The 71,256-nt window shown below is 31.2% G+C and overlaps 8 protein-coding genes and 1 non-coding gene across 12 annotated transcripts in view; 7 read left to right on the top strand and 2 right to left on the bottom strand.

The window, feature by feature from the left end:
• LOC120265472 (xylose isomerase-like) overlaps nt 1-3,690 on the bottom strand; it is a 6,797-nt gene extending 3,107 nt beyond the window's left edge. The window contains exons 1-8 of one of the 2 annotated variants that reach the window (XM_039273401.1): nt 3,646-3,690; nt 3,194-3,274; nt 2,884-2,994; nt 2,689-2,763; nt 1,936-2,065; nt 860-951; nt 728-781; nt 563-639 (exon numbers count right to left, since the gene is read on the bottom strand). In XM_039273401.1, the coding sequence (XP_039129335.1) occupies nt 563-639; nt 728-781; nt 860-951; nt 1,936-2,065; nt 2,689-2,763; nt 2,884-2,994; nt 3,194-3,265 (611 nt within the window). In that variant the 5' untranslated portion in view covers nt 3,266-3,274; nt 3,646-3,690. The remainder of the gene's footprint in view (nt 1-562; nt 640-727; nt 782-859; nt 952-1,935; nt 2,066-2,688; nt 2,764-2,883; nt 2,995-3,193; nt 3,275-3,645) is intronic. The other variant, XM_039273402.1, reaches the window with a different exon arrangement.
• A 3,224-nt stretch (nt 3,691-6,914) lies between these two features.
• LOC120265970 (probable GTP-binding protein OBGC1, chloroplastic) lies at nt 6,915-11,461 on the top strand. Its single transcript, XM_039273914.1, has 6 exons — nt 6,915-7,882; nt 8,532-8,805; nt 9,134-9,425; nt 10,104-10,263; nt 11,061-11,169; nt 11,252-11,461. The coding sequence occupies exons 1-6, from the start codon at nt 6,924-6,926 to the stop codon at nt 11,321-11,323; spliced, it is 1,866 nt and encodes a 621-aa protein (XP_039129848.1). The 5' UTR covers nt 6,915-6,923; the 3' UTR covers nt 11,324-11,461.
• A 174-nt stretch (nt 11,462-11,635) lies between these two features.
• On the top strand, nt 11,636-11,709 carry TRNAN-GUU. The gene has a single exon. It is a non-coding gene; the product is annotated as a tRNA-Asn (tRNA).
• Nucleotides 11,710-12,428: 719 nt separating this feature from the next.
• On the bottom strand, nt 12,429-16,069 carry LOC120264474 (BTB/POZ domain-containing protein At1g03010-like). Its single transcript, XM_039272287.1, has 4 exons — nt 15,920-16,069; nt 14,996-15,062; nt 13,569-14,762; nt 12,429-13,145 (listed from the first exon to the last, which is right to left on the bottom strand). The coding sequence occupies exons 1-4, from the start codon at nt 16,009-16,011 to the stop codon at nt 12,606-12,608; spliced, it is 1,893 nt and encodes a 630-aa protein (XP_039128221.1). The 5' UTR covers nt 16,012-16,069; the 3' UTR covers nt 12,429-12,605.
• A 10,959-nt stretch (nt 16,070-27,028) lies between these two features.
• LOC120265003 (ethylene-responsive transcription factor ERF113-like) lies at nt 27,029-27,841 on the top strand. Its single transcript, XM_039272938.1, has one exon. It carries the CDS (start codon nt 27,029-27,031, stop codon nt 27,839-27,841), a length of 813 nt encoding a protein of 270 aa, XP_039128872.1.
• A 3,247-nt stretch (nt 27,842-31,088) lies between these two features.
• Nucleotides 31,089-40,410, top strand: LOC120264945 (spermatogenesis-associated protein 20). Of its 3 annotated transcripts, XM_039272857.1 has the most exons (15): nt 31,089-31,378; nt 32,766-32,838; nt 33,006-33,027; nt 33,551-33,629; nt 34,059-34,091; nt 34,504-34,652; nt 34,749-34,905; nt 35,759-35,999; nt 36,972-37,213; nt 37,965-38,228; nt 38,306-38,416; nt 38,984-39,208; nt 39,311-39,514; nt 39,605-39,781; nt 39,869-40,410. In XM_039272857.1, the coding sequence occupies exons 1-15, from the start codon at nt 31,130-31,132 to the stop codon at nt 40,076-40,078; spliced, it is 2,436 nt and encodes an 811-aa protein (XP_039128791.1). In that variant the 5' UTR covers nt 31,089-31,129; the 3' UTR covers nt 40,079-40,410. The 3 variants fall into 3 exon arrangements, with proteins under 3 accessions (XP_039128791.1, XP_039128793.1, XP_039128792.1); XM_039272859.1 differs by lacking the exon at nt 31,089-31,378 and having other exon boundaries at nt 33,016-33,027; XM_039272858.1 differs by lacking the exons at nt 31,089-31,378; nt 33,006-33,027.
• A 5,449-nt stretch (nt 40,411-45,859) lies between these two features.
• On the top strand, nt 45,860-57,485 carry LOC120264959 (cysteine-tryptophan domain-containing zinc finger protein 7). Its single transcript, XM_039272875.1, is given in 15 exon segments — nt 45,860-46,331; nt 46,684-46,756; nt 46,850-46,986; nt 47,122-47,496; nt 47,594-48,752; nt 48,755-48,980; nt 49,186-49,652; nt 49,747-51,857; nt 51,940-52,097; nt 53,064-53,224; nt 53,980-54,140; nt 54,534-55,450; nt 55,641-55,796; nt 55,894-55,994; nt 57,254-57,485. Coding segments are annotated over 12 exon segments (5,379 nt in total). The 5' UTR covers nt 45,860-46,172; the 3' UTR covers nt 54,726-55,450; nt 55,641-55,796; nt 55,894-55,994; nt 57,254-57,485.
• Nucleotides 57,486-58,834: 1,349 nt separating this feature from the next.
• On the top strand, nt 58,835-61,338 carry LOC120265564. The gene is made up of 3 exons (XM_039273503.1): nt 58,835-58,988; nt 60,933-60,990; nt 61,077-61,338. Exons 1-3 carry the CDS (start codon nt 58,914-58,916, stop codon nt 61,304-61,306), a joined length of 363 nt encoding a protein of 120 aa, XP_039129437.1. The 5' UTR covers nt 58,835-58,913; the 3' UTR covers nt 61,307-61,338.
• A 9,910-nt stretch (nt 61,339-71,248) lies between these two features.
• LOC120265576 (cullin-1-like) overlaps nt 71,249-71,256 on the top strand; it is a 5,055-nt gene continuing 5,047 nt past the window's right edge. Inside the window, exon 1 of the mRNA XM_039273513.1 lies at nt 71,249-71,256. This exon is cut by the window's right edge and continues 86 nt beyond it. The gene's annotated coding sequence lies outside the window, so the exon portion shown is untranslated.

The raw sequence follows: 71,256 nt of genomic DNA, 5'->3' as shown, positions 1-71,256 counted from the left end.
TTGATTTTAACCATCTAAGACTATTCAGGGAGGTAAAATTTTTTTATGAGATATTGTGAGAAATCTAATGATTGGAATTCAACTTTGACTTTCCAGGTGTGTTTTGAGAAGTAAAATTTTGACTTTAGAGGGATATTTGAAAGTAAATTTTATCTGAGATATTATGAGAAATCTTTAGTTTTGTACTACAATGGGACATTTGGTGAAGTAAATTTTTATGAGAAATTTAAAGTTTTGGATTAAACAGGAATTATTTGGTAAGTAATTTTTTTGTGAAATATTTATGAGATATTGTGAGAAATCTAATGATTGGAATTCAACTTTGACTTTCTAAGTGTGTTTTGAGAAGTAAAATTTTGACTGTAGAGGGATATTTGACAGTAAATTTTGTCTGAGATATTATGAGAAATCTTTAGTTTTGAACTACAAGGGGACATTTAGTGAAGTAAATTTTTATAAGATATTATGAGAAATTTAAAGTTTTGGACTAAACAGGAATATTTTGGCAAGTAATTTTTTTTGTGAAATATCATGAGAAATCATCAGGAAGGATCATTCATACCTGGTAGCAGCTCCATGCATGTATCTTGGATGCATGAACAACTGAGCAGTGCCCCATAATGGCAGGATTTTAGTTCCCTGTGAAGGATCAAAGCAGAAAAACAAACATGCTAAATAAGGTACGCGGTTTTTCTGTCAGTTAATATCAATTTATCGGCAGTTATACCTTCTGAAGTTCAGCAGCGAGCTCGATTATTTCATCTAAGTTTGCATTTGATTCCTAGAAACAAAATGCTTGTTTATTGATTCAGATTGGCAGTAAAATTTGGGAATGAAGTGAGAATTGCTAGTGACTTACTGCCAATGTTTTACCATCTGGAGCAATATCTCTATCATGGAAACACCATCTTTCAACTCCCAGTTTGGTTATGAACTCAAAGTGAGCTCTCACTGCATCATTTAATGAGTACAAAAAAACTTAATTGGATCCTTAAAGAGAAAGCAGATATTTTGTCAGTTTTTTTTTTTTTCGGTTTAGATTTCCCGCGAAACAACTCTGTATGTGCCTTGCAAGTTAGATTAATGTTGTTGAAAGTTTTAGGGTTTGATTTCGACTCAGGATGTAAATGCATAAATTCAACAAACTGAGGTATGCATGCAATTATAAATTGTATAGGGGTATGCACATAATTTCATGTTTTTAGGGGTATACAAGTAATTTTCTCTTAAATAATATACGAATTTATTAATTTTATACGTGGTGGTATACTGGTATAGGACTAAGAATTTTTTTTTAAAAAAAAGGGAGTATGGTCAAAAAGGTATTTAGGGGTATTTATAGAGTATTCAGACAAAAAAAAATTATAAATAAATAAGTTTGCATATATGCCCCTGCATAATCTCATAATCACATTCATTCTTATTGTTGGTATTATATGCATGCATATGATATGATATTACAAACTACTCCCTCCGTTTTTTAGTTGTTAAGTTTTATAGTTCTTTTCTGTTCTTTTTTACTTGTCATATTAGAAACTTAGTATATTATTAAATATTTTTTTTCAAATTTACTCTTTAATTTAATGTATTTGTATAATTTTCAATAAAATAAAATCAACTAAGGATTAAATTATATTCTCCACTAGTGGGGTTTTAAATAGAGGTAATTTTAAAAAGTAATAGATTTTTTTATAAAATACAGGTAATCAATTAATTTTAATTAATTTTTCGTAATTGGTGTGAATTAATTAAATGTGACAACTAAAAATGAACGGAAAGAGTATCATAATTATATGTATATATTTTAATATAAAATTAAAAAGGAAAACAAAATTAATGCTATGAAATGCATGAAACCATAAGAATATTTAACAAAAATTAAAAAAAAAATTATGATTTGAATTAAAAAATAGACAGAAAAAAAATTAATTTTACTTCTCCTTTTAGCCATTGCCATTGAATTTGTGCCATCTTCCCATGGCCAAGCTTTTGTTGGGGCACCAAAAGGATCTGCTCCAGTTCCTCGGAAAGTGTGCCAAAATGCAACACTAAATCTCAACCAATCCTGATCTCAATAAAAAATTAAAATTAAATTAAAATTAAACAAGTAAATTTATACATAGGCAGATGAGTGTTTATTAGGAATATTTATTTATAGTTGTTAAATCATTATCTAATGGTTATTACTCATATATAATTCTGAGCTCAATAAAAATAAATAAAATTAAAATTAAATAATTATAATATGCAGACAATTGTTTTATTAGGAATGTTTATTTACAGTTGTTAGATTATTATTTAATAACTATTATTTATATAAATACTATATGAATTTATGTACATAATTGTTGTTTAACACTGTTTGGTACTGTTTAAATCTATTTACAAATGGATTGTAGCCGTTGGATTTCAAATCTATGAGATGGGTATATATATATAATTCTGGTTGAGAAATTTTATTATTCTGTAAAAATTGAAAAAGAGAAACAAAAATATCTATGGAAAAATTATAATTCCAAAACTACCCTTTTAGTTAATTTTTTTTGGGTCTGATTTATTTTATTTAGTTTTTATAGATGGATGTTCCCGGATATATTTACTATATTTTATAAAAAAAAAAAAAATCATTTTTTCCATATATAAATATTAACCAGAGACAACATAAAAAGATAGAGAAAAGTAACAAACCTTCATTTTCTTTCCAAGAATTTCTTCATCAGCATTATACCATTTATATGCAAGTGGATTCTTGCTATTTGGACCCTACAAAAGTGCAAATGTGATTCTATCATCAAAGTAACAAATATAATTATTATTTCTTTTGATTATGAATTTTTTTTCTCAAAATTAAAAGAAAGTAAATATATACATATATAAACATACCTCATACTTAATTTTGGGAATTCCCGGAAAAAATTCACCATTCCATTCATATGAACTTGAACCAAATTGGGATTTTGTGTTTGCTGAGCATGAACCCTTGGCAGATGCATCCTAAAATCATAAAATTATTTTTGCAAAAAATAATAAAATAAAATAAAATAAAAGGCATATGAAAATATTGCTTTTTTTAGGAGTAAATAAACAATTATAATTTTTTCAGGGGTATAAATGTAATTATGAGATTTTCAAAGAGGAATTATGCAAAAAGGTCCAAAAGTAAAAGAAAATCACATGAATTAACACAACATACCACATTGATGAGGATCACACCCAATAAGAACAATGAGAGAAGAAATCCATTCAACTTCATTTTGAGACTCATGAAACAATTCTGCAAATAACAGAGGATCAAATTGCAAATTATTAATTTCATATATAAATTAAAGAAGGGAATTAATTAGGTTTCTTCAACATTGGTTCTAATTTATAATCCACTAATTATAAAGAATGGAATAAATTCTTCAAAATAAAGAATGAATAAATACTTCAAATCATGACAGATAAATATTTCCCCACAAAAAAAAAAAAAAATTTAATACCTTAAAAATGTTATGGAAATAAATAATAATAACATCAATGAAAAAAATAAATAGTCTAATTTCTTTTGACAGTTATTATTCAAGATAATAAAATGCATAATAACTTCAAATAATAAGAGTGCTCAACATTAAAAAATAGATATTGAAAAATAGAATTCACTACCTTAAAAAAATTGCAAAAATTAAAATAAACAGTGAAATTCAAAGGAATAAATTCACAGAGAGAGAGAGAGAGAGAGAGAGAGAGAGAGAGAGAGAGAGAGAGAGTATTTGATGCTGAATAGAAAGAATTAATAGAAGAGAAAGAGAGGATGGTTTATAATTAGCGTTGTTAATTACAGAGATAAAGAGAGAATCAGAAAATTAACAAAACTTGATGATTTTTACCGGATTCAAAGGATAAAATCCTGAATGGATATGCACTGGTTATTTTTAAAAATATAAATTAATATAAGTGTTAAAATACGAGTATGTGTGCGTGACATGTGTTTTTTTTTTAAAAAAAAATTATACATTTTGATTGAAAATTATATATTCGCTAACAATGATTTGGTTTATTGATATGAGTTTTCTAGTTTAGAGTATTCGAATTCTGATGAAGAGATAGGTTCGAATCTAACTCTTATAGGGTGAGATATGTATCTTTTTTTTAACAGAAATACTAAATATTAAAATCGTCAATTTAGATTATCCAAATATTTTTAATCAAAAAATAAAATCCTTAATTTTCGAAATTTCAGAAATTTAGAGCATGCAAAGGCAAATGATATATATCACCAATTTTCAACTGTTACAACCGTATAAATACGAAAAAGTAAACCCAAAAATCGAAAAAAATTGATAAAATTTAATTAAAAAAGAAGAAATTTCCTATTTCAATCCCCAATAAATATTTTAAATTTATTAAATTTTTAGAACATTTTTCATTTTTAAAATTTCTATTTTCGTATCCAAATTAAATTAAAATTACAAAATCACTTTTACTTACCCTCATAGTACCTAGGGGTGTAAATGATACACCTATACTTGCAAGCTACTCGGACTCGATTCAACTCGAACTCGGCTCGGTCACAGTCGAGCCGAGCTCGAGCTCAAGTAGCTCGAGTAGTCGAGCGAGCCGAGTTCGAGTATTGTGATACTTGGCTCGAGTGCTCGTGAGCCTAATCGAGCATGTATGTATATATATAATATTAGATTTATTTGATAAAAATCAAGGGGAAAAACTTTCGAGCTCGAGCTCGAGCATAATGTTTATGGTTATTTTCATCTTTTTCGAGCTTAATTGAGTGAACTCAAGTAGCTCAATTTGTGTACCGAGTCAAGCTCGAGCTATAAAATAAATACTCGATCGAACTCGAGCCGAGTATTGAGTACTGATTTTTTAGTCGAGCTCGCTACTGCTCAGCTCGAACTCGATCGATTACACCCCTAAGAGTACCCTCATCACTTTTACTTACCCTCATAGTTCCCTCATAGTGGGGGTGGGGGGCTTGAGCACCCCCTTGCCCCCATGAAAATGTTTAGTTTATATATTATAATATAATATATGTATAATACTAAAATATTAGCAATTATAATTGATATATGTATAGTTATATCTTTATTTATTTATTTTTAAAATTTCAACTCATGCTATTTAAGATAAATTAAATAAAATTTATAAAATTATATTATATTAAAAAAAAATCGATGTTCAATGATAATAATAAATAATAACATAATATGGGTAGTGAAACCTATATCAATTTTAAATTTTATATTTTAAATATTTTTTTATTGAATTTATCAAATTAAAATTATCAACTTTTTTAAGAATATTAATGTAAAAAAAATATTATAATAAATAAAATAAAAATTTGAAAAAAAAAATGTAACCACTATCTCAAAAATCTCTAAGAAAGATGTAATCCTTATCTATCAAGTTTAAATGCAATTTTTCTCTCTTATAAGTCAAAAACATAGTACAACAGTAAAATTTAATTTCAGATCATTTGTTGGTTTGGTTGAGTCAATTGGTGAGTTTTTTCTGTTCACTCAATCTCTTCCAATTTTCTGATTATTATAAAAATTTGTTAAATATTTTTTATTAATTGTTGTGAAAATTTTGATTGTTTATTAGATTACAAATTAAATTAGATTATGAATTTACACTAAGTTGTTTTTTAATTGCATTATTTGTTGCTAGTAAGTTGAGTTGATTGTTAATTATGTAGGTAAAATAATTTTTTTTACATTCAACCCAAAATTTTTATATGTATGTATATTTTATATAGATTAATATTATTATAATTTCAAGTTTGAGTTAGTAGAATTATTCAAAATTTTTATATATATTTTTTTAAATTTGAATTCAACACCCCCTTAATTTTGTTTCTAGTTTTGCCATTGCTTGCAGCTTACCCTCTTATGTCACACTCATCGTACAATATCATCACACACAAAATTTTTATCTTGTAAACTCGGTTATGTGGTAACTACCACAGAACAAAGACATGCCTTATTTTTAGCCATGAGTTTATAAATTTTATTGTTTTTATTATATAATTTAGAGATATATTGGTAATTATCTTAAAAGACACATGCCTTTTACTTTAGAAGTTATTAAATCAAGACAATCCAACGGTTGAGCCACATCTCAGTTCTATAGTAACTATTACGGAGCCAGTTCCGTGGAATCATCTCTCCAATATCCAAATTGCACTAGGCCACAAAGGAGGTGAGCTCACCTTTTTTGTTCGTTGCCATACACTAGCTGGCAGTAAAAATGTTTTTAATATTTTATCAAAATATTTAAAAATGCATGGTTAAATAAGAAAAAAAATAAAACAAAATGAAATGTAAAAAGTAAATAGAAAAGTTAGAGGGACTCTAGGGTGAGAATGAAAATGTATAAATAGTATTTAACTAATTTTTTTGAAAAAAATTAGGGAAAAATACAAAATATTTCTGAGATTTGCAAAACAAAAAGTGAGATATTTTCAAACATGATTTTCTTTGTTTGATTTTTAAAATCTAAGTTTTTTTTTTTTAAGTAAAATTTTGGAAGAGATTAATAAAATAAAAAAAATTATATATTTTATATTATATGAGTTAGTTTTTAAATAAAATAATGATTTTGTCCTTATAAATTAACACGCTTATAATGAGGTTTTTGGCAAATATGAGAAACCACACATCGTGAAAATCGAGAAAAAAACAAACTCACTTCTTATTTTGTAAATCTTGGAAACTACAAAGAATTTTTTTTATATTTTTCCAAAACAATTATGGGCATTAGTGAAAGTAGTTGTTGTTTGTTAAACAGATCCGGTTTGAAAAGTGTTGGTTCGGTTCGGTTCGGTTCGGTTCTATAAAATAAAAGGGCCCAAACCCGGCCCAAACCCAATAAATCATCATCCAAATGGAAACCTCAGGCTCTCACTCCCACTCCCTTTGGCGGCAATGGCGTGCGCTTCCCTCTCTCTCTCCTCCTTCCTCCCTCTCTCCTCCTCCTCCAAACCTCGAAACCCTAGAAAACCATCAGGCCGGAATCCCAATCGTAATTTCAAGCCTAAATCCAAGTTCCCACCCCTGCCGCCTGCCTACCGCTCCGCCGGTGGCGAAGCCACCACCTACACCCGCTTGCCCCCCAAAGACTCCGCCGCTGATGCCCCATTCCTTGAAGTCCGCCTTCATGATTCTCCTTCAGCTCTGGAATCACGGAAAGGTTTGATTTTTCACGAGGACGTGAAGGAGGAGTTTATGGGGTTTGAGTCCTATAATGATGATGATGGTGATGATGATGATGATGATGATGAAGATGGTGTCTTGACCTCGAGCTTTGGTTCGGAGTCGGAGGAAGAGGAGTTGGATTTGGCGGTTGAGTACGAAGGGTATGAGGATTTGGAGGAGTTTTTGGAGAAAGGTGGGGATTTTAAGGAGAAGGGAGTGCCTGCAGTGATGCGGTGCTTTGATAGAGCTAAGATTTATGTGAAGGCTGGTGATGGAGGGAATGGAGTGGTGGCGTTCAGAAGGGAGAAATTTGTGCCGTATGGTGGCCCGTCGGGTGGAGATGGAGGGAGAGGAGGAGATGTGTACTTGGAGGTGGATGGGTCTATGAATTCATTGCTGCCTTTTAGGAAAGCAGTGCATTTTAGGGCTGGGAGAGGAGCACATGGGCAAGGGAGGAAGCAAGTGGGGGCCAAAGGAGAGGATGTGGTGGTGAAGGTGGCTCCGGGAACTGTGGTTAGAGAGGCAAGGAAGGGTGGAGTGGAGGGGGAGGTGTTGCTGGAGTTGGTGAAGCCCGGGCAGAGGGCATTGCTGCTGCCTGGTGGGAGAGGTGGCCGGGGGAATGCTTCTTTCAAGACAGGGATGAATAAGGTGCCGAAGATTGCAGAGAATGGCGAAGAAGGCGCTGAAATGTAAGTTGTCATTTTTAAGGCAAATTTCATCATATCAGATCTCTGAATGTGAGTACTAACTTTGGTGTTAATAGTTTTGTGAAAAAATGCAATCTAGAATGTATAGTGTTCATGTGTTCTTGGATTGTGCTTATGAGCTAACTTCTGGTCGATAGGGACTTTGGATTGATTGGCCGTGCATAATTGGATAAATGCTGAACTATGTGATGATGGTCCAATAGAATTTTTTATTTACTTCATTTTTTTATGTATCCTGTTCACTATACAAGCCTGCAAACTTTTACCTGGCTACTCCAATCAATTAAAGTCATTTTGACATTGTTTAATTGTTCTGAATGACCATTTACTTATGATAATAACTGACGATTTCTTGAAGATCAAATTAGTGTTAGACTATCATTATAACTAATACAATTAGCGTTAGACTATCATTATAACTAATACAGATTGTAGAAAAAGGTCATCATGTTGGTAGTACTTTAAGAATGAATATTCATATTTTAGTATGGTTTACCCTAGACCTATCTTTCCACTACTCTAGCAAGATTATGATTGTGAGTTTAGTGGGTTGTTTTCATTCTTTTTGAACCGTATGAATGCCTTTTATAAGTAGTGCATATTTTGATATGTAGTTCATTTTTCCCTTCAGGTGGTTGGATTTAGAGTTAAAACTGGTTGCTGATGTTGGAATTGTGGGTGCCCCAAATGCTGGAAAGAGCACCCTTTTAAGTGCTATAAGTGCGGCCCAGCCAACAATAGCAAATTATCCCTTCACGACTTTACTTCCCAATTTGGGGGTGGTTTCATTGGATTTTGATGCCACAATGGTTGTTGCCGATTTACCAGGTTTGCTTGAAGGTGCACATCGAGGCTTTGGTTTAGGTCATGAATTTCTACGGCATACTGAAAGATGTTCTGTCTTGGTAACAAAACTTCTTTTTAAGTTTGTGGGCCACATAATAGACAACCAACTTTAAACTTATAGTTTTCCCTTGGGTGTCTTGATGATCAAGGGTTTATCTCTATCTATACAGTAGTAACTGAAGGGAATTATGATGATGCAACTTCTCACTTTTGTAGAAGACTAGTAGAACTACTGGTTAACTTGATGGTCGAGGGATTATTTCTTGCATTGGTCTTTTGTTAAGCATCTTTATTCCTATTGATTTATTGGGTTTTTTTTTTTTAAATCTTAATTTTGGGCGCATCTTCTACTGCAAATACTGATGTATCTTCTCTTTTGGCACTTAGATACATGTTGTTGATGGTTCGGGACAGCAGCCAGCGTATGAGTTTGATGCTGTTCGCTTAGAGCTGGAGCTATTTAGTCCAGAACTTGCAGAAAAGCCATACTTGGTTGCATATAATAAAATGGATCTACCAGAAGCAACTGAGAATTGGAATGCATTCAAGCAACACCTAGAAAGCCAGGGTATTCATGTGTTTTGCATCAGTGCAATGAACAGGCAAGGAACTCATGGTGTGGTGCTTGCTTCTTATGAACTATTGCAGAAACAATTAAAAGCAAGAAAAGAAGTTGAAGGTTGTGCTTTTTGTTGTGTTCATTATGCTCCGTTCATTGTGTTGAGCTTGCCAAATTTGATCTCATACATGTGGTACAGAACCCAAATGCATGTGATATGTTGCAATTGAATTTTCTAGGTACATGAATTTGCATTATGCCTGTCACAAACTGCTTTTTGCCTTCTCTTCCATGTTAACTTGTAAATCACCTTAGTCACACACTTCTAAGAAAAGGCCCCTGGTTAGTTTAAGAAAAGAAAGCAATGGTAGAGGATGTTCCATGCGGAGAACTAGTGCTTCTTAATTTTTGGATTTTATTTTCTCTTACTTGAACAATACATCATTCAATAACATCCTGCTTTTAAGTAAAGAGGGTAATACATGTGGAAAATTCTTTACAATCATTAGGAAATGTTGACTTTTCTATGATTATCATATCAGATTGTCTTTATTTTCTAAGGATTCATCTCCATAGTCTTCTGATAATGCCTTTTTCTGATCCTTAATTTGATGAATCTATCCTCTTTATGTTGTTTTTCCCCCTGACACTCATTCAGTTAATGATGAAGGTTGACTTGGTAGTTTCTTAATTCAGTTTAACTTGCATACTTTGAAAGATGTTTGTGATATAAATTTTGAGTGCCCCTATATGCTTGCTTTTCAACAACATTAACAGTGCTCTCTTCTGCAAATTCAGAATATCCAGATCTGGCAAACCTGAATCATGTTGCTGATACTGTGAGAAAGCAAAGGAGTGTTTCAATGAGTGACTTTGAAATCATTCACGAAAGCAGTACTAACACATGGCATGTAGTCGGAGCCGGAATACAACGTTTTGTTCAAATGACAAATTGGCAGTATGTGCTATTTATTTCCTTTTGCATATATATATATAGCGCGTTTAATACTGTCTACCCTTATTTTTTATTGGTGCACTAGCCTTACCTTTTACCTCTTAGACCCCATATTGGCAGGAGTAATTCACTTGTCTAGTCTTTTTTAAACTAATAATTTTCACCTTTTGTCCAATATCTCTGTTATTGGAAATATGATAGTTGCATTTTACGTATCAAATCAAAGTACTCTTGCTAGCAGATAAGAATAAAATTGACATAGTGCTGGTTTTGCTCAACCAATTTACTCTTTTAAGGTTCCAGTATTTGAATTGGAAAGCCACATAATATCTCTCCATTGACAAGATTCATACCTTTATTTGTTTAAGCTTTCAACATGATAGTACTTAGAAAAAAAATGATGAGAAATTCAGAATGCAGGATAGCTTATGATGAACAACAAAAAATTGCTACACTGGAATGTCAAATATCAGCTGAGAAATATTGTTTATGAGTAGAGTATGCCATTAACCAACTTTAGCTTCCTCTAGTTCAATACTTGAGCACTGCTTGTATTATCATTTGCCCATGAAGCCTGCATTTTATATGAGGTAGGATGATGCAAGCTTTATTTTGAAATCGTCATTTTGTTACCTTGTTGTAGTGTTGAAATTTGACTTGCGTCTAGTAATAATATAATAATTTCTTTAACCAATTTCTCTGAAAGTGAACTCTTGTTCTAGTCTCAGTTAATTTTCTTTGGAACAAGCACTTTCATGTGTTTGCCAATGCTTTACAGGACTATATAATCTGTGAAACAGGTATTCAGAATCTTTAAGAAGGTTTCAACATGCCTTGGAAGCCTGTGGAGTTAATAAGTCTCTAATGAAACAAGGTGTCAAAGAAGGCGACACGGTCATTGTGGGCGAGGTATAAATTCTTTTTTTCTTAATGCTCGTTTTTTTGTTATGATAAATTTAGATCTGAGCACTAGTTTCACTACAAATTCCAGATGGAGATGGTGTGGCATGACGCAGATGAAACCTTCGGCCCATCAAGAACAAAAAAACAGGCTGTTGGGTGAAGAAAATATCGGTATTACTACGGTTAGAATAAGATTATCAACAGAAGTTACAATTTTGATGAGGAGCAATTGTTATATGTTCTTGTTTCATCTGCAATGGAAAGGCAATCTCCTGCCAATTGAATATTTTTTTTCCAAGGCAATGTTGCAAAAAAGGCCTCAAATGGATGTGATATAAGTTTGAATCAGCAAAATAAGTTATTGTTTGAGTGGCATGCAGTGTGTCATGGAAAATATTATGACTGTGTATCATTGATTCTTGTTATACAACTCAGTTGAAATGTTATTTAATAAACAAAGCCTATTGTGAGAGCTGGAGTAGCTCAGTTGGTTAGAGCGTATGGCTGTTAACCATAAGGTCGAAGGTTCAAGCCCTTCCTCTAGCGTTTATTTGTTTTTTATTCTTAAAAATTTAAATTATATAATTATTATTTAGATAAATTTTATAACATTTAATTATTTGAATATTTTGGTGGGATCTTATTTTTATTTTTTAATATCATTTGTTTATAGCGTCTATTAGATTATTTATCTAACAGTTGTTTCATTATTAATCATAGAGGTGAGATTATCACTAACTTCACTTTGGGAAATATATTTATAATAAAACAACAACTGTTAAATCATTGCTCAAAGTATAGTATTTGTACAGCTATTTGCACAGGTAAACAATTTAACAATTGTTATGGGACGTCTTTAGTTTTTAAATTTAGAGATGTCCTTAAATTACCAGTTCTCTCTCTCTATATATATATATCACTCTTTTTAGATTTTCCTTAGTTTCTTCTTCTTCTTTTTTTCTTAATGATTCGGTAAATTTTTAGTTACAGAAAGTGAACGTCTAGCATTTAACCTTCCAAAAATTAATTATGAAAAACCTTAACTAAAAGACCACTCCAAATTATATTATTAAACCAAAATTCTTAATTATCTTTAAGTAGTTTTTATGTTAAACATTTATTTTTCTTCAATTGTCATCTCTAATGAGTAGATACAGAGTATTTAATACCATAAAAAAAGAAGCTTAATCACAAACAAGTTCTTCTAAGTACAAATTATGAATCCAAAACAACAACCAATTCTAGTAAAACAAACAAACACAATCTCAAACTACAAATATATATATATATAGAACTTAATTATACACAGATGGCTCTCTAAGTATGGAACTATAAATCCAAAACAACAAAGAGAGTTCCAATATCAGTGAAATGCAGTAACAAAAACAGACAAATGACCACAAATCCATGCAAATTCATGCACGTAAAACAAATTTCAAGTGTCATGAAATCGAGTGACGTCTTCTTCTCTGAAACAAAAGCCTTGCTTCTGATGTTGCCTTTGCATTCAATGGCTTCACATCTCTCATCCTAAACAATGCATTCAATTTCCCAAGCTTCTTTGTCAATGATCTCAGAATCTTGTTTGCAGGATTGGCCCTCACTAGTTCTTGTTTCATTGACACATGATCTTTTTCAAGATCAGTTAATCTCATTCTCATTCTTGCTACTTCAAGCTTCAATTCTCTGTTTTCTCTTCGAACCGACGCATAGTTGTCTCTCGGTGAGATTGCGCCGCTTCCTACTCCACTGCTTGATCTCTGAGGATACTGTCCATTTGCTGATCCAAAGAAGAACTGGTCATGACTTCCATTCATCGCATTTCGCAGTCGAATTTGCTCAAAGTAGAGTACTTGCACTGCCATTTGCACCGGTAATCGTTCATTCTGCGCCGCGTGGCTGCATGCTTCTTGTGAGAGCTTTTGGCAGTCTATGGTTTTGCATAGTCTGTATCTTTCTGATTCTTTGATGTTTGGATGAACCTGAATTTCAAATTAGTTAGTTCTGTTTTTCATATATATACATAGCTTAATTGTTCAGATTTGATCAATTATGTTTTCTCAAAGCTTAATGCTCTATCAATTTGTTTCAAAGAATCATTCTTTGTACTAAAATTGGAAAATCTTAGTGTGTGTGTGTCTAGTGATCTAGAAAGAATTTCTGATACTTGAAACCCATAATATGATGTCAAGGAGTTTGGCTTTTCTTCAGTAAAGCTAATTCTGTTTTTCATATACTAATGTTACATCAATTTGTTTCAAATTAATCATTTATCATCTTCCAAAGCATGCATTCCACTGATCATTTAAAAATGTCATAAATTTTTACTCAAATTTATTTCATCATGGAGTTCAAAAAAGCATTGGAAGAATGCAAAAGATTTCGGCAATATAACAGTGACATACCTTGAGGAAAATGTCGACAGCTCTATATAATCCATCGTTCACTACGCGGGCATGATCAGGGAGTAACTCTGCAAGAGCAATAAACTTCGACGGCAATAAGTTTGAATCAAGAGCAATTTCTGCAAGATAACTGTCCATGAGTTTCGACGCCTTTATTATCACACTCTGTTTCGGCGATCTCGGGCTATCGTACTCATAACATACATCTCTTTCTTCCCTCAGTTGAGCTCCTTCATCGTCTTCCTCATCGAGATTTAGAAACACCGAGAATATCCTCGACACCGTATCTGTGTCATACAATGTCTGATGGCCATTGTTTTGAGGATTTGCCGGGATTAAAATGTCTTCAAGAATGGCTTGATCAAGTTGAAATCCAATTCTTCTTTCCAAGTCTGCTTTACAAATGGAGGATGCTGAAACCATTACAGCAGTTTTAAGAAGCCCGGAAAGGAATGCAATCGGCACCGGGCTTTTTCTTGATTGTGTCGGCAGTAAACCCACTATAGTTTCCACAATCACTCTTTGCTTTTTCTGATTTTCTTCGTCGGAAAAGCTACATTTCCATGATTGCATGTCTCTAACAATCAAACTTTGCAGAGAATTATGCGCGTAATTTATCAAAATCCTACTGATTGTGTCCTGTTTGAGACCCTTCGATTTCATCGTCGACAGCACTCTCTGAAAAAAATCAAGATTGAGCACTGCTAAACTTTTCCCCCACCAATCAGATGCTAATTCTCTGTCAATTGTACTACTTTTCGAAGCCAAGTTTGTTTCGAGTCTCGATAAACCTGAAGTCAGTTGTTCTTTGCAGACATTTGATGAAATTGCAGTAATAATTCTGCTAATCAGATTGATTTCTTCGGCTACCGGAAGTAGCATCTCACATCTTTGCAATACGGTTATCGAATTTAAAATGTTTGAGATTACTGTCTCTCTGAGATAACTTTCTGCTTGAGTAGCCAAATTTTTTTCTGCAAATTCTTCGGTCATTTGAAGGTAATGAGCTGCACAACGAATCATTGCGACATTGGACAGTGTGATCTCAATGTTTACACCGTAACAGAACTTCGCGGACAGCTCAAAAGCTTCTGCTCCACCGGGTATTCCTTGCAAATTTATTCGTGTCGCCTTTGTGTCTTTTGCTTCAGAAATGAGCTTCCTGATTTTTCCGCTCCGCGAAACCAAAGGAAACTGCAGGAAAAACAAGTAGAAATGTAATTCCGCAAAATAAATTCTTCAAATTATATGAAGTTCTAAATAACATTTTGTTTAAAGAAAAACCCGAATAGATTATATATTGTTCAAATCCAAAATCAAAGACAAATAAGGAAATCAAGTTATGTTCATGTTCACATTTTCTTCGAGTAATAAACATACGAGCTCTACGATGATTGATTAAGTTGGATCGAGAACGAAAACAATACCTTGTGAAGTGCAAAGCTTGATGTTCCAACTTCAACAGTGAGATCACTTGAAACATCAGAAAGAGGCCTGAAAAAGAATGAGATTAATAAATAATGGTATATTAATTATGTCTTGTTTGGAAGATTTAAAAGTCTCTGTTCATTTGTTAAATGCTTCCTGAAAAACATCAGATTAAAAATTTCTGTCATTCAGTTAAAACTTTCTCGGAAAACTCATTCATCGCCATGAAATTTTCAGATTAATTGAGGTTCATTTAATCAAATTTGGATTAAAAGAACATGAAGAACAACATTCTATTAACTTTTACCACAAAAACTAGAGCACAAAAGAGATTAAAATGATATTTTAAGACTAACAAAGTCATATTAATTGCTGTTCTTATGTCAAATGCTTCTTGGAAAACTCATTCATCACATAGGAACATGCATGAACTAATCTACCAGTCAATCAAATTTGAATTAAAAGAACATGAAGAAGAAAATTCTATCAACTTTTATCACAAAAAATAAAACATAAAAGAGATCAAAATTTAATAAATTAATATGACAGCACCAGATGAATTCCTGTTTCTATGTCAAATGCTTCATGAAAACTCATCCATCACAATGAAATACATTAAATAAACTAACAAACCAAATCAATCAACCAAATTTGGATTAAAAGAACATGAAGAAGAACATTCTATTAACTTTTTCTACAAAAAAACTAGAACACACAAGAGACCAGAATGATAAATTAATACTAAAAACATGAGATTAATTGCTGTTCTTATGTCAAATGCTTCTTGGAAAACTCATTCATCACTTGAAATACATTAACTAAACTAACAAACCAAATTTGGATCAAAAGAACATGAAGAATGTCATATGAACTTTTAACCAAAAGAACTAAAACACAAAAGAAGTCAACACCCAAAGAAGTACCAGTCAATAGTATGTCTAGTGCTCAAACTTGGCCTAAATGTTCTCTTCCCTGAAACACTCTGCTTCAACTCACTAACTGTAGCTATTCCCATGTCTCACTAAACTTGAAGAATGGTATTACTTTGAAGTTTGAAGAGAAGAAGAGCAAGAGAGCATGGCAATTTATGAAGAGAAAAAAGAAAAGGTGGTCAGTAAAGAAAGGCTAGTGTATTACCATACTAGCAATTGATGGGATAGAGCTTTTTCTAATGCTTCTTCCTTTTTCCAAAATCATATATAAAAAGTAATACAAAAGGTAATAGTTTTCTTCTAAAAACTAAACAGTGTTTGGATTAGTATTGACATCAAATTAAAAAGATTAAAGAGAAAGGTCTCTGTTTCTGATTTTCAAAAGTTCAAAGATTAATGTCATTGAAAAATTTGTTCTCAACTTTAGAGTTTTGTGTTGGGTTGATCTTATCTAATATGATATGAAAGGAATTGAGTGTGGAAGTATAAACAAATTGTGAGATTTTATAGAAATTATAGTTTGCAAGTTTTAAATTAGCAATGGATGCAATACAAATAATAAAATAAATAATTACAGAAAAAACTTAAAGATTGACATGGTTTGGTAAAAAAATTCTTATATGACAAATTTAATGGGATTAGAGATGCAAAGCAGCTCCGAAAAATTATTACCACTAAAAAATTATATTAAATTTTTAAATTTTATATCAAAATTGTAAAAACAGAGAAGAATAATAATAACATAAAAATTTAATGGAAAATCCATTAAAAAGACACTGATTAGAGCAAAGGTTACACATATTTTGCTAAAGTTATATATATATATATATATATATAACATATGTTTAAATAAGCTTTATTTCGATAACAAGTTTAATTATTGATGTGATAAATCATAAAAAATCTAGTTTTTATGTGACATTTGATTATCTAGATTTTTTGCATAAATCCATAAATAGAAGTTTTCCGAGTCTAATTAAATAGAATTTGGGTTACACATCCTACTAAGAATGTTATTCAAGTCTAATCAAATTGAATTTGGATTACAAATTTTACCATGATTGATCTTATCCGCATATCATTATTTACAAGTTTTTTACTTTAATAATACACACAATAGTAATAACAAAAACAAATATCATATGAATTTTAGGTTCAAATGCACAAAAGTATCATGTCGGCTTAAGTTTTTGTGTTACATAAATAAAATAATAACTCAAGAACTTTATAATCATATGAAGTCCACTTCATTGAGAGGCTGTAAAATGAAAAAGAAAAACACTTTTTAATAATCTAATGGCATAAACAGTAATCACCAATCAGTTCCTCCCTTTAAAAATTAATTAAAATGTACATGCCATCTTTCTCCCCCACTTTTCTTGCTAAAAGTAGTTTCATGGTGGGGTTGTGGCCACTCATGAAATCTAATTCCATCATATTGATTAGTGTTTGATATTTTTGTTGTTTTTGTGGGGTTATATTTGCATGATTCCAGATAATTTTGCAGTGTTTTATGGAGAAGAGAAATGCAATCATGCTTCATCACTAACCCTGAATGTTATTATATTGTTTTAAATGTCCTAAAATTATATTTTTAATTAAATGTCACACTTTTTTTATTTTTTTATTAAACTTTTTTTTTTGGGGGGTGAAGTTTTTATTGCCTGGAAAGCAAAAATGGCAAAGTCATGATGTGATGATGAGAGTTACATGAGATCCATGGATGGATTTTGTTGTGGACCCTTCTTTTTTGTGTTTGGGCTTAATAAGGCCCGGAAAATCGATTCAAACCCGATTTTTTTTTTTTAATTATTAATTGACCGGAAAAAACAAGGTACTGAAAGCTTTATAAAACAATAAACTTCTCTCTGGCAAGTGTTTTTTTATGTGCATAATAACTCAAATTCAAAACCATTTAGACCCAAACATTGGTCACTTCAATCAACTTTTATTAATAAATTTTTGTTATTATATATAATGAGATTATAATTAATTTTAATGAAAATAAGATTTTTTTTTTTTTTTTTATTAAAGTAAAGGAAATTTTTTATAGTTTAATTTATATATTTATAATTTGTATGTAAAAATAGGCAAATATTTTTTTGGTCTCTACTTTATTATTATTATGTTTCTTTCCCATAATTATAATTACTAAAATACTAAAAGAAAAGAAAATTAAAAAGTGGATAAAGAAATGATTGAATCATATGTTAAGTGAGAAAGTTGTGGTTGGGTTGGAGGGGAAGCATGGTGGGACAAGGTTAGCAAATGAGGGGTTGGGGTTTTGGCATGATTGGGAATTTGGGAGTAGCAAACCTAGTGCCTCTCATTATGGCAGACAAAATAACATCTATATATAACTATATAAATATTAAAAGTATATGCATGCGCCTACTTTAGACCCCACATTTCACTAAACTTTAATTATTACCTACATATTAACATTTACAAATAATAATAATAATAATAATAATAATAATAATAATAATAATAATTATTATTATTATTATTATTATTATTATTATACAAATAGATAAAGTACGTTAAAGTTTTTTCTAAGAGGTCGTTTGGTTGGATGTAGTTGAAAATGCAGTGGATTTATATTTACAAATCCTTGTATTTGAAAATTCAGGAGAGTCAAATCCAGTGTTTGGTTGGATGTATTTATAACGCTGAATCACAAAATTTTGTATTTGGTTAAAGAGATTTTTTAATTTAAATTTTATTAAATAATTAATATAATATAATATATTAATTATATATTATACTTCTTCTCTTGATACAAATATCTCTTCTTCTCTATTTATTCTTATCAACTGGGTATTAAAATTTAAATTTCCTGTTTTGTACAGGACATTCGGATTTAATAATTCTATCTGTGTTGCTTCATATACTCCTACTAAATAGTTGAATATATTTTCATCTAGCATGCTGTCAAAGATTTTATCATCTCCATAAATGGTTTCAAACCAATTTGCGTTTGATGTCTTAGGAAACCTTATTTGAATAAAGATAAACATGTTAGGAAATTTGATAAAACAAGAGATTATAAAAATAAGTTAAGTTGTTTTACATGTGGAAGCATAAGACTAGAAATAGAAATGATAGAAAAGGGACATTTAGATGTCTATGATACATTAGAGTATGATAAAAATTATAACTTAATTGCTTATTACAATAGCATAAATGTCCAAGACAAAGACGTAAAACCGCTTCTAAATCTTATTATTAATATTAATTACACTATAATAATATTTTATTTAATATTTTATAAAATATAATTATAGTGTAATTAATTTTATGAGTAATTAATATAATTAATATATACTTAATTTATTATAATAAAATATAATATATTAATTATTTATTAAAATAATTAATATAATATAATATATCAATTATATACTATATTACTAATATTAATTACACTATAATTATATTTTATTTAATATTTTATAAAATATAATTATGGTATAATTAATATTATGAGTAATTAATGTAATTAATATATACTTAATTTATTATAATAAATATAATATATTACTTCTTTATTAAAACAATTAATATAATATAATATAATATAATATATGAATTAAATATTATATTACTAATATTAATTACACTATAATTGCATTTTATTTAATATTTTATAAAATATAATTATAGTGTAATTAATATAATTAATATATACTTAATTTATTATAATAAAATATAATATATTAATTATTTAATAAATAATTAATATAATATAATATATCAATTATATATTATATTATTAATATTAATTATACTATAATTATATTATATTTAATATTTTATAAAATATAATTATAGTGTAATTAATATTATAAGTAATTAATATAATTAGTATATTAATTACTAGATGGGATTTACTGGATGGGATTTTGAAATTCGGTTATTTTGGCCGAATTCCATAATCCCAAGACTTTTGGATTTGAAAATACAAAAGAGATTGAAATCCATTGAAATAAACAAAAGATTTCTCAAAGCCAAGGATTTTCAAATCCGGCCAAACAAACAACCCCTAAGTGAAAAACGAGGGTAAAAATTTTAGGAAGTCACTCTATTATTATGACCATTTTCCACTTTGCTCATTGAGTTTTAATTTATCTTTTTCCAATCACCCTACATTGATTCTGTTTCATAAAGAGGTCATTCATAAAAATTCCGATCAATTTTTTGCTCGAGTTGGCCATCTAATTACAGCGCTATGCATTAAATTAAAGTTTATTTAATCCACACTGGCTTAGACATGTTAGCAAGGTGTGTTAGAAATACACATAAGCATATATATCAGTATTTCATGAGAAGCCTGGTAAGATGCATACTGATATGTATTTCCCACACACCACTCAACAGAAAAATTGATCGAAATCTTATAGGTGACCTCATGGTGAAATAAAGTCAATGTAGGGTGATTGAAATAAACTAATCGAAATTTGAGTGAACAAAGTGGAAAACGATAATAATATAGTAGCCTCCTAAAATTTTTACTCCATGAAACATGTTTATTTATTCTAGAAAAAAAAAAATTACCTTATTATAGAAGTAGCAATAATAATAATAATAATAATAATAATTATTATTATTATTATTATTATTATAATAATAATAATAATAATTATAATAATAATAATAATAATAATAATTATTATTATTATTATTATTATTATTATTATTATTATTATTATTATTCTACAAATTCCTTCTGCACCATTATAGAAATGCATGAATGCTATGAATGCCTCGAACTTTATATTTATAATTTTATTATATAGATAATTATAAAAAGTGCTATGGCTTTTACAGACATCCGTAAATTCAAAATTTATAGATATCCACGTGGCTATTGGATCAACATTCAACTCTTTTAACCCCTACCATTTTCTTTCTCTAAACACCCACTCCATCTACCCTATTTTTCTTATTCATTTATGAGAATATTCTATAAACATTAGCAGATGACAAATTTTGTTATAAAAAAATATATTTAGTGAGATATGATTATAAATATATTTTATATATGTGAGTATTTATAAGTTTTATAGGAGATATATATATATACAGTATTTTGATTCATAATAGTAAAATCACAATAATATTTTTAAAAAATATATGAAAATGCATTAATACCTATAAATTTATATTTGAAATTTTATCATATAAATAGTTCTGAAAATAATATATTTACTGATGTATGGTTTTAAGAAGGTTAGTTTTATGAAAATTATTGGAGGTATGTATACAATATTTTGATTCATAATAGTAAAATTACAAGAATATTAACAAAAATATGGAAATCAATGAATGTGAAGTAATAAGGCCATATAATTACATTTTTATTCTAATATATAATAAAAAAAAATTAACTTTTTTATTCTAATAATAATTACAACTATATAATTTTAAAAAATTAGATGTATGTGGTATTAAGAAATTTAGTTTTGTTGGAGGTATTATATAATCTTTGTAGGAGGTCGATATACAACATTTCGATCCTTATTAGTAAAATTATAAAAATACTTTTTTTAAAAAAAATATAGAAATGCATGAATGTCCTGAGAAGACTATATACCTACAATTTTATTCTAATCTATGGTGTGTCTAGATATATACATATATATGAATGATTAGTCATTTTATAAGGTTTTTAATGTTAAGCTTTGTATTGTTTTCATCTTAAGGACATGATTAGTTTTTCAGACAGTGATTCATTCTTCTAATACCTATTCAAAAGCTTTATTAATGACAAGGCTTTAAGTTATGGAAGTTTCCTAAATTATTAAATTAAATCCCTTCTTTTTAGGACACTGCCTAAAGTTTTCACTGGCGTTAGAATAACTTTTATCTCTGTAAATTGTTTTCACTTTTATCTTGAATCTTGAAAGTTACTTTTTATTGTATGCTTTTGTTTCAAATGTGAGAAGACGTCAAGGAATAAAAATGCACATCATTTGATTAGCTTAATATATATTCTTCTCCGTTTTTTTTTTATTTGTCATATTTATCTAATTCACACTGACTAAGAAAAATTAGTTAAAATTAATTGATCATCTATATTTTATAAAAAAATTTATCACTTTGCAAAACTACCCCTATTTAAACTTTACTAGTGAAGTATATAATTTAATACTTAGTTGATTATGATTTATTAAAAATAATATATTACGTTAAAGGGTAAATTTGAAAAAAAAAATTTAATGCTGCACAAAAGTTTTAATGTGACAAGAAAAAAAAAACAGAGAAAAACTCTAAAATATGACAACTAAAAAAGAGCGGAAGGGGTATATATATACAATTAATATTATGAGAGGAAGCTAATTCTTTAATCTCTCACCTGGTGAAAAAAAATGTTATCATATTTTATTTTTGAAATTAAAAATAAAAAAAACTTGTTGGGTGATGTCAATTGTCAACATGTGTTTAGTTATCAAATTTAAAACTATAAAAAACTTGCATTATGGTAGGGTTAAAGGGTTGACCACACCGGACCTGTTTGTGGGTTGGGCTTGTTATGACCCGTAACTGGGCTGTGTGTTAGCCACTCAAATTATGAGTTTTTGATTCGGCCCATTGGGTTATAAGTGGGCTAGTTCCAAGCCAGGTTGGAACCCGGCCCATCACCACCTCTACACACGCCTTTTTATATGTTCATTGTGTTTTTGAAAATAAGTATTAAATTATTCCCTTCATTATAAATAATTTCTCTGATAAATTATCAACTTTTTTGATAATAAAATAGCAAAATATTCTCATTCTTTAAGATTTTTTTAATTATTTTATATTTTAAAATTTGAAAACATATTTTAATTTGTTAGCATTTAATGGTTATTGAATAATAATAAAAAAGATGCTTTAACTATAATTTTTCCGTGTATTATATGTTTTTGTTTTCTCATGATTAAAGTTAGAATAAATAAGTCAATTTTTTTTAAAAAAAAAGATAACAAACGCCTGTTCTTATGGCATATGAATTATTTGCGACATCACTTGTGAGTTAATTCCTTCAATAAAAATTTGAACCATCACCACTCTGCACGTCACACGAGAGACTTATTTTGTTGTTACTAACCACTTGAATTTTTAGCTAAGTCATTCATTGTATTTATTATAAGAGCATTAGTATTTTATTTTTGTTTCAAATTAAAATTGAGCGCTCAATCCACATTTTATCTATTTTTCTCCTTAAAAAAAAAAAAAAAAAAAATTGCCAACTACCGACTCTTCAGCTTTCAGCCTTTCGCTTGCAACTTTTCTCTTTATTGTTTATAATATATTATATTTTTTATTATATATAGTTTATATAAAATCAATTCATATCATTTATATTTTTTTTATAATATACACTGTTTATTGTTTCACCTGTCAAATTTTTCAAAATTTGAGCATACCTTTTTAAAACCTCAGTTCAACAAGATGGAGGCACAAATATATGAGTATTAACTCCCACTGTTCATGGCTCATCGATCCACTTTCTCAATATATATATATATATATAGTTTTAAAAATAAATCATAATTTTTTTAATAAAAATCTCTCCCTCAATGTAAAAACCATCTCATACTTACAGTCAAATCACTTGCCACCAACTTTTGCGTGTCACACTTTTTCTTTTTTTCTTTTTAATATAACATATTATTATACATTTATTATTAATAATAAATTTTGATAAATAAATGACAAACACATCCATTTAAGGACTATCAAGGACATAAATTGTTATTAAAAAAAAAAAAATTTTAAAATAAAAATCTCTCAATATGTATAAAACCCCTCAACCACATCTCACTTCCCCTAGGTGCCACACTTTTTCTTTATTTCTTATATAATATTATGCAACTCTCTGGTTTCAAATTGGGGTTTTTAAAATTTTGAAATTTTTTTTGGTGGCAGTATCGTATATAAAAAAATAAATAACCAAATAAATTTTGCAATGAAAATTTTTGTATATATTGGATTTCAAAATTTTTATGGACATGTATTGCACAAATAAATAAGTGCAATTAATTTTTTTCAATTATTAAACAAAATAATATAACAAAAACTTTAATGTAATAAAAAAAAATTAAAAGTTGTTCTTTGAAACATATTAGTAGCAGATTATGCATCTATTTTAATATTATTAAATTTATATTTTAAATATTTTAAAAAAATTAAAAATTAGAAAATATTTTCAATTTTCATGAAATATCAAGTTTTATTGGAAGACTTTAAATTTTTAACATAAAACCAATTTAATGGCTTCAACAAAATTAATACTATTGAATTTTTTTTTTTATTAACAACACCACAAAACAAATAAATAGAATTAAACATCTCCCATAACTAATATTATATTTAATACAAATAAAGAATTAAATACAATAGAACAAATTTAATAAAAATTTTTTTTTTAAACGCTCATGGAGCGGATTATATATTTACTTTAAATATATGTATAAATATTATACATTTGATAATATCCATCTAACCATATAACTATATGTTTACACTAGTGTGCATGCCCACACTAATGTTGCGGGCTTTACAAAATGTTTGATTTTTTTCTTTTCTTTTAATCAAAATGGGCAACAAATATATATCTACATATTACATGTAATATATTAATATATATTACATAGGTTATATACATAGAATATTTTATGTTAATAATTCACCATATATAACCATAAGTTATTATAAAATTTATAATATATCATATGCAATATTATAGTTAATAACCTATTATTATAGAACCCACTAGTTAATAATATATTTATATATATATATATATATATATATATATATATATATATATATATATATATATATATATATATATATATATGCTATTAATTTTGTTGCATGCTCATTGGTTGGGTTTTTTTTAATATATTATTATTATTATTATTATTATTATTATTATTACTACTACGGCACACGTGTTACAGTAATTATAGTATGGTGTATATACATTGTATAGTATATTATAATACTATATAAATTAAGATAACATACATATAACTATTAACCATGTAGTTATATATGCTCATATTTAGTATAATTTATTAATTATATATTTAATAAACCAAATTTAAAAAGTTTGATTGTATTATTTGCATGCATACAATCAAACTTTTTAAATTTGGTTTATTAAAATATATTGGTTTCTTATATATATATATATATATATATATATAGAATTTACATCTTCTATGGACGTCCATGGATAAGAAATCTATGGACGTCCAATTATCAGCCATTGGATCATGATCCAACAGCTGACATTGATGAACGATCATCGCTTTATTATAATCGCTTCAGCGATGAATTATTGTTTATATTACTGTAGTATCTATGTTCATCAATGTTAGCCGTTAGATCGAGATCCAACGGCTGATAATGGACATCCATAGAGGATTGGTCCTCATATATATATATATATATATATATATTAGCAAAAAATTGAAAGAGAAAAAAAACCTGGGCACCAATAGGAGATGTGCAAGTGTTATTTCCAAAGAAGGGTTTGAAAAGGGTGTTTTTTAATAAACCAAACTTACATGTGTTTAATAAACCAAACTTAAAAAATTTGATTGTAATGGTTGCAAATAATAATAAGATTTATTAAAGCCATCTATGTTAAAAAAAAAAATTTATAAGACAAATAAACAAAAAAAAAAACCAAAAAACAGCCCACCAATAGAAGATGGCCAAGTGTTCTTTCCAAAGAAGGGTTTGTAAAGGGTGAAAAGATTAAAGGGGTGTTTGGTTTTGAAGGAAAAGAATTGAATCATTCTTATAGTGAGAAACCCCTTGTTTTGGATGTGGAGTAATGTGGAGTGAGAGACATGGGTAGGGAGTGAGAGCATGGGGAGAGTTCCCATGCCTCTCATTTTGAGAGGAGTGGGAGGAATGAGAGGGTTATGATGGGTAAATTTACTCATTTACCCTTTTATTTTTTTTAATTATAAATCTATTAATCTAACTAATTTATTATAATAATTAAATAATAATTAATCCGAAAATATTTAAATACAATATTAATTATAATAAATAAATGAATAATATTAAAGTGAACTATTTTAATTTAATACTTAATTATTGTAATTAAAGTGAATCATAATTGATATGAATGGTTATTATGACTTAATTTTTTAATTAAAGTTAAATAATTATTTATTATGGTTAATTAATTGTTAATTAATGATATTAACAAAATTTTAGATATTAATAAATAGTGTCACATGTGAGCTATTAAAGTTAAATATCTTTTTATAATAATGAATTTATTTTAATATTTAAATAATTTAAAAAATAATTATCACACCTCATTATATATATATAATAATAATAGTAATATTCATTTATATAAAAGGGCATGACGGTCATTTTATCATATTTTCCTTTTTCACTTTTTCTCATTCCCAATAAACTACCTCCCCAATCCTTCCAACCAAACATAGTTTTCATTCCCATGCCTTTTCCAATCCCCCTCATTTTTATTACTCCTCCACTCCTTTCCATTCCATTCCTTGCAACCAAACGGCCCCTACATGTGTTTAATAAACCAAACTTAAAAAACTTGATTGTATACTTGCAAATAATAAGATTTATTAAAGACATCTATGTTAAAAGAAAAAAAATTATAACACAAATAAAAAAAAAAAAAGAAAACACAAACAAACTCCCCACCAATAGAAGATGGCCAAGTGTTCTTTCCTAAGAAGGGTATGTAAAGTCAGATTTTTTGGGGATAAGGTTAATATGCAACAAGTACACAAGTACTATATATATTAATATATATATATATATATATTAAAACTTAAAAGAGAGAAAGAGATATATAGATTGAAACAGTAACCCTGTCAGTAGGGATATTCCACCTTCCTAATGCTCACTCATCCAATCCCATCACCTTCTCATCTCTCCCCACTTCCCCATTCCCCACTACATCTCCCTAGTACTCCTTCACCTCCCCTACACCTCGCCTGACTTCCACCAACCCTTTCCTCACTCGACACGTCCCTCTTCTTCCCTTCTATATATACCCCCCCTTTTCTCCTTTCAACTCCTCCAACTTCACTTCTTATTCTAACCATGTCTAATAACCCTACACACTACCATCACCTTTCTCTTCCCTTGTCTTCAACCCCTGCAGCTACTCAAAGAAGAGGCAGGAGAAGAAGCACTACATCTACTGACACTTCAAGGTTCCTTGGTGTCCGTAGAAGACCTTGGGGAAGGTATGCTGCTGAGATTAGAGACCCTAATACTAAGGAAAGACACTGGCTTGGTACCTTTGATACTGCTCATGAAGCTGCTCTTGCTTATGATAGAGCTGCCATTTCCTTAAAGGGTTTCCAAGCTAAGACCAACTTCATTTACTTCTCTTCTTCCTCTTGCTCTCCTTCTCCTTGTCCTCCACCTCCACCACCACCACCACCTCAAGTTTCTCAACCTGATCATATTGTTGCACCTCTGCCTTGTGATGATGATCATGGAAGTATTGGGTTGGACTTGCCAGCTGAGTTTGATTTCTATAGTCATGCAAAGTCTGGGTATTTAAGCAGTATCATTCCAGAGGGTTATTTGTTATCTTCATCATCATCATCAACTGATCACAAGAAGTACACACCAACACAAGAACAACAACAACTACAACAACAACAACAACAACAACAACAAGTGAATAGTAATGAAGACAATATTGTAAGTTTGGATGAAGCAATGGTTGGTGGGAATTATGATATTAATGGTGGCATGTGGGATGATGTTGTGGAAGAGCCTTTGTGGGAGTTGAGTACTACTGCATGGGATGCCATGCAACAAGAACAAACAGCAACAGCATCAACATCTTATAATTCATGCATGGATGGTTTTTTGGATTTGGATTACTACTCTTTGTTTTGAGACGTAATATGTAGTGCATGCATACATGCATGTTTTGTTACTGGCTTTGTTAAAAGCTTTGTATTAATGCATGTTACCTTTCAATATATATAAATATTTTGGCATTTCAAATCCAAACCTTTATATATTTATGCATGATGATGATGATGAGTTGAAGTGAAACTTTATTTGATTTGAAAGGACGAGGTTAGAGAGAGTAGTGAGGTACGTGTAGGGTGGTGATTATTGGTGAGTGAAGTAAAGAGCACAAGACCAGGAAGTATGTCTTGGACTCATTGAACATGTATGACCTTATCTACGTGTAGCTTTGCCATCTCAACTAATGCCTACCTCGGCGGAGATCGAATTAACCTACCTATAAGTACCATATATGTTACTTTTATATGCATGCATTTTGGGTCCAACCACATGCATAAACTCCATTAAATGCATGTCACTTTATTATATATGTCATTTTGCATGCCACTTTTATATATATATATATGTCACTCGGTTTAGTTATTTATTTAAATATTTATATGTTTTTTTAAGAAGAAAAAAAAAAGCTTTCCCTATATATATATATATATATATATATATCACATCAGAACAACAATATAACAACAATGTAAATATGCTGTATTATCTATAGATAATACATACACATACAATAACCATATGTATGTTTGTATGCATGTTCTCTGTTTTATCAACCCTTTATCTAATTATCTCATGTCATTTTCATTATATATATATATATATATATGGATATGTATGTATAACTCTTTTTTCTTTATTGGAAAATGTGATACAAATTAAAGCACTTTGAAAAAATTAAACTTAGTTTATTTTCAATGTTAGATTCTCTTTAAACTTTTAATGGTGCATTTAGATTGAGAAAAAAAGGTGGAATAAAATTTGTATATATTCATGAATAAGCATTAATTCTCATTCTAATTTTAGTTTAATCTTTTACTTTATCCAAATACCATGGTAGAATAATAATAAAGGAAAATAAGAGGAGGATAATCATACTGTATAATGTATATGTATAAATATATATATACTATTTTAAGGAATTTTTTTGTGTGTCTATAGAGACTTGGGGTGCGGTTGGGCTATGAAGTTTTTGATATTTAGATTATACATTAATTATGTATATTATCCAAGGTTATCAGACCTGGTCCGGGCAATGACTCGGATAAACGCAGGGGTCATGGGTCAATGGGTTCGACTAATGGTGTCAAACGGGCCATGCCGGCCGGGCCGCTCAAGACGGCCCGCAAGATCGACTGTGCTTGGCCCAAGCACGCTGCTACAGATGCGTGCTCGGGCGAGCACGCCCATACCCCGGCCGTTCCGGGCTAGGGGTTTCTGGCTCGCCTCAATACTGCCCCAAGACGCCTAAACGTAAGTTTTTTCTTTTTTTAAAAAAATATTTTGTATATTTTTTTGTTTTTTTAGTCAATAAGGCTTTTAGTTCTATGTTTTGAATTTTAGTATATTTTTTTATATTTTTTAGCAATTTTAGGGTATTTTTTTTATATTTTTGGGGTTTAAAATAAAAATAAAAATATAATATAACTGGGCCGGGCCACGTGCTGGGCCGACTTTGGTGGTTGGCGGGCCGTGCCGGCCCGAGCACGCATAGTGCATGGGCCGGGCCGGCCCGGCCCGTTTCACACCTTTAGGTTCGACCGGGTCGAACCGGGGTTGAACCGGGGTCAGTAATTAAATATAAAAAATATTATAATAATTAATAATGAGCAAATATAATATTAAACCCATAATTATATTATAAAAAACCTACTCAAATTTGATATTTAAATTGATAAATGACCTTTTATATACAGTAGAGTTTTCTAATGATGTCATTTATTTTTACATTTTTTAAATATTTACAAATTTAATATATTAATATATAATTATGGAACTTCTCTCGGTATTATTTATTTATTTATTTGTTTATTGGTTGATTTTGTTAAAATAAATAAGAACTTAATTCACTAATTCTTATATTTCAATTGAGTTTTTATTTTGTTTTAAATTTTCTTATATTTTTTATTTAATTAGAATACTTTAATTTTATATTTTTATAATAAAATTACACTCATTTATTGTTTTATTTTTTTAATAAATTAAATTTTTAGAAAATATTTACATAACACATTAATATATTTTATTTTTAAATGTTAATTTTTGTTGGTATGTTTATGATATATATATATATATTGTAATTCTATTTATTGATTATAAATTATAAATTAATATTAATAAATATACATGATTTTATAGTTTCTGATGAGAAAATAATAATAAATTATTAAATATTGTAAAAAAAAATTAAACACTGTGACCCGATTGACCTGATGGGGTCACTGGTTAACACGGGTTTTTTAATACCCGGGTCATTGGGATATACCCTGGCCGCTGACCGATTGCCAGTTTTTCCGTTTGAACCGGCCGGGCAGGTCCGTGTCTGACAACCTTGATATTATCTTGTAGTTTATTTATATAAAAAACAGTTGTTGCATTATATATAAACGTTTATAATTAAAAAAAAAAAAATAATAAAATATACATGGCACGTGAGGTGGTGCAAGTGCACGTGCGGGCATGGATTTTTGTTTATTGGGGCGGGAGGAGGAGACGAGATCTTGGTGCCGCCGTTGATCCGCCGGAACTGCTCCCGAAATCCAGCGGCCATCCACATCGCAGCCCGACAAACCTAGACCGTACGATCGGCCCCCGCCGAACGGCATCCGTAACACGGGAGTTTGGCCAATAGGAGTTAGATACGTGGCATCGGAGTCCTTGTCTGCACGTGCCACGTGGCAATCACGGCTCTGTAAAGCCCTCCATGACTCAACTTATTATATCTTTTTGGCAATATTAATTTTTCTTTTTTAAGTTTGATCACAAAATATTCAAAATATTATTTTTTTATTGACTACATATAATCTATATATTATTATTATTTTTCAATAAAATTGATCGACAACAAAACGAAGAACAAATACAGGTACAGAAATGCATCAGTTATAATATTTTAACTGACAATTTTAGAAGATAGGACGAGAGATTATTCGTTACATATAACTCTCATACGGATCCAGAATCCAGAATGTGAATTGAAGGGAAGTTCAAAACTGTAGATCTCTCAATCACAACAAACACAATTATTGTATATTATTTTTTAAAAAAATATTTTTATTAGGTATATCTCCAACACGTGCTCCGCACGTGAGGATGAGATCTCCAACTCCTCGACCGCTCTTCAGAAAGGGGGGCACGATTCTCAAAGTCCAAATGGCACTCGTTCGTAGCACCGCTCCACCGCTCTTCTCCACCTCCGCCGCCTTCTTCTTCTTCCTCTCCTCCAATCCAGCTCGAAGAATCCGACTCTCTAGGGTTTCTCTTCTCTTCTCCTTCCCTCGACGCCCCATCCACGCCCATAGAATCCTCGCCATGGCTGAAACCAGCTCCCCGACGCATCGCCACACCAACCGTCTCGCCTCCGAGCACAGCCCCTATCTCCTCCAGCACGCTCACAACCCGGTATCTCTAATCTCTTCTTTTCTTTGCTTTCCTTTTGATTCGTGCTTTCTCTTTGAGAAATTCTGTTGAATGGTTTGGTTTCCACTTTTCTTTCTGAGTGTTCACTTGCTAGTTCGTGGATTTAGACTTAGGATTTTGATTTGAGAGAGTAGGGCGTGGATTTTAGGTTTCATGGACCACACGAGTTGTTGAAAATTTCGAACTTGTCGTAGTTCTTAGTAGAAATTTGAGAGTTTTCGGCTTTACGACATTTGGTACTGTAATCTCTTTTTTATCCTCTTCTTTTAATTAACGCTCTCTCTTTCAGGAATTATTTTTTCGAACAGTTTGTTTCTGTTTTTGTGTACAAGTGTTTACTCTGGATTTACGCATAGGATGATCAGAAAAAGTACCATGTGTATTGTAGGGGTCCATGGATGGAAGAACTAGTTGAAAATACTGTACTTGCCTCAATTCCCATAAAGGTTGAGATATTTTGTGCTTGATTTTAATCAGTTTTAGTGAGATTCTTACCCTTGCCTAGTTGCAGCCCTTGCACCCTTCAACCTGTGCACTATCGGGTAATCCAAATCTCTTCTTTCATTGTTCTTTCTCTCTCATGTGGATTTGTCCCTCCAATGCTCCAAGTCCACATCTGTGGGCACATTAGTGGTCACATTGGGTGGAGGGGGTTAAACAAACAAATTTGAGTGTTTCAGGGCCAGAATAAACATTTTTTTTTTAAAACTTTGGGGTCACATTGGCTTTAACCAGTTAATTATTTTGTGTCTGCAGTGATGAGGTGATGACTGATGAGTTCCTAAAAAATTGCTGTAAGAGAGATAAATGCCATTTTGTAGTTAAAAAAAAGCATATGAGAATTTTCCAATGAACAAATATAACATCCTCAAACTAAGTTGAAAAGTTGAAAATCCTGTCCGGCTTAAAGATAAATCTACTTACTGACTAATAATTGCAGTGCTATAGAAATCATTTTCTCCAAACAGATGCAGTTGCCATTTTCAATTCATGTTTCCTATCAATGCTGTATTACATGTGTGTGTTCTAGCTGGACGGTTATCTGGAAATTAAGATCTTTATATAATGTCGATTGTCAAATACCTGCTTCGTGTGGTGTGTGAGGAAAATTTATGTATGGTCTTCATCTGAGTATTAGATGCACTGATAGTTTCAACTACCATTGAATTATCTTGCCACCTTTTCTTGCTTTTTGTGCATTATTAATTATTACAAAAAATATTTATGATGGCAAGATATTATGCATAAAGTTCATTCTTGTGTTTATGCTCTAGTAATCAGATAGTATCCTTCATTTTAATTTTTCTCCTTTTGACTAATCATCTGATATGATCATTCACTTAAAAGAATTTTCCTTTTTTTGTTAAAGGTTGATTGGTATCCATGGGGAGAAGAGGCTTTTGAAAAGGCTCGCCGAGGAAATATTCCCATTTTTTTATCAAGTGTGTGTCTTTCGTTGTCAGTTTGCTAAGTTAAAATGCAACTTAAGCTTCTTAGTCAAACTTGTCTTCATGAAGTTATCTGCAACTCATTTTGTCGTAATTTATGTTTACTTGCTAATGCATGTTTCTTGACTTGGTAAAATTTCCTTGGAAATGAACACTCAAAGTTGGATACAGCACATGCCACTGGTGAGTTTTTCCATTTCAACATATATTCTCATATTATCTCATAAAGGAATTCCATATTTATTGTCTTAAGTTCATATTAAATTAAAATTTTTATGCTTGATTCGGGGATATATTTATGCCTTCTAATGCATACATATCTCTAGTTTAACAATTATGTGAGAACGCTGTATGTGCCTCTACATGACAAAATTAACTTTGTAATCATGATGCTGAAATCGGGTAACTCTGGTGTTTTACTGCTGCAATGGTTACTTTACTGCTTGAGTAGTCTCTAGCTTGATTCTATGGCTATTTCAGCTGAAATAAGGGTTACTTAGTAGGCACTTTGATAACTTTTCATCTTTTTGTCAAGTTTGAATATTTAAATGAGGCACTTGCCTAATTCTGTTGCCATAAATACTGGCTTGCTTGATTTTCACTAAATGAGTACTTCTCTGTTCTAAAATCTGCATTTATATAACTCATCTGTTACTGTGATATCGATTTAGTGGAATGATGTTCCTATTCTATTTAATTCTTTTAGGTGTCATGTTATGGAGGTTGAATCATTTGAGAATGAAGAGGTTGCGAGAATGTTAAATGACTGGTTTGTTAGTATCAAGGTGAGTTTCCTTTCATTGAATAAACAAGGTGTTTGATTGGGACAATTACTATGAAGTTATCATGCCAATCATTTTTACAATAGTAATATTGATAACCACCTATAGTTAATTTGAAAATTAAATTTCAATATTAAAATATTTAATTTTGATTGGTATTAATTAGGTCAAAGTTTTGGCAACTTTAGATAAAAGTTGTGCATCCAGTACAATTTCAAAAATGAATTCCTTTTAACTCACACCTTATTCTCCCAACTGAACACAACTTTATTGATGCCCACCATATTCTATCTATTCTTTGATGCTCACATATTCTTCTTGCTGGTTCCACATCTAGTTTTATACATTTTGATTTTGAACATTTTCAACGTTGAGAAATCATCCATCTTGAAGCTTGTCTGTCACTGTTTTTCACGTCCATTACTTTTACAGGTTGATCGTGAGGAGCGACCTGATGTTGACAAGGTAAGATAGTAGTAAAAGGTGGATTTTCCTACTATCTATGGAAAGAGTTTATTTTTGCATATTGTGCACACTAAAATAGTAATGCATTTAATTTTAGAGTCATATCTTACTAGCACATATTTGTTTGTGCAGAAACTTCTGGATAACAGATCATACTTACATAATCCTCACTAGGAGTTTTAGAGTGAGTTGTTTCTTTTTAGGAATTGGTTGGGCCGCTATCGGTAGGAAGGGATATTTGTATGCTTTGGAACTATTATAGTTTTTAGTGGTTTACGTTAGTATGAAGGACATGTTTGTTTGTTTCTGAACAGCTTCCTAAAACTTAAAGTCAATGGTTCATGAACTACTTAACTCTGTCTGGGTGTTAGCAGTTAGTTACCTTTCCTGATGATTTGTCTTGCTCCTGTAGGTATATATGACATATGTCCAAGCACTGTATGGTGGTGGTGGCTGGCCTCTGAGTGTTTTCCTTTCTCCTAGTCTTAAGCCCTTAATGGGGGGAACATACTTCCCCCCTGATGATAAGTATGGGCGGCCAGGTTTCAAAACAGTCCTCAGGTGCAAAGCTGTTATACTTATTAAACAGCATTCACTTGCTCATAAATTGTCCTTCATTTAACTACTCTCTCTTTTCTTTTTCTTTTTTTAATTCAGAAAAGTGAAGGAAGCTTGGGAAAATAAAAGTGAGATGCTTGAGAAGGGGGCAACACTTGCTATTGAGCAACTTTCAGAAGCATTATCTACAACTGCCAACTCTCGTAAATTATCGGATGATCTATCTGAAAATTCAACCGAACGTTGTGCTGAACAGGCAAGATTTGTATTTGTTTTATTTAAAAATTTAAATTGTTATTTTAGTTTCTGGAATTGTTCATAACTATGTCTTAGTGAATGATACATTTAATACTCAGAGAAAGATCCTATTTTTATAATGGATGACCTGATATTTCTCTTGGACAAAAATGAATTGTAAGAATTTGGTACTTCAATATCCATTATATACATTGTATACTTGCCATTGAAGGTAATCACAAATGTTCAAGGAATCTGTTATATTTTCAGCCTTTTGTTTTTCTGACTCAATGTTTTGTCAGGGTTTTGTGGGGTGTGATTAGATTAATCAATTTTGATTTCCACTTAATCATTTTTAAAATTATTTTCTTGTTTCTTCATATACTAATTCAATCTGCTAACTCAATGGTAAATTTCTCGTTTTTCAAGTAGAAGTATGATCTTTATACATTTGGATTAAGAAATAAATTGTGTTTGGTATGGTTTGCTTGTTGTTTAGGGATTAAGCTTTAATGATTCAATCATACTAGTGTTATGTTTGCTTGTTGCTTAGGGCATAAGTTTGAATGATTTAATTATGCTAGTAATATGGTTCTTATCCAATCTGCAGACTGTGTTGGTTGCTTAATCCAACTCTTCCAAGTTGATGTTCAAGATGCTCCATTTTTGTTAGCTGTTTCTTAACTTTCTTTAGACAACTTAATTTGGACAGTATGCTTTTGGTCTAGTTGCTAGAGATTGACAAATGGCAATTTGGTGTGCTTGTTTTCTAATGAAGTTATTCCAAGTTATTTTTAATATACTATCTCTTTAGAGTATTTGTTATATACCAAGTAATGTTATCTGTCTTATTTCCTTTTTTTCTTTAATAGCTAGCAAGTGGCTATGATCCCAAGTTTGGTGGTTTTGGTTCTGCTCCAAAGTTCCCTAGGCCCGTTGAAGCAAACCTCATGCTCTATGAATCAAAGAAACTGATGGAAAATGGGAAGGTAGCTGAAGCTAATACATACCTAAAGATGGTTTGTCATAGCTTGCAATGCATGGCTAGGGGTGGGGTCCATGATCATATTGGAGGTGGCTTTCATAGATATAGTGTAGATGAGTGTTGGCATGGTGAGTCCCTTAGTACATATTGCATAGCATGTCTTTGCATTTCTACTTGATTTGTAAGTTTTTTTTATTCATATTTATTTTTTGCTGCTTTCCTCTGTCTTCATTGTTCTTGATAAAAAAAGCACAACCAATATTACTTTTGTCATTTGGCTGGTGAGATGTGATGGTTTTGCTGCGAAAGTACAATCATCTTGTTATGCTGCACTTTCCAAAGGTTTTTTGTGATGCACAATATTTTTATTATTTTTCTTTTATTAAGTATTTCTAATTAGCTAGATTGTCAAATGTAATATGAATAAATTTTGATGTATTGACCAGATGATCAAAGCTTCTACTTAGTTTGTTAAATAACAATCATTTTACTTATAACTTTGATGACCACGAAAAGCTCTACCTCCTTACCTTTTTGTGCCAACATACAGTCATTATCCCTATTATGGTGAATAGGGATAGCAAGAAATGGGAAACCACTAGTGCCATGGTTGTGCTCAAGGAGATTAACTATATTTTCTGTCTTTTTTTATAATTTAATGTGTAAGGTCTACTTATAGTGCGTGAAAGTTACCCCAATCTAATCCTTGACAGTCATGATGAACATCTGGCTTAATGTCTATGATAGCATGAATAAAAATTTAGGAAGATGCCTAGTTGGCTTGTTTTGTACTTCATTTTCCAAGTGTTCCAAAAATTCTTATATTCTTTTAAACTATGCAAGCCAGATATGTAATGTTCACTTATGAGCCTTAACTAAGCAAAGAGTTCCTGTAGTTGTTTTCTTATGCTATCACACTGCAAAAGATGGTTTGCAGATTCAAATCTTAATCTGTTTCACATATATTATACTTTTTAATTGAGTTGCTTCATTCATATATTTTTTTTCATACTATCCTGCTTGTTGTTTCTTATGGTATTACGCCACATAATGAATGATATTTTAAGGATTACTTCTGATCCGGAACTTCTGTTTTGCAGTTCCTCATTTTGAAAAGATGTTGTATGATCAGGGACAACTTGCCAATGTTTACTTGGATACTTTTTTAATCACACAAGACAATTTTTATGCTTCTGTGGCTCGGGATATTCTTGATTATCTGAGAAGAGATATGGTCGGGAAGGAAGGTGAAATTTATTCTGCTGAAGATGCTGATAGTGCAGAGTATGAGGGTGCTTCAAGAAAGAAAGAAGGTGCATTCTACATTTGGACTAGCAAAGAGGTTGGTCTTTGGTTTATGAGGCTGGGGCAAGAGTGTGCATGTGAATCCCCGACAGTATCATAACAACTAACAAGGGATTTCAATATTTTATTTTATTTTATTTTATTTGTGTCTTGTGCTATTTTTCTTGTTGAAAAGTATCCATAGCATTTATTGCAGCAGTTCCATTGCACAATTGGCTAATACTTTCTTTAATTTTTTCTGGTAAGGATAATTACATGAAATATAGTTGAATTCTGGCTGCTGGACTACAAAGACAGGACTGCTGTAGATATGTTTCCTATTTGATATCTTTTCAACTGAACTTGCCTATAGTATCACACCTCTATAGATGTGAGTGGTGAAAGGTCAATTGAAAATCAAGCATCATTAGGAGTTCCAGCTCACTTTCTCATGCATCACATTTGTTTTGTTACAAGTTACATTGGCAGGATTCATATGAGTTATAGTCTCTACACTTATGAAAAACCATATGTAACACCATTGCGAAGATCTTAGACCATTTCTTGGAATATATGATGCTTTAAAAACAATCTTTTGGGCAAAATTATACCATGCTTGTGGTAATTGGTGATGTTCTTATTTGTTATTTTCTGTTATCTAATTCCTTCCTTTTGGTGGTTAATTCCTGATTTATGTGCCTTGAAACTTCTATTAAATTGTTTAATTTGAACTTGCAGCATAGGATTCTTATTATTATTTTCAATCTTCATTGTTATTGTTATTAATTTAATCTGAACTCCTTTTACAGGTTGAGGATATTCTTGGAGACTCTGCCAGTTTATTTAAGAGCCATTATTATATTAAGTCGTCCGGAAATTGTGACCTTTCGAGAATGAGCGACCCTCATAATGAATTTAAAGGACAAAATGTGCTTATAGAAAAGAAAGAGGTTCCTTCAATGGCAGTGAAGTCTGGATTGTCAGTTGATGAATATTCTCATGTTCTAGGATCATGTCGACAAAGATTATTTGATGTGCGGTCAAAGCGACCTAGACCGCATTTGGATGATAAGGCATAGCTACATATGTCAACTTATTTTCAAGCATAAACTTATTATATTGGTTATTAAGCAATGAGTTATTTGCACAGGTAATAGTTTCATGGAATGGACTAGCAATTTCTGCTTTTGCAAGAGCGTCAAAAATTCTCAAGGCAGAAGCAAAAGAATCAAAGTTATATTTCCCTGTTGTGGGGTGTGATGTAAGATTCTTCATCTCTGATTGGCATCGACAGTGTATATTTTTAATTCATCTTTTACCTTTATCATTACTTCTCATTTGGTCGATTGATGCCATTCTCTATTTATCACTCTGTATGAGAAAGTATCTAATTATCCTAAAGTTATACCATTCAAATGTTTTTATTGCTTGTAAGGTTGAAGTAATACTCAATTGATAGTGAAGCAATTATCTTGACATTATTTGGGCTGAAGGCTTGTGCGGAAACCTTCATGCCTTTCTATACAATCATACATGTTATACTGAATTAGTTTTAACTGGAATCATGATCAACACATGGCTTACACACAGACCTTTTTTATGGTATTCTATGTGACACATTAACTTTGTTAAGAATGCTACCATGTATTTTTCCCCCATTTATGGTTATTGTTTGAATTCTAACATTCAGATACCAAGAAATTGTATAATCATTGGGCTCGACTCTTCTTAGAAGAATGCTTTTTTGAATTCTTCACATGTTATATTATTTTATTTTTCTATACATGCATCCTATATTGGAAGTTCTCAGTTCCTCCAACATTTGCAGCCTAGCGATTACCTGGATGTTGCAGAGAAGGCAGCATCTTTCATCAAGAGTAAACTTTATGATACCCACACCCATAGGTTGCAGCATAGTTTCCGAAATGGGCCATCAACTGCACCTGGTTTTTTGGATGATCATGCGTTTTTAATATCTGGTCTCTTAGATCTTTATGAATATGGTGGCAAGACAGAATGGCTTTCCTGGGCCATTGAACTGCAAGCTGCCCAGGCAAGCAATTATTTCGACTTTTGCCATTGTTTCTCATGGTATTACTGTTATGTACACCTTTAAATAAAATAAAATAAAAATAAAAAGCATGTTTTTGTGCAGGATGAATTGTTTCTTGACAAAGAAGGGGGAGGCTACTTCAACACCCCTGGGGAAGACCCTTCTGTTCTACTCCGGGTGAAAGAGGATTATGATGGCGCGGAGCCATCAGGAAACTCAGTTTCGGCAATTAACCTTATTAGATTGTCGTCTTTGGTTTCTAGTGAAAGATCAGACAACTATAAACGTACTGCAGAGCATCTTTTGGTATTTATTGTCTTGCTAAACTTAGTGCATTTGAATTATGATATTCTCAGTTGGTATTTTAATTTCTAAGTATTAATTTTTGTCATGAAGGCTGTATTTGAGAAAAGGCTGAAGGAACAGATCATTGCGGTTCCACTGATGTGTTGCGCGGCAGATATGCTCTCTGAACCATGCAGGAAGCAGGTGGTTTTGGCCGGGGACAAATCTTCTTCAGAGTTCGATGCCATGGTTGCTGCTGTCCATGCATTTTATGATCCTAACAGAATGGTGAGTCTTGATGATGCCATCGCATTCTTTAATTATATTCCGAATTTGTAGCATTACAGTATAAAGATATTTTTCGTCTATACATAGGTCATTTTGATAGACCCCAGCGACAAAGATGAGATGGAATTCTGGGATAATAACAATGCGAATCTCGGCTTAATAGCAAAGAACAGCTCAAAAGATAAGAAAGCCACAGCTCACGTGTGCCAAGACTTCATTTGCAGCGCGCCGGTGACCGATCTTGATGCTCTCCGTTTGTTACTTAGCAAGAAAACCGGCTCTACGTCATCCTCTTGAGTTCTTCATCCAGGTTTGTGTATAGTAAATTTAATGTACATTCAAAGAGGCCTATATCTGTTTATTTTCTCAAAACACTTGTTCGATGTCTTATAAAAAATAAATTAAAGCCGACGATCGCGGCATTATATAAAGATCATTACTCTATAGGCACTGAATCTTTCCGGAAATTGTTCATCACAAGTAATCTTTAGAATGAACTGCTGAGGAATGGTTTGCAATTGGTTTGGTTTTTGAATATGTGGTACCTAATTTGTTGTAGTGTTGGTTGGTGTTGTGTTTGATTCCAAGTTTCCGTGTACCAATAATTAATAAGAGTGTTGGTTGGTTTATGTGTTTGATTGAATACATACCAATAATAGTGTTTGCTTGATGTTGTTTTTTTTGCTTGACTTAGAACTTTGAGCAACCATAACTTTTTATAAATGAATGAAGCCTTAAGGGGCCGTTTGGTTCGTGGTAGTGACATATTACCACGTAACGAGATTACCATGGTAATATGAGTAGAAATGTTATATGGTTGGGAATATTACGGTAATTTAATATAACCATGTTTGATTGGGAACTTTTATTACCGGGAATAGTTAATTACCGAGTGTTTGGTTGATCAGTAGTAATCAATTTGTTAAAATATAAAAATTATAAGATTACCATGGTAATCCAAGATAGACACCAGAATTGGTGCAGTAAGGGATTACCACTTTTTGGTAATATTTATAAGTTTGGTAATATGATATTACCATCATATTACTGCGATCCTGATGCCAGACGTGGTAATATTTTTCGATTACTGCGTATACGTGTAATCTTTTTACATACTAGCGAACCAAAACGACTCTAAGTGTTTATATATTGGGGGAAATTTCACTAAAATATCATATGGTTTAGCTTTTTATCTTTTTATCAATTTAGGACATGTTGTTTCAATCTTAGTATTTTAGTACCTTGTATTTTGAGCAGTTTGTAACATTTGTTGACGTGGTATAAAAATACATATGAGTTTACTTTTTTTGGGTTTGTGATTAGAGTTTTTGATATTTTAATATTTTATAGTTTAAATCATTCGCAAAATGTCTAATATTATTTTTTTATGCATACTTAATTGAACTAGAAAGGTATGTTTATACTTAAACACCTTAAAAAAATTTTAAAATTATAACTTTGTTCCTTGTTAAGGGCCTTTCATGTGCCTACACCAATAAAAATTAATAATTATTAATATATTTATATATATATGACCATTTTTCTAATTTTGTTTTCGACTTATGAATTTCAAAATTATGAGGGTTTATAAGCATTCTAAAAGAGAGTATGTATGAAGAAATTACAGAATGAGTATTTTAAAAATAAAAGTATTGAATTATTATTTAAAATGATATATTCAAAAATATAATTTAAATGTTATATATAAGTTTTTGTTGGAAAGTTATTTTTTTATAGCTTTCTGTTTAAATTTGGTTTAATTTATTAATTTATTTATTTATTAATTTATTTTTAATTAAAGAAGATATCAAGTTCAAACATCCAATTCAAATGTTGGAAAGGTTTTTCCATTGTCGGAGAGCTTCACAATGCAACGGTGAAAATATGTCTTGAATTATTTGGAGAGATATTTGACTGAATTAATATTAATAAAAAATTATTTTAATTAATGATAGATATATCTTTGAAATATATATCTTAATTTCAATAAATAAATCATATAAAAAAAATTTGGTGGGTGTGTTCACTACTCTGCCCATCTCATGTGGGTACATGTGAAATTTTCTTCATCTCCAAAGGGAATGCATGTGAAAAAAAAATAAATAAATAAATTGTATAGCTCAAACTGATATTTTTTCCTTCTCAGTCGGAAAAAATATCAGTTTGAGCTATAATTAATTTGCTTTGTAAATCATGTTCCATTTACAGTTATGGTCTCAATTCCACCCCCTATTTCTTTCATAGTTTCAGGTGTTGGTTGTTGTTGTTGTTTGTTTCAATTAAATTATTCTATTATGCATAGTTTTGTTATGATGAAGTTAGCAACATCAAGTTACACATCTAAACAAGCTTTGGTATATATTTGGAGCTTCATTGCACCAGCATATATATATATATATTCAGTGGAGAGTGTGTATATGATTATAGTTATTTAGTATATGCCTGAAAGTACAAAAATAAATCACCTAATATATCAGTCATAAGATTCTAATTTTTTTTTTTTAAAAAAAAGTGAATAAATTACATTCATTAAAACCATAAAAGAGAGAGAAATTTAATTCATTAGCTGTAGAAACTAACAAACAAGTAACAACAAAAAAGAAAAAGCAACAAAGAACAAATAAGAAAAGACGACAATAAGATCCCAATCAAACACACGATTGGAGTTAAAGAAAAAAGTAGCTAAACAGGCTCATCCTCGCCTGACGTTGTTTGACCAGAAAGAAAATCCAAGTTACGTCTAGTTGAAGCAGCTGGGTCTTCCAATCTTAGCTTCTAAAATTCAATTGAATAAAATATCCAGGCTTCAAGACTTCTTTATACACTAACTTTATTTAATATAAATAAGGTGCAAAGGCACCAAGGTTTGTATCAAGCAACCAAGCAAAGTCCTCTTAAAAGTGTGTAATGTGTAGTAGGAATTAAAGAGCAGTAAATGTATAATATTAGTAGTGTTGCTAAGAGATTATAAGAAAATTTTGAGTGATTAATGAAAGATAGTTTTGGATATTGTCTATTGACTCAACATTTTATGTAAATTTTAATTTGCTTTAATTTTGTATTTGGATGAACTTGGTTAGATCTTGATGTTTCTGTTATGGTTTTAGATATGCAATTAATTAAATGATTGACTTCCTAGTTATTGGTGTTTGTCCCATGCTTAATCTTTATTTGTAGGCTGTGCTATACTACTTACAAACTTTCCCCCTGTTGGAATTAATTAGAAAAAGACTTTTAGTATATTTGTTCCATTTCATCTTTATGTTTTGATTTAATTTTATGACTTTCTATCTGAACTATATTTGTACATATCCATTACTAGATAAAATGAGACAGTATATTGGTTATGTTGGTAGGATTTGCTGTTGTATCATTGTCTTCATCATGAAAAAGGTTGATGTAGAAATTCTGACATTAGAAAGTCTTTTAATATATGCAACATTCTATTTTCATCTTTTGATTTTATTTTGTAATTATGTCCCTAAAATTCTATACATACTTACATATATATATATATATATATATGATAACACAAGACTGTTTATTGGTTCTTTTGGCAGGATATGCTAATAAATCATTATCTTCATCATTAAAAAAAAAAAATTAATGTAGAAAATTTAACCTTCCTTGATGACCCTATTTTTGACACTGTTATGATAATTTGTTATATATAATTTATATACAAAAATAAACAGGCAGATGGTGAGTGGAGCTGAATAGAGTGAAGGAGCATAGTGTAAAAGCGAAGCAATGGTGCAAGGGTAAATTTATAAATTGCACTGGATGGGATTTTACTTATAAATTCATGTAATCTAAATTTTTTAATAATAAAATAAATACAATTGTTTTCATTTCGAGAACATAATCATATTGCCGAACCTTGTAAATTTTATGTATTTATGCAATAGCTGGAAGATGCAAGATGTATAGTAAGTTCTTATGTTTGGCCCTTATGCTTCTTGTCTCTTTTTGTATTTCCTATACATGGGCTAATTACTATCTTAACCCAAAGACTTCTTTTCACAGGTTCATATATAAATTTTAGGAGTCACTAATGTTGATGAAGAGGTTAATGAAAAATAATTAATATGATGATGTTATACTACAAGGTTCATCCATTGATTTTACCAAATGAACTAATAGTTTTGTTATAGCGTTTCATTGGAACCTTTTCTTTTTTCTCTCAACATGGTGTGTGACATTCGATTTTTATGTGTAAATGTTGGTTTAGCTTCCATTGTTGTTATTTTTTCCCCTTTTTTTTGTGTGAATTAACAAACACTAATATGATATAGAATTAATGCGATTTTTTTTTTTTTGGCTTTTTCAATGCTATTTGGGAGCAATAATTTTTTTTGTTGTAATAAATGAATTTAAGGGGTGCCAAAGGGACATATAAGTACGGATATAGACCTAATATAGTGATTTAATGATCTCTTAGAAATTTATCATGTGAGGCAGGCTAACATATGGAGTAATAACAATCTGTCATATGCGTCTAAGATGATATATCATACGTTATAACCTCATGATTGTAATTCTCCCTATTATACAACACTGAAAAGATGGAGAATACAATTTCCCTTACATAGAACTCACACTAGGATCTACTATACAATAAATGAGCAAATAGTATTTTTACAATACTTCAGGTGCTGGATTTTAAACCCATGTCTGTCTATTTTTGCCCAAGATATCTACCGCTAGACCATTTTAGCATTGCCCAAAACAATAACTTGTGAAACAACGGATATAAGACAATAATTTTTTATGCAATTTTTTTTTGAATTTGAATCAATATATATATATATATATATATATATATGTCTTTAACTGGGTATATAATTAGTTATTCCCTTGGAGTGTAGTTTTTCAATTTAATTTTTAGATCAAAGTTAGAATAATTGTTTTTTTAATAAAAGTTAGAATAATTGTTAGAGAGCCTATTGTAGTGAAAATTAGGAGGTTTTATATTAACTAATACTTTCCTTATATGTATCAATAAAATTAAATGATACATTTATTAGTATCAATGTGCATGGATGGCTTCTTAATTCTACCGGAAAATTTTATTTGGTGCTGAAATTCCATCAAAATTGCTAAGTTAGTCCCTCAAATATATCATCATATCCAAATTAATTCTTTCATCTAACTCTATTAATGATAGTGCAACAATTCCATCTATCATTATTCAAATACTTATTTTATTATTGTGACGATAACATGTCAGCAATTATTATCATATTAACTACAACAATAATTTATTTTTTATTCTTATTATCATGTTAACACATGAAAAAAAAGTAAAATGACTAATTATTTTTTAAAGTTCAAATTTTTTGATTTTGATGATCATGCAACTCATTTTAATTATATTATTTATTAAAAATAATGTTAATAATTAGAAGTAATTTTTTTAAGATAAATATTTAATTTACCAACAATTTCTTCACTTATTACTAGCATGTTTTATGCATAAAGTGTTCATTTTATAAAAAAATTTAAACTAAACCCTAAATTAAGTTCATGTAAAGTCAGTGTATAGATATTTGTTGAGTTTGCTTTACATCTGTGCACGACCCTGATAAGTATTGCATATCATAAAAAATAATTTTCTTTAAATTATTAATAAATAAAAATAAAAAAATAAAAAAACGTTTATTCCACTATAAAACAATATTTTGTGACAGAAGATAGCAATCACACGCTACCACTACAAACAACCAACCACAAAACAAAACTCACAACACTAAACTCTTCTCCACCATTCGATCTGCCTCGAGATAAGCTCACACAGATCTCAACGCACAATGTACGGTTGACCTTCGAAGATCTTCATAGATATAGTTATACGGTCTGTTTTAATCACTCTCTTCTGGCATTGTGGGGCTTCTTGCACATGAATATTAAAAAGCCCACGTATTGATACCAAAAATATTAAATTAATTAAAATAAATAAATTTCCGGCATGAAAAATTCATCAAAATTATTATTATTATTTTTTAAAATTAAATAAATAAATAAATAAATAAATAAATATATATATATATTTATTTGTTTCTAATTCTCTAGAGAAAAAGGCTTGCAAGAAGACGAGGCCGTTTCCTTCGTCTTCTGGTTGGATCGCAGAGGGAGAAAAAAAAAAGAGAAAAAAATAAAGAAAAAAAAGGAAAAATTGGGGAAAAATTGGGAAAAAGGGTTTATTTTCTTGTCGGAAGAGAAGAAGAAGCGGCGATCTTGGGGTAGGGTTTGGGGAGGATCGCCGTCGTGGAGCCGGGGGGAGCTGGAGTTGGGAGGCGATCGGCAGGGTTGGAGGTCGGATCGGTGATTGGGAGGATGTGGAGAGGTGGTTGGTGAGAGGGTTGTGGTGGTGGTTGAGGGAAGGAGTTGGATGCTGACGGTGGAGAGGAGGGAGGATGGGAGGAAGGGGATAGGGTTAGGGTTTGGAGGGAGGATGGAGGAGAACGAGCTTGAGGAAGGTGAGGCGTGCTATGGGCATGAGGAAGAAGGCTCTAGTCCTGAGAAGGATCTCACCAATCTCTCTTATATTGTATGGTTCTTGTTCCTTTTCTTTGGATTGGTTTGTGTTTTTTGATTGAGAATTTCGTATTTGGTGCTGTTGCTTGGCGTGATTTCATGCTTGCCAGTTCTTGGCTTTGGATTATTCGGACTAGATTAGGCTTATGGATGAAGAATTTCGATATGTGATAGATTTGCTTTGGAAAAACCTAAATTTTGTAGCTTGAGATCGTCTTGTTATGCTCTATGCCAAAGTTAGAATTTTTAGCTGATGACTTATTAGTATTGGTTGTAAAGGTTCTTTTTATTTATTTATTTTTAATTTGAATGTTAAAGAGTCGGATATGGTGTTAGTGGGAGCTTGTGTTGTTCTTTTGTTGCAGGATGAAAAGCTCCATGATGTGTTGGGGCATTTCCAGAAAGATTTTGAAGGCGGTGTATCTGCAGAAAACTTGGGTAAGAGACAAGGGGTTTGTTTTGTAGGGGGTGCAGTGTTTATGTGCTTAATTTTACAGAATGATGATGTCAGGTGAATTGTTTCATTGGCAGGAGCAATGTTCGGTGGATATGGTTCGTTCCTTCCTACCTACCAACGTTCGCCTTCTGTTTGGCCCCATCCTACAAGGAGCCCGGCGAATGCTTCGAGCCGCAATGGCTCCAAGTCTCCTTGTAGCACAGCATTAATGGTAGTGTTTTGTTTTTTGTTCTCTTTTGGATCAAAGCTTCTACAATCATAGTTTGGTTGTCTTTTCTAAAGGGGGTGGCAATTTCTTATTCAGGATGACTGATGATTTATAATTGATGCGTATCTTGGTTTTTAGGGCATGCGCCAGAACCCTGCAGTTTTGTCTGTTGCAACTATTAATAAAACCTGCCCAGTGGAGGCGTCAACAACACCGTCATTGGACAAATCATGCAAGAAGGACTCACGAATGAATGCAACCATTTCCGCAGATTCTATTCCTCAGCAGGATTCCATTGGTACAATTATTAATGGGAGTGATCAGAAGACACTGAAGGTCCGCATTAAAGTGGGTTCTGAAAGTGCATCAGCTAGGAATAAAGCTGCCATTTATAGTGGTCTTGGCCTTGATATTTCACCGTCCTCATCACCAGAGGACAGCCCTTATCTGAGTGAAGATCATTCTGCTGATTGTCGAGATGCTCCGGAGGAATCTCCTATGACCATTATTCAGGTAATACCTTCACGTCAATTTTAACTGTGTAATTAACCTGAAGCTGCAACGAGAGCTGTGACTGCCAAATTGTCTTTTGTCCTTTGTGATGGAACAGAACATGACATGCTTTGCGGTGCCTGGAGGCTTTGTTCTTTCACCTCTTCATGATAGTCTGTTGCATCTGAAAGAAAAAGAAAACTCTCCTCTTAAGAATGTCTGGACAAACATGTCTGATATGCCCCCCTCAACAAAAGATGGAAAAAACCATCTGCAAAAGAAAATGAAGTCTTTAGAGAAAAGTGAAAGGGTAATTGATGTGAGAAGTTCAAGTTGCAAAGGCGATGTAAGCTCAAGTTTGAAGAGGGAAACTGACACTGAGGCTTTGAATGGACAAGATGTTCGTCCGGATGTTTCAAATTTTACAAGTTGCTTGGTTTCCAGAGAATTTGAAGGAAAAGAAAGTAGGCAAGGTTTTGGCGAGTCTTTAAAAGGTTCTAAGATTCATGACCTTTCCTTGGATCCCAATAAGCTTTCAGGGAAGGGTAGACTATCCTCATCTGATACGGTGAAGGATAGCCAACTGGACTTCATTGAAAGCTTCGGAAATACTGTTGTTGGTATTTCAGCAAATGAACCCACCTTCTCCAAAGGGAATCTGGGCTCTAAAACAAACCTACCAGAGCAAGTTCAGGGAGAAAGAGGCATGAGCAACCTTAAGGATGCATCAGTTGGTATTCAGAAAGAAGGCAGAGGTAAACTTGAAAAATTTTATGACACTGCTAGAAGTGATCCTGATGAAAATATGGAGAGAAAGGATCTTGGTGTTCAATATGCAGAACCTGCTAATCAGAACTCAGCTCATAAAGTTAATTTATATGAACAAGATGAGGAAATGATGTTTCAGGCCAGGAAACAAGCATCTGAGGGTAAAGGAAAATGGAAGAAAAGTCAAATTAATGGTGCACCATCATCGCAGTCCATGAAGAAAAACGCTAAAACTTCCTCATCTATGAAAATAAAAGAAAAGAAGAACAGGCAGCCCTCTAAAGGAGAGTGTGCTAATGATAAACTGAAAGAATTGAAATTTCGAGATGAATGCAGCGTGAACCAATATAAACAGTCTCATGTGGAGTTAGGAGATATAAAAGCTGAACTAGCAGAGGACAGAACTAAGCTGTTGCACGCGAAGGATAAGATGATGGGAATAAAACATGAAAATGAGTATCCCTTAGCATCTGATGAAAAGGCAAAGGGAGACCAATTGTTAGGATGATGGATAATCCTCCCATCTCTGAGGCAGTTGTTACTGCATCAGTAGTTGCTCCTGTGGCATTAAACAACCCAGCATTGGATGCAGTTGTTGCTCCTGCTCCCAATGCTCCTGTTGTTATAGAGGAAAACTGGGTTGGTTGTGACAAATGTCAGAAATGGCGCCTTTTACCATATGGGACAAATCCTGGTCTTTTGCCCAAGAAATGGCAATGCAATATGCTAAATTGGCTGTAAGTGTCTCCCTGATACATTAAGTTTTTATTTGTTCTCCATTCTTTATTCCACAAAATGTAGATGACAATTTTTCTAGGTTTAGTGTGTACACACTTATTTGTTCTTATGTTTTATAAAATTACCAGTCAAGGCATGCTTTTTCTTACTTTGTGGGGTTGTAGTTTCATTTCATTCTTCTGACATTGCTGAAATCTTGTCTAGGGGCCCTGGAATGAACAAGTGTAGCATTAGTGAAGAAGAAACGACTAAAGCTTTACACGCACTGTACCAGTTACCTGTTTCTCAATGCAACACTAATGCAAATGGTGTTAATGCTGTTGCATCAAACACGGTTCTGGCTGAAGGGCAATTTCTCAATCACACTTTTGGCAATAATACAACTAATCTACCTGCTATTGGGAAGAAAAAGCATAAATTGAAGGACCCATCAAATTTAGTTAATGGTCCAGCTTTGTTGCAGGGTTCGGCTTCTGTAAAAAAGAACCAACAGGCTTCTGTGAAGAGCAGAAACTTAAATGATGTGAATGTGAACCGGTATCAGTTAGAATCTAACATGTTGAGCAAAACTGATCTTGAGCATGCAAATAATCCAACAGATTTTGCTGTGGATAAGCAGAAGCACAAAGATGAAGTGAAGTCTCAGATACTGGGATGCCACTCTAACGGAGGTGCCTTTTGCATTTAACCTGTTTGATGATAGCATGCTCCTTTGCTTAGAAAGCACCACTCACTTTCTCTGCGATGTTCATTTATTTTTTTCAGGTGACTTTGTTGGAAATGCTGGGAGACCATCCAAATTAAAGAGCAAGAGAGAGGTGGATCAGGATGGTTTTACAACATCTAAGAAGTTCAAGAAAGAAGAATTAAATTATGCTAGTGAAGGATGGCATTCTGATTATGAAGGAGCTGTGAATTTACTTTCTGCTAAGGACAATGCTTTACCAACTGATGTAAGCAAACACAATATGCAAAATTATAATGGTTTTTCATCTTCTAAGGCAGAATGCATTTTGCTAGCATCTAGTAAGAGGGTAAAAGTTCAAACCCAAGCTTTATCAAATGGGGAGGTGAAGGACCTTGTTAATGGGCCAAACTTGGAGAGATCTAAACCTGGTTTTATTAGCAAGAAAAGGAAAAATAAGGTGTCACAGGAAACTAAGGGTTACCCGCAAAGTATACATGGTGATCAACAATTTATGGACAGCAGGGTTGATACTAGAGAAGCTTTTAGTGAAAATGAATTGAAGAGGGAAAAGAAGCTGAAGGTTTTGAAGCCAGAGGCAAAGGACTCAAGTATTCGGAAGGCAGATGGTAGGTTAGAGACTAAAGGTAGGCCAACCAAAATCCTATTCAGCGGCAGTAGGGAACATCTGACATATGGAATGGAGAATGATGGTTTTGCTGTGAAGGAGGAGCACAGAGAGCAATTCCAGGTAAATGCTATGCCTAGACAGGCTTCAGAAGGTATGGAATCTTTTAAGAAAGATTCGGGTTATGCACAGTCCTCAGCAGCAGCTACTTCAAGTTCTTCAAAGGTATCTAGTTCTCGGAAAAGCAGAGGAAACTTTCAGGAAGCAAGAGGCTCGCCAGTGGAGTCTGTTTCTTCATCACCTTTCCGAAATTCTAATTCGGATAAGGTTTTGCCTTCTAGGAGGAAGTTTGAGCAGAAGGATGATGCCCTTAATGCAGGTTTGTCTGCTATTGGAAGCCCAAAAAATTATTCAGATGGTGAATTTGATGCAGGAAGTGTGCGGCCAGAGAGAATGAAGAATAATGCATCTTCCTTCCAGGGAAGATCTCTCGAAGGTCACAGAGCTGTTGAGTCTCGAGGTTTAGATTCTATGAGAGGAAAATATGATTACAAACACAATGAAGCAAGTAAACTATATGAGGGCAAAGACAAGGATGGTTTGCACTTAAAACTTTTCGGGGACACTCATGATGATTTCTCACCTACTGATTTTGAATGTAGGAATTTGGTCAATGCCACTGCTAAGCATGACAAATATGAACCATTGGACAAAGACCATTTCCGTGATTCGGAAAAAATGAATAATTACCACCTTGCAAATGGGTCCATGCAGAGGAAGTCATGCAAGGGTTCTTCACATTCCAGGGAGAAACATAGTACTAAGTCTGGCCTGGATAGAAGTAAGATTAAGGTGCCAGGTTCAGTAAGTAAGCAGGTGGAGTTGCTTTCAGCTAAGAATGACCCTGATAGTCAAGACATGGTTCACAGTGCTTCTCATGATAATTACTGCAAAGATTTTAAACATGGAAATGGAAACTGTGCATATCCGGAGAAGGATGTGGAGGATGTGGTGAAGAAAGAATCACTTGTAAAATTGTCTTTTGTAGGTGGCAGAGAAAGTCATTCTGATCGTGGAAAACAAGGAAATTTGGAGGCACATGGTTCTGGCTTGTTTGATAAGCAGCACAGGGATGGCAACTCAAGAGATGCTGTTTCAGGGACTGGTGATGGCAAATCCATGTTCCAGGATATTACCCAGCGGGATCCTCATGCAGATGACAAAAAGCTGATTGGTCGATCTGAAATGGCTCCAGGGAGAGGGAAGTCACAGCCAGTGGTTTCTTATGGAGATAAACAAGAAACACAGTGTCGAGGCAATCAGTCGATACCCACAGTTAAGGGAGGTAAATTAGAATCATGCCCTATTGATGCAGCAAATGGTGATCCGAAAGTGATCAAATCAAGAAAACCTGATGAGGAGAATGGCACTCACCAAGTCAGTTTGAGACAAGCCACACCCAGTCGACTTGATCACCGAAGTCCGGTTAGAAGGGATGGTCAATCTGCTGCAAATGTATTAAAAGAAGCAAGAGATTTAAAGCATACAGCTAACAGGCTAAAGGTTTTTATTTTCTCTACATGATGTAACTATTGTTAAATCACGTGCTTATCTAATTGCTGACGGACATGTTTTGTTTTGCCAGAGTGAAGGGCTTGAACTTGAAAGTACTGGCTTGTATTTTCAGGCAGCTATGAAATTTCTTTATTATGCTTCTTTATTGGAGCCTCATGTTGAAAGTGCCCGACATGGGGAAGGTACCCAATCAGTGCAGATGTATTCTGAAACTGCACGACTTTGCGAGTAAGTCAGATACTAAAGCTTGTTTTTTATTTTATTTGAATGCTTGCCGGTAATTGCGAACATTTCACTTTCAGAGTAGATGATAATGTTGGATTCTCACTGCATATATCTTTCTTTAGTTTCACTATAGTCATCTCTATGATCATTGCAAGTATTTGTCTACTATTCTCTTAACATTTGGTGGGATGGTTTGAATATTTTCACTTGTTCATACATGATAATTTTGTTATTCAACATAACGAGAATTGTTGGTTGTGGCAAAATCTTAAAAAATTAAGATATGATGGCATGAATTTATTTATTTGAATGTGCATATGCAATTGAGCTAGATGGGTGTCTTAAGAAACTCCAATCTCATTTCTTTAGCTGAAACATCCCTATATTTTTTTGTTTCTGTTTTATATTATATGTGTCTTATAATGATATCTGCTGTGTGTTTCTCTTGAGCTCTAGATTTTGTTCTTTTTATTTTTTGTACCTTGAAGGTTTGTTTTCCCTCAGTTCTATACTGCCTTATATGTAAACTGTTGAAATTATCTGAAATTATTAATGGAAATTTATTAGGACTCTTTAGTCAAATGTTGTGAAACTAGATCTTGTCAAATGGTTTTGATAGATATTGATAGTTGTTTGGTTCTAGAAAAACACCAGTGTGATGAAAACCAATTTTATCAATAGATCCCTTGACTCAAGTAGCATGAGGATAGCAGTTTGAAGATATTATTACTCATTTACCATAAAATCAATTCTTTATCAGCTGCATTTTCCTAAAAGCAAATGGAAGCCTCTATCATCTACATGATCATGAAATCGAGGTTGTAAAATTTGCTGCCAATAATCTGTCTTCAACTTATTCTGATATGCAACTAGGGAAGTAATTTGGGAACAAGTGCATTGCTCTGTTGAAATCTGTTGGCATGTACTTCATGAAGTTGTCATTGACTAAGTTTATGCTTTGCTCAACAGATTTTGTGCCCATGAATATGAGAGATGTAAGAAAATGGCTGCTGCTGCTCTAGCGTACAAGTGTGTTGAAGTGGCATACATGAAAGTCTCATATTTTAAACATTCTTGTGCAAGTAAAGATCGACTTGAATTACAATCAACTCTGCAGACGGTTGTACCAGGTTGCTAGCATAATTGTCCATTTCCTTAGATTGTTTAATACACATTTAAATGCAACAAATTTACATGCATAATTTCCTTTGTTTCTTTTTTTTTTCTTAATGTTGTACTGTTGTATTCTGAAGTTTTCTCTCAAGCTTTTTACTGCAATCTGTGGAAAATAACAACAGAGCAGTCTTTGATTGGACTATTGGGTCTTTGATGGATGTATTTCTATTAATGCAGTTATATATATACATATAGATCCTTATTTTCTTATTATTATATATCATTTGCAAAAGTTGGTATTTGTTACTCTAGTCTGTCTGAGGACATTGCTCGTTTGCATTAAAACAAAAAAAGCTATTGAAGTACTTCATGCTTATTTTGTTTCTTCCCTGTTATCTTTTGTTGTACAGTGACAAGATTTTTGGTATGCTATGTCATTTGCTATGCACATTCTGGTCTTATCAATTCCATTATTTAAGGCTTAGTTGCATTCCAAGATGGTTCTTCCCTTTCCTTTAAATATTTGCAAATTTCCTGCTCAAACTGAAAATTAATGTGTTGTGTTGCAAGTGATACATTTTTCTTCTGATATTTGTGCTGTATTAAATTGTTTGTGTAATATTTTCCTTTTTTTTTCTTCAAAACAAAATTTTTTACCTATTATGTTTTTCTCATGATTAAGTTGTAAGTTGGTGAATGACTTCTGCACCCTACAAACGAACTCTCATCTCATGCTTGGTTTATAACATTTAGTTTTATTTTATTGTAGGTGAATCACCGTCTTCTTCTGCTTCCGATGTAGATAACTTAAACAACCAGGTTACACTGGACAAAAGTACCTCAGCCAGGGGTGTTAGTTCTCCACAGGTTGCTGGCAACCATGTAGTAGTTGCTCGCAGCCGTCCCAATTTTGTCCGACTCCTGAACTATGTAAGCGGGTTGCTTGAATTTATGTCATATGTTCTACTGAATAAGGTTGCTTTGGACTTCAATGAATCATGGCATACACAAAGGAATTTTCACTAATTTATGTATTATCACTTTTATGATATGGGGACTGTATATTGAAAAAACATATTAACACATTAGTCCTTCTCGGAGTGCAATTATTTGGACTGTCAACTTCATATTTTGCCCATCAATCTGACAAAAATATTTTTTGGCATGCTTGTAATCAGAAAAAAACAAAAAACTGTCTACACCATTGTTACTAGCTAATATTGTTTATTCTTAGATATGTGTTCAGGTCATTCATGCTGGTGTGTGATGTTTCATAATTGCAATAGCTACTTAACATTTACTTTTAATGGTTTTAATTAACAGGCAAATGAAACAGTTTGCGCTTTCGATGCATCAAGGAAAATGCAGCTTGCTTTTGCAGCAGCTGGTTCTGGCTTGGACAAGGACTGCATTGGTCGCTTGTCTTCAGTAAAGAAAGTTATTGACTTCAACTTCCATGATGTTGAAAGATTACTTCAACTTATACGGTTTTCAATGGAGTCAATCAGTTGTTAATAGCATTCAAATTTGAGAAGCGTTACTCCTGTGAATAGATCATCTTCCTTTTGTTTTACTTCTCCACAATGGCGGTGATAATGGACAATCAGATGGCTGGTTCTTATGAAGTGTGTACAAATGGGTTCTCTTTTGCAATTCTTTTGAGGAATATTTGCTGTTTTTGGCATTCAAGGCATGGGTAAGAGCTTAGATACCGTCATCCATGAGTGGTTAAGGTGTGACTTCCAGTGGTACTGTGTTGAGCTTCCACTAGAGCAAGATTGAAGACCATGCTAAGATTAGGGTGTGTAGTTTTCTTGTATGCTTTTGGCTTCACAGTCATCTGGCATAAAGAAAGAAATTAGATGTTGCATCATCCTTCCTTGGTTGACTCTCATTAGGCCCTTCCATGTTGCATTTTTGTTACAGTAGGATACAAACTGTCAAGTAGATACATGGGGCGAAGCTGTGGCTTTGTGAATCAATCCACAGAACATGTTTATTTGAGTATAAAGTGTGTAAATTTACCTGTACTATATTGCTTCGAAGATGAACGCTGCTGGCTTGGTAGGTCATCATATGCGGTTTTGCAATAAAAGGGTAGGCTGGTACCAAAGGCTTCTCGTGCGCGGGGTTTAGTAAGGGTTTTGAATGTGCACACGCTTGCTGCATGTGGAGACTTTCTTTATTCCAAACTTGTCACACCTTGAGCAAGTTTACACAACCACCTAATCCCTTAAGAGGTATGCAATCTAGATTGTTACTATATAATTTTCTTTGATTTTATCGATTGAAAATAAAAGTATGATGTGGTGCCAATTTGCATGTTATTTTCAATTGAAATATTGATGTATGGTTTTATTATTTTTCTGTGCTTTTCTGTGATGAATTCCATGATCTGAAATTCAAGTTGGTTTGATTTTGTCTTTGTAGGTTGGGTGGTGGTTTATTGTTTGATATGACATGAGAGTGTATTCAAGATTGTAAATGAGGCAGTCTAGCTTTCAAAATTTAATTTTCTGAATGTAGCATTTGTAAATATAGCTGATCTGACATGAAGTGATTTGGTTGACCTTCCTGAAGAGACAGGTATGGCTACTTGATGTTATGCTACGTTTAACCATTGCTGCTTCAAGAAAATTATCTTACTGAGCATTCTCTGCTATTTATTCTTTGTTCATGGCAGGGGTATCTGTTATATTTATACGCTAACCAAGGGTTGAGGGCATAAGCAATTTTCTCATTGGGTTCTTACTGCAGTCAGAGTGACCTGTAAAGTTCCAACAGGTAAACTTTTCATTCTCTTTTTATGTTTTGTAATTGCATGAAGTTATTTGTTGAAATTGCTAGCCCTTTATGATTGTAACATTTGAGTGAGAGTTATTCATTGTTACGTATAGAACAAGGCATAACTTAAGTTAAATGTTAGGGTGGGGAATTTGGTCTCTGTCAGCATAGATGACAGGTTTAATAGTTGAATCTCGCAAGTGATGTTTATGTGAAACAATATTCTTTATAATTACCTGTGGTTATTGTACCTTTTCTATGTGTTACTTTGTGTCTTTCAAGTCTTTGACACTATTATTCCTTAAGTTGGTTATTGAAAGCCAACTTCTTTTTCATGTTCATGTTCTCCGTTGATTCATTGCCACCAATCATGTAAGCATGAGTATCAACAGCATTTGTTTACTTTGATGGTACCATTATTTTGATTCTGCTGAATGCACCTTGTGATTATTTTGGAGATGACCGTTATTGTTATTATCCTATATTAGGCTTATGGCAAATGGTTTATGCCTAAATATTGTGTTCTTAACTACCATATGATTGGAGCTAGGACAAAATATATTCTGGGGTAACATAAGCTTAAATTCAGTGGAATGAGGCAGTTTGTGTGAGTCAAGGTCAAACATTCTTGACCGTGGTTGAATTTGGCTACCTGGCCGATCTTATTTAGGTTTGCCTTGTCAATCAGTTTTAAGTCAGATTGCTCAGATTATCTCCCTTAGGACATTAACATCTAGTTGATGGCATGACAAGTTTTCAATACAATCATGTCATATAGAAACAAAGATAAGGAAGTATTGACTTTCTTGGTCTTGTTTAAAACATGTTTCAATCAAAGTGTGTGGCTTCTCTAACTATTTGCTAGTAGTTATTGAATAATTAAGGCCGGAAAGTGTGCAAATCCTCTGTTTTAGTGCATTGACAAAACCTTAATTTAGAAAATCCTGAAAGTCACTGCATAATTTATCTTGTGGAGCTAATAATATCCTTCCCGGGAGCTTGCAACGTATACTGATTTCGAACATTCTTCTAAATTTTTTTCTAGTGAGAAACAGGCATAGGAAATGTGTGTGTGTATATATATATATACACATATGTTTCCTGCTCCTGAAATACGTAGTTTTTGTGCTTGTGAAATGTATATATATTATCTTTAAGTTAGTACTGAATGCTTAATGACAACTGATACGTCGATTGCTGTTAAATTTATGAATGATGGGTTTGAACTGTTATATACATTTTTATCTTTGGCATTTCAGGTTTCAGGTTACATCTGCAAAGGCTGGATCTGGATGGCAAATATCATCATACATTTGCAGCTTCTTATTTTAGGACCCTCTTTTGTTGTGTCTCTCATCTTATATCCTGAGACTAATTGATTCATTGGTTCATCCCCAGAATAAAATCATATATCTACTTACTGTGGCTAATGTATCTTCTTCTTCTCTCTCTGGTTTCATATTTTTTTAATTCGAAATTTCGTCTTTTTTATTTTGGTTCATGAGGCTTAAGAAAAATGATATATATATATATATATGAGGATGCATTGTCTGCCAACGTTCACAGATTATGAATCTGTAAACGTTGATATGGGCCGTTGGATTTTAATCCAATAGCTGCACACCGTTTTATAAACAGTAACACTGTAAATTATTTATAAGTACAGTAAAAAGCGGGATGTACAGTGATTTAATTTGAATTATTCAGTCAATTTTAATACAGTAACTGAATTAATCGTAGTCGTCTAATTCTATTAAAGTTACTGTATATCATCTGTTCAGAACGTCTGCAGATGATGTTTGGCCTCTATATATATATATATATATATATATGTATATTTTTGCTTTTTAAAATTATTTTTTGAATGTCATTATTGATGTACTTTTTGTGAGCTTTGTGGTTAAGATCTTTTTTTCGTTGATTTCCGAAAAGGTATTAAATACAGTGCTGAAGTGATGTGGATGATTGAAAAGCTCTTTAAAAATTCTTTAATTTTAAGCAGAATATTAAACAATTAGTAAAAAATATTTGTTAAAAAAATTGCGATTAATATCAGGGTTATTTTTGTTATTACACTTTAAAGTTTAAAATCATATATTTTTTTTCCCTTGGAAAACTGGCTTTTCATCTGTAAATTAAAGGAATTATATTTTATTAATTTAAAGCAATGACTTCCTCATAGCAATGTAACTTTCTAGGGAAAAAAAACTAATCAAACATAGAAAAGATTTTCTCTTAATAAAAATTCTCAAGAAAGTAACCATTTTTCCACCTATTTATCAAACTCACCCATGTTTATTTTGGGTGTCTAAAGTGCAAGTTAATTTTGTGTCTTTGCTATTGCATATTTTAGTTATTAGAATTTAATAATTTTTGTAAATTAGGAAATACAAAATTAGCTCTGTCCATGTCTATCTGGGAGATTCTAAATTATTTAATAAATTGGGATATACAAGCAATTTTATCTGATAAATACAATGAATTATCTGCCCTGAGCAAGTGATGTTTTGAAATTTGAATGTTTTTTTTGTCCTTTTTTTAAATATTAATATATATATATATATTTTTTAAAAAAATCTTCCTTCCGACACTTGAAGAGATGCAAACAAAAGATTTTCTTTAAAAATATCACAAAGGATAAAAATACTTCTTAGAATAATTAAAATGCAGTTCGAATATAATTAAATGATCAATAAATCAAGAAAATATATTGGAAAACATTATTACAAAATAAACGTATAGCTAAATAATAATAATAATAATAATAATAATAATAATAATAATAATAATAACATTTTCTACATATTTTGCTAAAATTCTTTTGCCCCAAAATTGGTGAACTTTGTATCAAAACTTCTAGTTTTGCTTCCGCGCTTGCTCCGCCGCCACCCTCTCTCTCTCTCTCTCTCTGTGTGTGTGATGGCGAGTGGTGTCTGTTGCGTTTTGACGAAGCCCTTGTTGCTCTATCATCATCACTGTGGAGCTGTGAAAAAGGTACACAAAGATGCCGCTTTTACGCATTGTCTTTTCTTTTTGGTTGTAACTTTTTAGTATTCTTTACGTTTTGTGCTTTCTTTTGTTTTTTCAAGTATTTTGAGTATCTGTTTATGTTTATGAATTCATGTTAATGTTCTTAGGAATTTTGTGATTTATCTTTTAATTTTGTATTTTGATTATCTGTTTGTGTTTATGAATTTAGGTTGAGCTGAACCATTTGAAAAAAAAAAAGGGAAATTTTGTGATGGTTATTTTTGCTAAGTTTTTTTACTTTTTTTCATTTTTGTGAGTAATTTGTTATTGAGCTTTTTTTGTGAGATTTGGATTGTTGTTCATCAATGTGTAGTTGGTTTTTTTCTTCAAATGATGATTTTGTTGTTGTAGATGGGTTTTCATTATTTAGAAGTGATTCATAGAGTGTTTATTTGGTTATAAAATAAAGTTTTTTCTTTCTTCCCTTTATATCAATGATCAAAGATTGAAGGTGGAACAGAGTGGATAAATTTTTTGTTGTAAAAATTAAAGTGAATTTGTGATCAAAAGCATCATATATCCAAATACAATAAATGTTTGTAAACTAAGTAAAATTAGAGTCTTTCCTGCGGTTATTTGAATAAAAAAAGAACACAGAAAGTGTATTTCAGAGTATAATGGATTCTGATTTTGGTATATGCTTAAACATGCAAAGAATCTGGCTTAAGGTAGAAACTAGGTTTTCAGCAAATGTTTAGGGAGTCTCAGGGACCATCAAAATTTGTTTGAACAATGTATGCAATGTATAATAAGATTTGTTTAAATGCCAGAAGAGCTTATTTGATTGGATGGCTTAAAGGGTTAAATGATTCAAAACATGTAAAATCAGAGTTGCACTGTTCACCATGCAACCCCTTGCTCTCAGTGTACATTCAGTTCTGATTTTGGTATATGCTTAAACATGCATGAAAACCAACATAAGATGGGATGTAGTTCTCCCAAACATGTTTCGAGTCACGTGGATCAAAATCTGCGATAACTATATATATATATATATATGTTCAGTGTCGAAATTTGCTTGATGATAAATCTACAGAATTATTTGTAGTTCCTAGTGCAAATACAAATTCACTCTAAATTTCTTCCTATTTAAGTTTATAGCTTCAATGTTCTGAGTAACCTTTCCATTTGCATGTCTCTGATGTTGCTGTGAATTTGTATCCATGTCGATGCTTTTTTCTTACAACTATTCTGCCAATCTATTCAATCATGCTGACTGATATTCTAAAATGTTCTTCTAGTGATTTTGAAACATGTGAGTGGAGAAAGAGTTTGGGATGTAAAAATGATGTCCATTAATAGATGCTATTTAGTTTCAGCTAATTGTATTTATATATAAGAATGGGCTTTTTTTTTTCTTTAATGAAATATCGAACTCTACCTTTATTTATCGTTTTTAATGCATTGAGGAAGTCCTTGGTTATGTTGTTCTTGAGCAAAAATAATCCCTTTGTTGAAAGGAAGCTCTTGTCTCTTTCACACAAGCTATCAGCATCTCAATGTACTTTAGACTCAATAGTGATAAAATGAAATTGAATGCAGGGTCTGTTGCATCCTTGTGCCAATAAGATAAAATTTTCATACATGGCCAATTTTTTTACATGCATTATATTTAGACTGTCACCTGTGTGAATTATCTTGCTTCGATTAGGGACTAAAAGAAAGCAAATACCGAATATCTTGCATTCTTTGAATTCGTATCTAATCTTGTGCATTTACAATCATATTATCATTACCTCAGTCTATCTTTTACATGTGTTCGATTTATATTATCATTTGTAGGAACTATCTTGATTTATATAGTGATTAAAAGAACACAAATTTTGTGCATCTATGACAAAATTTGCATTTCCTTGATCCATCTTTTACATACATATTTGTTTTATACACTTTGCAATTATATTACAGTCTCAAGTAGCAACTCTAGATGTAAATGAACTCTCATGCCAAGCAACTTCCAGTAAAGGTTCGTCGGTAAAATTTTCACTCTCTATATCATTTCTAGTTGCGACCAATTTCAGCTAACCGACGCTTTGCACATCTTATTCGCAGTGGCGAAAATTTTTAGGCCTCGCAACTTGATCGATCTTAACATCGTTGTCAAATCAAAATGCCAAGATTTCCTACTAGTATCCTGCCAGCAGCATCTTTGTGTTTCTGAAGCCCATTTTTTTGCTGAAAGTTATTGTAGGCATATGAAAATAGTTGGATACTGGATTGGGCCTGATATTGAAGATGGATGTGGTTATGTTGAGGCTATTTTGTCTGAAACTTTATTGTAGATATTGACTTTGATATTTATTTTATTCTTTCTTCAAACAAAAAAAGGTTTGACATTTTTAATTCTTATCCATAAATGGACTTTCCATGCATTTTTTTAGTGACCTTGTAATTAGATTTGCGTAATTAATCTAATTACACATTATATAGGCTTTATCATGGTTGGTCCCAAACCTGAAGAGAAAAGAGGAGGATAGTTGGGCGATAGCAATGTTTTAATAACCGGATCGGATTGAAAACCAGGTTGAGTGGCCAATTAATTTACGGTTCAATCGGGTGGACCGGGTGGTTCAATTGAATTTGATTTTTTTTAAAACAAATAAAATTTCAAAAAATATGAAAAATTTGTAACAATTTAAAAATAAATTAGGAAAATTAATAAATTATAAACAATATAAAAAATTTGTTAATAAATAATATATATATATATATATATATATATAATTTTACAAACACAAACAATATAAGTCAATAAAATCAAAGTTTTTATCACCAAAAGTGGTAATTAAAAACTCTTATATAAAAATTAGTTAACAAACTTTTAACAATAAAAATTTCTTGAAATTCAACAAACAATAATAAAGATGGTGATTCATATTCAATAAATAATAATGTCATCATCAAAGGTAGAAAGATCAATAGGTTATCATTATTAAAAAAAAAATTAAACTAATTTTACATCGGTTATCGGTTTCAAAACGGTTCAACTGCGATTCATTACAAAAAAATGGTTTTATGTGAGTGATTGAACTGGATTGGTTGCCAGTTCATGGTTGAAATGGAGGGTTCGATCCGTTTTTAAAACATTGACTGACAAACAACCATAGTTTCTAATATGGGAAAAGAGGCAGGTTGGCATGCAATTGACAACCAGTAATTTTTTATTTGTAAGAACACAATAGGAAAATATCTAATAATACAAAGTAATTATTTTAAATAAATAAATAAATAAATAAAAAAATATATATAATATTATATGATTATTGTGATTTAAGCCCATTATTATCAATGTTTAATAAAAACTCTTATATTATTATTATTTGCAAATAATCCCCTTTGTCACTATTGTAATTGCCATCAAGAACGCCTTAATTATGAGAATTTTTTATTTTTATTTTATGTTAATTTATATATTTTAATTATTTTAAATATAAAAAATTTCCTTTATATATATAACATATATGAAAAAATAAAATTTATACTGTAAATATGTTTCTACTATTAATCATTAAAAACATACAAATTTTGAAAATATTTTGAATGTGAAATAGACAATATAATTATATTTTTATAAAGGAATATTTTTTTTTCGTTATTGTATATATTGAAGTCTCCATTGATCAACTAATCACTTTTATGGAATGCTCCCATGGTACATCATAAACTGAATAGTTGGTAGGTTATTTATGTTATATCAAGTAGTCCATTGTTTTTCTTATTTGTTTTCCTCCACCACTTTTATAAACATCCCCCTCACAATTAAAAGAACATATTGCCCCACCATGCATTAAAGTTTAATTTGTCTCCCCCTTGTAATTTGATTTGTGTAATTCATCTAATTGTATACCCCTATTTTTCTATGGAAAACATGTATGCATGACTTTGATCTTGTTATCTAAGATTTAACTACTTATAATCTCAAAAGAATTTTAATACCACCTTAGAAAGAAAATATTAAACTCAGAATTAACAATCCCACATTTATTCTAACTTTCACATATTTCTCCAATACTAATCATGGTTTTCTTCTGCATTTGATCCTGTGAAAAATACACCATAATTTTTCTGTTTTCCCCCTCTTCTTTCATGATGTATAAGCTAATCTTTGCTTAAGAAACTGGTTTGAAAGGATTTGTATAATGTAATATATATATGGTCTGGATAATGCATTCACCCACCCACATGGTATAGCCATGTTCAAACAAATTGAAGAACATATCATTCAGGTATATGTCAAAGATCTTGAATGATTGATGAATTAAAGATAAAAGAAAATTGGTGATGACTTTCTTACCATCCCTCATTTTTTTTTTTAATGTATGAGGGGTAGTTCACAGCATCATGCATAAGAACCTATTAAGGTTTTGCTTCATCTCCTTTTGAGGAAGAGAACATTGTAGGTAAAGAGATGTTTAAGAATCAGAGAGAATAACTATGAATGTATATTTGATTACAGGTTCAAGATATTATACAAGCTTCTCTGCAAATAGTTGATGATGGTATGGTCTTGACCTTATAAAAGAATACATATATATACATATATATGTTATGCACACAAGTGATGAGGAGAGCGTGTCACCAAAAGACCGGCCTAGTGGTGAAGGATGCTCACCACTTATATGCACACAAAGAGTCCATCTCATAGCCGATGTGGGACTAAAGGTGTTAGTTCATTTGCAATCATTACAATACACAATGAATTTTTTTTTAACCCCTGGGCTTTTGAGTGTTGGAGGTGGTGGATTAGACTCCTTTCACATTGATTTGATTCTGGTTTTGCATTTCTCATTGATTTAGGATGTCAAAGTTTATTGAGAATTCTGCTTTTCTTTGTTTGAAGACTTATGTGATCCTACTCAGGAGAACTGTTTAATCCTTGCTTGTTTTGCTGATGATTATTGTTAATAATATGTAATTGTTGAGATGCATACAGGAGCAAAAAATTATGAATTTCTCTATTGTTTTGATTTAATAAAAATCACATCTTTTCACTCCATCTAATTGCATCAGGAATGTATAAGTGAAGTAGATCAAGTCAAGTGACAATTGAAACTACAAAATAACAAGTTATGCCTGCATCTCTCATAGTATATTGTGTTTGTGGTTAGATGACACCCATATTATGCAGAGTCAACTGCATCTAGGAATTGTTTACACTTCAAGAAATTTTTGAACCTATGCTTTCATTTGAATTTGTAGCCAGCTGGTTGGTGATCTTGTTGGTGGAGTCACAAGTTGTAACTGATAACTGCACTGAGAGGATGTCAGGATGATATGTCACATTGGAGAGTTTAGTTTAATTTCCGAAAATTGATAACAGGTAATGTGATAAGAATATATTCCTCAAATTTCTGATTTGTATTTGTGTTTTCCTCATCTGTTCTGTAAGTTGGCAAATCTACCTTAGAAGTTGATATAAATACTTGGAGTTCTTTATGGTAGGATAGTGCACCTGATAACTAATTAGTCTTTGGTTGGGAATTGTTGTTAAGTGTTTTACTAGATTTTCCTATTTATTTATAGAGATAATTCAGTTTCCATACAATAAACTGACTTGTATTTGCCTTTTTAACATCCTATAACAATGAAGAGTTGCTATTGCTTTTGAGGTTATCCCTGACCATAATTCTATTGCTGTCTGCTGATGCAATCAAATTGTATTGATCCTTTTTCTAGTCCACTCTTGTTTATTCATAATTGTATCATGCCAAATGAGATTCCTTACTAAAGTTGATTTGTAATTTTTTTCCAATAATTTTAACTAAGTGCCGACCAGATATTTCGTGAATGGTAATTGGTTGCAAGTTGCAACTATTATAGACAAAACAATTGTGCAACTGAACTTGATGTACGAGATTTTTTATCAAATTATACATGCCTTGTTGCAAAATCTGAATAATAAAAAGTGCAGAGATGACGACAGATGAATATCTGTACTGTGAGCCCAGTTAATACCTCAAGTAGTTTGCCCTCCTCCGGCATGATGAAATGCAGCAACTGCAGAAAACAAGGACAACTTGTACATATTTTCCATGTTTCCCATATGAAGAGGAAACCAGTCCTGCTGTAGTCTTTGCAATTAAAGTGCTAACATGTCGAACAACACAAATTTCAAAATTACACCTCCTATCATATCAGATAAGAGCTCATGCTTCAACTCTGATCATTTGGTAATTAGCAAACATGTGACTGGTTTTATTTCTTTTGGAAAGTATAGAGGAGCGAGCATCATTTAACCCTCAATGTAGTAGATGGGATGGGCAGTTGCCTTTGCAATCAGGTAGTTATTGGTTGAAGCTGGGCTGCAAGGATTTAACCTGAGTTGCTTTCCCTAGATATATTTATTTGATTAATCAACTATTTGGAGTTCTTCTTTATAGTTTATACTCTTTGACACTTTCATTGTGTAATGCAATATGTTGGAGTTTGAGTTGATCTAATCTCTGGTGCAAACCATCTTTACCTTAGTAAATTATTTATTACCAAGAGTATGAATGATTGATTATGTTTTCTGACATTTGCTCTTCCATTTTATTCTTGCTAGTTTATCTATTACTTTATATGGTTTTCATTTTTTTCATTTGTTGTGACTGACATTTATAAATTAACTCAAACAGCATATGTGATCACTTGATTGCTTACACACACATAATGTTATTCAGAATACCTTTGACATTTTTTAACTGTTTAAATTCTATGATTTAGTTTAGTTCAAAGAAATGTATGGTGCCAATCTTGATACTTTTAGGTAGTTATTAAAATCAAAATATAGCATTTTGTGTAAGTCTTAAACCTTCTCATTTCTATCTGTCCAATCATACATTACTCTTTCTGTTTATCTGATAACTAGATAACATTTGCTTCTTCTTTAACTTATTTTAGTAAATATATTTGTAAGCTATGGAACTAAGGTTTGCTTTTAAATCATTGTCACTTTTCTCCATCTAGAATGTTTCACTCCTTCAGTTCCTATATTTGCTGAATTATGTTTCTATAATTAATCATTAAAAATATACAAATAATGAAAATAAACAATATAATTATATTTTCACAAGGAATATTTATTCTCATGAACAACTAGCAGGGTTCCTATGTTATATCAAGTATAGTAAAGTGTTTTTTTGTTTTTGTTTTCTTGACCACCTTTATATACATCTCCTTTCAATTGAAAAATCTTATTGCTTTGGAAGAAGTCCAAGTGTGTGAATGACATCACAAGGGTTTAATATCTCTTCACCTTGTAATTTAATTTGTATAATCCGAACTCCAGATCTGTTGGCTCTTTTAATTTAGATTTCATTGACTTTAATTATGCATAAAATAAGAATATATATATATATATATATATAAATTTTTAAAAAAATCACTGTGCTACTATTTATAAGTATAGTTAAACTATATGCATGCGAATGATCTCGACCGTTGATTTCTGATCTAAGGGTTAACACTCAACATGCTTAGAATTGATATTTAAGTATGCCAATAAAATGCTCAACCTCATATATATATATATATTATGTTTATTGTGATTTAACCCTTGTTTTACCAATGTTTAGTAAACCATTGCAATTGTGACTACCGCAATTGTCATCGATCAGAATTCTTTATTTTTATATTAATTTATATTTTAAATATCAAAAACTTCTTCATATATAAAATACATTAGAAAATAAAAATTATACATAACTTATGTTTATAATGTTAATCATGGAAAAATACACAAATAATACAATTTTTTTGAATGTTAAATAGATAATATAATTATATTTTTCACAAGAAACATTTATTCTTGTTGCTATTATTCATTAGCTAATGACTTTTATATAATACTCTTGCAGCACATCACAAGTGAGACAGCTGGTACAGAGGGTATTTTTGGCTTGTTTTTCTCCATCGTCTTAATATTTAGAGGGAATGGTTCTTTGAAGTATAGAGAAAGAAAAATTAAAAATAAAATATTACACTAGTCCTCAAGATGTGGACAATATTTTTTTTTAGGCTTAATTCATCACAATTTATTTCAAACCTTGGGTGCAAATTGGATTGAATGACGAATCTTGGTTATGACACAATAAAAACGTTTAGAGTATGATTTGCACTCCTAAAACTCAAAGCAAAGAGGACAATGACTTTTACAAAGTGATAGTTTACTTCTAATTTTAGTGCACTAAAAAATAAAGCAAGTGAATTTGTGAAGTGTTTGATTTTTATTCATTCATTGATTGCTAGAATGTTAGTAGGGAATACCTTTTTAAAAGAATGAGTGATGTTTAATAAAAAGGTACATTTATTCAATAAAGAAATATAACTTTAAAAAAAACCAACACAATATTTTATTAATATTATTATTGTAGATATTTTTTTCAAAGTGCATTTTGGAGTTTTAACTATCCATAGGGCATCTCCAACCTAGCGTCAAATGTGATGTTATAGGTTGGATTTGGCGCCCAAAATCTTCAACCATGCGCTATTTTGGGCGCCAAAATGAGAATTTGCTACAGTGACACGCAGGATATTGCGTGCCACTGTAGCACCGTTATTTTAATTTTAATTTTATTTTTTATTTCTGTTTTTAATTTCAGTTTTGATTTTCAGTTTTTTAATTCTTTAAATTTATATTTTTTATTTTATTTTGTATTTTTGTTTTGATTTTCGGTTTTTAATTCTTTTTTTAATTTTGTTTTTAATTTTGCTTTTAATTTTTTAAATTTATATTTTATTTATTTTATTTTTTATTTCTATTTTGATTTTCAGTTTTTAAATTCTTTTTAAATTTTAGTTTTATTTCTTTAAAATTTATATTTATAACTTTATAATTAAATTAAATTAATAAGTTATAATTTAATTTTATATTTTTTAATTAATAAAGACATATCAAATTAAAGAAAATAATTTATGAATTATAAATTCATTAAATTAACAAAAATTACATAAGCGATAAGATAAAAACATAGAAAATAATCTTAAAACATACACTATCAGCGATATAAATTGTGGATAGTATGAATATATAAATTGTGAAATAAAAAAGAATATTCTTAAGATATTCTATTTTAGAGTTAAAAATAGAGATGATGGTTGGAGAAACTTTGAAGCTGTATTTTTTAGTACTGAAGCGCTAAATATAGAGTTTTGGGTTGGAGATGGCTTAGTGTTGTATCTTAATGAAAATATATGTATAACTTCCTACATGATTTTTCCATATAAGTGCTTGACTAAAAAATGCATTTTATATATGTACCTTTTCATTTTAAAAATCCTCTCACCCTTTGTTAGGGTTCCCTCTCAATTGAAGGATCCCATTATTCCAAACTAGCAAGCACTAAGGTTTAATCTCTCTTCACTTTGTCTAGTTGCTTGCCTTGCAAATTGGGTCAAGATGAGATTGACTCTCATTTTGATGGATTATTATTGAGTTTATTTTATTTTATTTTTCTTGATTTTTTTTGGATGTGGAATATACAAATAATAAAAATATTTTGAAGGTGGAATAAACAATATAATTATATTTCACAATGAACATTCATTCTCATTATCATATCGAAGTCCCATTGATCAACTAATCACTTTCAAAGAATGCCCTTGTGGTATATCATAAGCAAAACAGCTAACATGGTATTGATGTTATATCAAATTATCCAGTGTTTTTCCAATTTGTTTCCTTCCACCACCTTTATACATCCCATCTCAATTGATAAATCTTGTTTCTTTGAAAAAAATACAAGTGCATGACAAGTGGTATAAAAACTCTGGTTGGCCTCTTGGGAGAATGGCATCACAAGGGTATAATTTTTCTTCTCCTTATAATTTAATTTGTGTAATTCATTTAATTATATAATGTGATTATTTTAATTATGCATAAAATTGGAATATATATATATATATATATATTGCAATATATGTTTATTTAACCCTTGTTTTATCAATGTTTATTACACTATTGTAATTGTGACTACTGCAATTGTCATCCCAAATAATGTATTATGAGAATTCTTTATTTTTATATTAAATCATATTAACAAAATAAAAATTATGCCGGACTTATGTTTCTAGTTTTTTTTAAATATTGCAAAAAATTTTTTTTTACCAAAATATGCATGTTATCGATTATTTACCAGAATGCACATTTTAGGGGAAAAGGGGAAAAGTTTTCCCATTTTCAATTTTTAAGGGAGATTTCTCCCGCTTTCACATTTTTTTAATTAAAAAAATGTGAAAGCGGGAGAGCTTCTTTCCTTTTTATTTTTTTATTTTTATTTTTTTAATAAAAAATTAAAAAAAAGGGAGATTCGGTTTTTTTTTTTAATTCTCAACGGTAAGGAGTTTTAATTTTTTAAAAAAATTATATTAAAAAATAACAGTTAAGTTATATATTTTTTACGTTTTATTTAAAAAAAATACAAATTCTAAAAATATTAGAAAATAGAACAGTCAAACCTATATTGATAAAAAAATTATTATAAGTATTTAGTACAAAATAGGATGGTCAAACATGCACCAGTCAATAATTAGGACAGTCAAATCTACACTCGTAAGTAATTAGTATAAAGTAGGTTGGTCAAATATACACCAGTCAGTACTTAATACAAAATATGACGGTCAAACCTACACCGGTTAATAATTAGCACAAAATAGGATGGTCAAACCTACATCATTGGTCAAATCTACACCGATCAGTATAAAATAGGATGATCAAACCTACACTGTCTAGTAATTACTACTAATTAGTACAAAATAGAACAACCAACTTTTTTATGACCGTTAGGAGGCCACCAACTATTGACTAACATATATATATATATAAGGATATTATATATATATATATATATAATATTTTTTTAAAAAAAACAAAAAAACTGGAGTATCTCTCCCGTTTTTTTAATAAAAAAATCTCCCGTTTTCACCTTTTCATTTATTTTATTTTTTTTATATTAAAAAAAATAAAACGGAAAACTTTTTCTTCCCATCTGATAAGTGATAAATAATCCAAACATGGATATTTTGGTAAATTTCTTTTACAATATTTTAAAAAAAAAACATATGTTTCTAATGTTAATCATGGATATTACCCAAATAATGAAAATGTTTTGAATGTTAAATAAAAATACAATCATATTTTCTTAAGCAACACTTAGGGTGTGTTTGTTTGGCCCGATGTAAAACTACATGGAATTACAAATTTTTTCAAAATCTAGTGTTTGTTTGGTTGAACTTAAGAATTTCAAAGTAGTTACAAATGTAGTGTAAATGAATTTTGTTAGATTTGTAACTACACCCAATCGGGCGTAGTTCAATCTTCTGCATTTGTAATTTAATAGTCTCACACGTGGTATCACGTGAGATGAACAATTAAAAGATGTGTATAACGGTTGTAATTTCTAATGTATTATCATTCGGGTATTATTTATATTTAAAAATATATTTTAAAATCGTATGAATGGATATACAAAGGATAATAGTAAAAGTAAATAAAAATATTTGTGAAAATATTAAGAAGATAAAGCAATCAAATAACTAAGTGAAACAATTTAAGAACGGAAAGATCTTTAAAAAGATAAAATTATATTTGAAATATAAAATATATTCAAAAGATATACCATGTAATTTTATTTATTTATTTTGAAGATATATACTTGTAATTAAATGTTTAAACTTATCTTAATATTTATTTTAATATGGTCCTGATATATATATATATATATATATATATAAACTTAATAATGGCCTAAGGTGGGGCAACCTTACCAAGGATGTTTATATCTTTAAATACATTCAACCAAACACATGTTTTCAAAATCTAGATTTATAAATCCTTCCAAACAAACATAAAATTTTTAAATCAGCATTTTCAATTACAGTCAATCAAACATTAGATTTGACTCTCTTATATTTTCAACTCCAACATTTACAACTACACTGTAATTAAAAATCTACTGCATTTTCAACTGCATCTAACCAAATACTTATTAGTTGTTACTATTATTCATTAGCTGATGACTTTTATAGAGTGCTCTTGCGGCACATCACAAGCGGCACACATCACAAGCGATCATCAGCTACCCACTTTTATAGAATGCTCCGGCGGTGCATCACAAGCGACAGCTGGCAGGGGTAATTATGTAATATCATGTACCACAACCGTTTTTCCCCGCTCGTTTTCCCTCCACTGCCCTTATAACCTCTCTCTCTCTCTCTCTCTCTCTCTCTCTCTCTCTCTCGATCAAAGGACCCA

The sequence above is a fragment of the Dioscorea cayenensis genome, chromosome 7 (genome assembly GCF_009730915.1).
Source record: "Dioscorea cayenensis subsp. rotundata cultivar TDr96_F1 chromosome 7, TDr96_F1_v2_PseudoChromosome.rev07_lg8_w22 25.fasta, whole genome shotgun sequence".
NCBI classification, from domain to species: domain Eukaryota; kingdom Viridiplantae; phylum Streptophyta; class Magnoliopsida; order Dioscoreales; family Dioscoreaceae; genus Dioscorea; species Dioscorea cayenensis.
This window is presented reverse-complemented; position numbering and strand designations above follow the sequence as displayed.

Coding starts and splice junctions, on each gene's coding strand:
- LOC120265970 (XM_039273914.1), top strand. CDS start 6,924: ATGGCGTGCGCTTCCCTCTCTCTCTCCTCCTTCCTCCCTCTCTCCTCC. Junction 8,806..9,133: donor CTGAAAGATGTTCTGTCTTG/GTAACAAAACTT, acceptor TTTGGCACTTAG/ATACATGTTGTTGATGGTTC. Junction 11,170..11,251: donor ACACGGTCATTGTGGGCGAG/GTATAAATTCTT, acceptor TACAAATTCCAG/ATGGAGATGGTGTGGCATGA.
- LOC120264474 (XM_039272287.1), bottom strand. CDS start 16,011: ATGGGAATAGCTACAGTTAGTGAGTTGAAGCAGAGTGTTTCAGGGAAG. Junction 15,063..15,919: donor ACTAGACATACTATTGACTG/GTACTTCTTTGG, acceptor ATTCTTTTTCAG/GCCTCTTTCTGATGTTTCAA. Junction 14,763..14,995: donor CAAGCTTTGCACTTCACAAG/GTATTGTTTTCG, acceptor TTTTTCCTGCAG/TTTCCTTTGGTTTCGCGGAG.
- LOC120265003 (XM_039272938.1), top strand. CDS start 27,029: ATGTCTAATAACCCTACACACTACCATCACCTTTCTCTTCCCTTGTCT.
- LOC120264945 (XM_039272857.1), top strand. CDS start 31,130: ATGGCACTCGTTCGTAGCACCGCTCCACCGCTCTTCTCCACCTCCGCC. Junction 33,028..33,550: donor GGATACAGCACATGCCACTG/GTGAGTTTTTCC, acceptor TAATTCTTTTAG/GTGTCATGTTATGGAGGTTG. Junction 33,630..34,058: donor ACTGGTTTGTTAGTATCAAG/GTGAGTTTCCTT, acceptor TTACTTTTACAG/GTTGATCGTGAGGAGCGACC.
- LOC120265564 (XM_039273503.1), top strand. CDS start 58,914: ATGGCGAGTGGTGTCTGTTGCGTTTTGACGAAGCCCTTGTTGCTCTAT. Junction 58,989..60,932: donor ACTGTGGAGCTGTGAAAAAG/GTACACAAAGAT, acceptor ATTATATTACAG/TCTCAAGTAGCAACTCTAGA. Junction 60,991..61,076: donor CCAAGCAACTTCCAGTAAAG/GTTCGTCGGTAA, acceptor TCTTATTCGCAG/TGGCGAAAATTTTTAGGCCT.